This window comes from Pleurodeles waltl, chromosome 11, assembly GCF_031143425.1.
Source record: "Pleurodeles waltl isolate 20211129_DDA chromosome 11, aPleWal1.hap1.20221129, whole genome shotgun sequence".
Classification (NCBI taxonomy): domain Eukaryota; kingdom Metazoa; phylum Chordata; class Amphibia; order Caudata; family Salamandridae; genus Pleurodeles; species Pleurodeles waltl.
The window spans coordinates 52,934,159-53,006,247 of NC_090450.1; the positions used below are offsets into that span (position 1 = coordinate 52,934,159).

Consider the following 72,089-nt stretch of genomic DNA (forward strand, 5'->3'; position numbering starts at 1 on the left):
ACATCTTAGCATGGTCTCACTGTGTAGGGGATGAACCATTAATTCTTTGTCTGCCAGATGTCCCATGTTGCAAATTTCTGAATTTCATATGCCAATGAAGATAAGCGTTATTGGGTACCCTTTTATTTTCTGACTCATCACAGGAACTAATGGGTTAGGGTAACTATACCTCCTTCTTCTAAGAAAGTACTTTTTGAGATCTAAATTTGGTGTGACAGATGTTTGAAACTTTGAATGAGAACTCTTCTCTTTGTGTGAATTATTACCTGCCAATCTCATTGTGTTGTCACGTTTAGTTCCACTGAAGAGAGTTTCACATGTTAGAGCTTTGGATATTTCTGACGAACAATTATCCCCTTCAAGAGTAGTGATCTTACTTTCTAGAAAGATCAAACCTTTTTCCCCTAGTACTGAGTACTCTTATCTTTTGGTATGTTCAAAGCTCTGTGTTGTTCATTTGGAGCTTCTAACAAAGCTATGGCTTCTAAAGCTTTTCTATTTGGAGCAAGAATGAGAATATTTTGAGAGCAGCTGATTGGTCCTCGGTTTCTGTCTTTGAACCTTTTTTCATAAGCCTATTTCTCATGCTTCTATTTTTGTTATTAATTTAGTTTGAAGAAGTCTTGTAATAAAATTATGGCTTCCCAACATTAGAATAAATTGGAAAACAGTGAAAAGGAGCAGCTGCAAAAAAGCAGACCACACCCTCTAGTCCCCACAGCTAAATAAAGGAAGAGATGCTACACATTAGCAATGTGCTGTAGACCAGAGCTGCCCAACCTTTTGACTTCTCTGGACCCCAACTTTATCATTACTGAACCCAGGGACCCCCCAATGAGTCTTAACTGGAAGCCGGGGACCCAGGTCTACACAATGTTGATGATTTGAACCACAAAACAATACACAAAAATACAGAAACAATCATTCCGTCAAACACATACACAAATTAATTTTAATAGGAAGGTTGCAGCTTTTCTAAATTCATTTGAAGCCACACATCCTCCGTACTGTATTCTGTTTGACGCACCTGACCTGCTCCCACAAACCAATCCGAGGGATGCTAATTCAATTGTTAGCCTCCATTTTCAAATTTCCTGACATTTACAGTATGTTTAAAAATTTTGAGTGGTATTTTTAAGCACTTTATTTACATAAACTTTATTAATCTGTTAATATCAGTTAATTTTCTAAGCAGCAAACAGTCACCGACCCATCCCATGAGGAGGCTTCGTAGACCCCCAGGGGTCCCTGGACAGCAGGTTGAGAACCACTGCTGTAGACAAAACTGCATTTCACGTTTCCATACAGCAGGTATGAGGAGTGTACTGTTAAGAAATAATAACGCCCCACTGTTATATATTTTAAATATAATACATTTTTTTCAAATACCACTTAAGACAGCTCAACAGTCTTCCACGACCCATTCGACCTACACATAGCATGCACGAACTACAAAAGTGACACGAACTTGTGCAACGTTGACAAAAACGACATGAACATTCAAGTTCTAAATATTCAATCTGAATACATCTTAAATGTAAACCTTTGCATGGTGCCATTTATTTTCTTTTTCACACGTAAAAGGACAGTAGTTAAATAGGAAAATGTTTACAGTGTTGCTATAAATACATACATGTACATAAATACTTAAATATACTTTGACATTTAAAACATTTTCCCACCATCCTTTTTCCTCAGGTCCACGAGGACATCTTTACATTCGTTGACAGTGTTTCGGCAGAAAGTGGACAACAGGGCCTTTGTTTATTCCCTTATTATGCTGCATTTTTCTATTGTATTCTGGCTTGTAATTGTATAAAATACAATGTGCAGAAAAAAACGAAATTCTAAGCAACATTGTCACCGTTAGAGTGTTCAGTTTGTGAAACATGCACGAAAGAAGTGGTGTTTCCACTCGAGATGCAACAATTGCTACCCATAATTGCAGCGAAAGGATCCTTTGTGTAATGACGTCAGACATAGGTCTGGTAAAGAGTGATAATTCAGATTGGAGCAGAGGGGCACTGAAAGGAGAAATTACAGCAGAGAAATCTACGTGTATTGTATGGAAATATATTACAGGCCTAGACTGAATGTAATTGGTGCACTTTTGAATGACACTCAGGCTGTGCGGGCAAACAAAATGCAATTGGCTGAAAAACTTCCTAGAAGCAGCAGCACGAGCGTTCTGCATATAATGGGTAAGCATCTAAAACAATGGCGCACGTGTCCCTAATCATTATGGTTTCCAGGGATGCTTAAAATGGTATGGCTCATAAACTAAACACATTTAGCTTAAGCACAAAATAACATTTCCAGGGTCGTAAACAAAGCCCCTGCGGTGCAAGGTGGCCCCATCCATTCATGGGGGCCCCAAACCTTCAGCCCCCCCCCCATTCAGCCCACGTTCAATGAATATCTGTGAGATATGGGAGACTGAGGGGCTGCGCATCACATTCTGCAGTGGGGCTGCCCTTCATTTTGCACTACACCCCTGAACATTGCCTATGGCTTATCATTAAGCATCTCTGGGCATCCTTCCATTCCTACAGTGGAACAGATTTATTTATTTTTAGGCAGTATCTTTTTTAAGCTGCATTTGTCTTCTAAGAAGTAGATTGCTATATGTGAGATAAAGTACCCTCTGCTGTGCAAGATACTGCTATCTTCAACGAGTTGCTTTATAAGGTCACGGAACTCTAAGGTGAAAACAACAACTTCCTAACCTATGGCAGAAGGAACTTTATTCCTCGTGATATTTGGTCACATCTTTTTCTCTACTCCAACCAAACCTTACATCATTGTATTTTGCTCTTTTTTTTTAAGGAGTATGGCTGAAGATATATTGATTAAATGTGAAATCGGTAGTGCACATTTAATGTTGTTGCAAAACATATTGTAATTGTTTCATTTAAGTGACTTTAAAAAAGGATGCAATTTTTAAAATGTGAAAACATGCAGAGAGATGTATGTTTTCATGCAATGAATGATACCCTTGAAAACAATGAGCATAATGCCATGACGTGTCCTTTCTGCTAATGACTGTTCAGTTCATGGCAAAAGATCAGAAGAGCTAAAAAACTGGTACTTGGTTTTATTTGTTTTTTATTTTAAATGTTGGTAATAATTCTGGTCAATGGCCTATCTTTAACACTGATTGATGACACTTCTATGTGATGTCATAGCTCAACTGTAATCAATTATTACAGTAGAGTAGCTATGTCAGTTTATTATTGCTGAAGACTTGTGATGTCACCATTGGACTGTATTAAAATTGTTAGACATATTTTTACACCAAGATGCAGGTTTCCAAGTCATATTAAATTACACTTTAGCCTATGTTCACTAATTACATAAACCATTTCCCTCTTTTCCTTGCAGAAGTATGTGACTGTGGGATTACTCATGAAGGTGCAGCTTGATAAGATGTGCAATTAAGGACATCTTTAGTCCAGTTAGCTTTTAAATTAGGGAAATCACTCTTAGACATCAAGCTTTTTTTCAATTGTGTATATTCGTTCCTGTGTAAGGGAGCAGAGTACATGGTTGAATGGTACAAAACAATTCAGTCTATTCACATCCTAGGGAGAAGGTCCTAAATACATTTGATCCCTGACCACATGATGCTCTTTGCCAGTACCTCTGATCTAGCAATGCAAATCCGCTCCTGAAAATAGGAGAGAAAAGAACTTGGCAGAAAAAACAGTAGAATCCAAGGATATAAACTTTGGAGCTCATTGACTGGCATCATTGTCCACTTTACCAACATTCATAAACGATGTGAAAACCAACCTCTTCAAAGAGATGTTTAACTCATAATCAAACATTTATTGGGTCACTAACCCATCTTAAACTGACTACATCTCTTCGGCCAACCAAGACTTTCTGGTGGTTTTACCACCTGCTGTCAATTTACACCTGAGATTCCATAGTTCTGTTTCTTTATTGCATCAACTGTCTCGCTTAACTACTACTCAGTCTGTCTTTTCCCAGGTGTCTCTGTCATGTGTCTTTTGGCAACACCTGCCCACCTGACTTCACACAATAGTGAGTATCAAAGAAAGTTGTATATTTTAATGAATTTGGTACACTTTGCAAACTGCCTCCTCATCCATCAAAAGTCTCTTTGTTGTAACTACTAGTTTGGGGCCATGGGGACTTTCATGGTCCCTTCAGAGCATCCCACCCTGCTTTGAACGCAGTCTCAGAGCCAGCATCCTACCGTGGAAATGCCAGAGTGGAAAGATGGCAAGTCCTGCCCTGGATGTACAATATCCCAATTAATGTTTTTTTATATTTGTGCTGGTAAAAAATGCCAGTGGCAGCAGTGAAAAGAAAAGGTAGCGGTCACACTGTAACAACACATCAGTGCACATCGAAAGTCATTTTAAATGGCTGTGAGGTTATACAAATACTCCCTGCTCAGCACACCTTATCTTCCCCCTGTCAATGGACCTTGAGACCAGAGGTCTGAGAATAACACCATGAGAGTTATAATAAACCTCCATCACATGGAATGCAATATATTTAATGGCAGAAATATTTCAGGCACTACATCAACATAACTACATTACTACATTACAAGTAATGTCTAGGTAAGCAGATGTGGAGTTTAGAGTACTGATTATATGTTTACGTTGATGACATAGAGCAACGCAATGTTTTCTGTAGTTTGACATCAACATTGATCAGAATGGCTCCGGATTTGTAGCTGCTCCCTCTAACTGACTTACTTCATGTGTAATCTCTACCGTCACCTTTCCCATGTGATGAGAGAAGAGTGTTAAAGAGATTGTCCCATGTAGGGAAAATATATCTCTTTACCTAGTCATGCATCACTAACATTCACCAATAATAGGCATCCCATAATGTTCCTTTATTTGATGATGTCTGGCTTTTGAGGCCTATTGTGACATCATTCACCTCAGCAGGTGATAAATAGCAGAGGTGCAGGACAAGCCAGAATGGGTGTTTATTTATCCACATGCATGTGCGCCAAGTTGACTCTTACGAATGCCCTTCTGCAGATCTCATATATCGCTTGCATGTTTGACATAGCATAAGTTGCATGCGTGTGTGGCACAAGTTATGCTAGTGCAAAAACGATGCATGAATACTCCAAATGTTCCCTTTTTTAGGGTCGAGCCTGCGTTGCATACGCTCGCGCATGCGTATCGCAGCAAGACGCTTTAGGGTTTGGAAAAGGGCTCGGATCCCAGTCGACGTCACGTCAGTGTTTTTCATTGGTTCGTGGGCTTGCCTAATAAAATCTGCTTGCTTTCATTAGTCGAAGGCATGCATACGTCATGCCTTTTCCGGTGGCTAGCCCTCCTCGAGCGCATCGACGAAGTACAGAAAACATGCGAGGCTCGCTGTTTTCTGTCCGGCTCGTGGACTACTTTTTCTCTAATTTACTAGCGCAATTTTGTTTGGCAGAAGTCGAGCGCTTTACATAGTTAATTGCACTTTTTCAAGTTACGTACATAAATGCACTTTTGCCGATAGGTGAAAAGTCGGGTTAGGAGTTTACAACGCTATCAGCTCTAACATGAGCAAACGCGAGACCCGTTGCATTGCAAATGCTTGTCTAACTTGCAGGCTCATGTTTTACACAAAAAATCCTAATACCCCTAGTAACTCTGACCCCTGACATTTAAGTGCTTTGTAGGCATTTCTGTGGGTCTCAGGGTTCCTCCTACTGCCCTCCTTCTCCCAAACTCTGCCAATGAGACAGGTGTCCCCTATTGACCACACAAAGACATGCCACACCATGTGCGCCTATTTAAGCATGTTGGTGCCCATTGTTCATTGAACGTCTGCCTAGGAATTGGGGTTCCTCATGAGTAACCTTGCATAATCAAACATTCAAAGGAAATATCATTCTAGACACTACCATTATGAAAGTTGTGACACGTGACAAGTGTGGGAAATCTGTTCACTCCATTCGCTTGGTATTTAAACCCACAAACTACAGCCTGTCTAAATGTTGTAGACCATGGTTCCTCCCCCTTCTTCTTCTTATTAATAATATTATTATTAATGTTAGGTCTTAATTGTATTATTAGTATTACTATTGTGATTGGCAGTGCTAGTTACACTAATAATAGCAATAATAATAATAATAATAATAAACCCTTGGAGACTCATAGTTCCCAATGAAACAAGTGCCATGTTCAAATAGCTCGAAACAATCTCCTTTGAGTCCTGTGAAGTTATTGGCAGCTATCCATTTGTAACAACGATAAGAATGAGTGCAACTTCAAAGATGTATCAGTCTCGAAGTTCATCGAACACAACTACTTGTTCTTCCATCCTCTCTGCAATCACAGTTTGTTTCAGATTCATGTCCCTGCTCTGTCCTATATATTGTCCCTGTAGGCAAAACCCAACGCGCCCCAGCTGACATGCGCACCCACACATTTTAACTTATCAAATTATACCTGCTGCTCCCTCCTTAGCAAGTGTCATGCAGACTCTTGTGGCAAGTTGAAAGTAATGATTGTTCAGATTGCAGTAGCATCAATGTCAGAGTATAAACCCACCAGTTCTGTACTGAATACTTGGGAAAACTCACTTTACAACACAAAATAACAGTGCAGGAGCAAATTGTGTGTTGGCTCCTACAGCACGCGTTGTCTTTAGTTAGCACACTCCTTATTTTGCGAAGCTGATGACATCCCATGGACTGGATTCAGCCGTCCCCTCGTCTGTGTGAAAGTCTGTGTGTGATTCTCACTATGCTGCTGTATGGCTTGATTCAATGCCTTGGCTGCCAATTGTAGGCCTTTGCTTTATCCTTGTAATTCCCTTTGTCATGTACTGACGCTGGACTCTGTCCACACAGGAGAACTTCCATCTTTGGTAGTGTAGGGCGCTTTACGGGCGGCTGCTTTGAGTCCAAACAGCCTGCATGCGGCTATTCTGTACTTTTTGGACATAATATTGTACAGGATGGGGTTGATAGCAGCACTAAGGTAGAAAAGAACGAAAGAAACCAAATTACAGTATTGACTGATGACCGATATCTCCCAGGATCCAGCTTCAAAGGATTTAGAAAATAAGTATCGTCCAACGTGGAATGGTAACCAGCAGAGAATGAAGGCGAACACGACCACAACTGGAAAAGAGAAGGACAGAAGAGTTAGTCATAGACTAGGAAATTATAAACTAGTTGGCTTCTTTTTCCTGGTGGTATCACTTTATATATATTACACAGATTATACATGTGTTTTTGCTGGTTGTCAAAAACAGCTATGTTCAGAGCTTAATTTGTACCAGTGTTTGCAAGTAGTGGGCACCGGCACTCATTTTTGGGGAATGGGGACTCATTTTTTACTTTCCAAACAAGATAGAGGGATAAAGAAAAGGGATAAAGGAGAAAGAGAAAGAGAGTACAATTGTGACAACTGGATGTAATGCCATTATTCAGCCTCTCTGACCCTGGGGGAGCATGGCACAAGGTGTGAATGAACCTTAAAAATCAGAACTCCGCCAAATCCTCATATGATTTCTGTATGCTTTGTATTTAAATCCTGGACTCACTGGAAAATACAAATTTGCTTCAATAGACTAGACATCCCAAAATACACTGCCCACGTATTCATCAACCCCCAGCAACCACTGTGAAATATTTTCTATATTACTAGTCTTTCCGTTCCTCAGCACTGGATTCTCTCTTCCAGGACCCAGAAGAGAAGGCGATTACACACATCTATGGCTTGTCTTGTTCAGACGAATAACATGACACCGCCTTGGGCTTGCTGCTGCCTGGACTGCTATTAGCGGCTGCCATTGTCTAAAGCTCCTGGTTCATGCACTAATGTTTGAAACCTCTCTATGAATGCTTGTAGCGAAGATGATGAACATTTTCTGCCTTGCTTTGGTCAGTTTGTGTCCTCTTCTAGCACAGTTTGCTGCATATTTCCCTCAGCACTGCTTTTCATTTTTCTCATCTCTTTTCTGCTTCCAGCCTCCAGTCATGGGTAGCTCTGGGGCTGCTCCCTCTTTAATTCACTCCTAGTTCATTCCTTATGTTCCTGCTACCATTCCCCTTTGCTTCCAGTCTTGTACAATTGTAGCTGATTCGGTGCCCCTTTGCTTATTCTTTTTGTTTCTGCCTTCAACTCCTATACTTGTTACACAGGCTCATTGTTTTCTCCTTATTTTAGTCTGTCCATTTCCTGTATTTCCCCTTTTGTCGTTTCCAATTTACATTGGAGTCCCAGTCCTTTGATTGTTGCAAAGTCATGTCTGCTTGTGCTTGTTCTGATGTATTTAATATTTTAGTCTTCATGTTTGCTTTGCCTCACTTGTTACAGATCATAATATCTTTGTGCTTGTCCTGCCTTGTCCATTTTCCAGTTCTACATTAATGCCTTGCTTTTCTATGTTTGCTGCAGTTTTTAAGGTGCTAGTTCTTGCGCTGCTCTATTCAGTCTCTGGTTTTTCCCTCATCCTTTCTAGTCTGAAGCTTACATTTCAGTTTCTTCTCCATGCTCGTTTACTTAAGGCTCCAAAAAGACAGGAGGGTCCAAACAAGATAACTTCCTGTATGAAATGCCTTTATTCTGTGCTGTGGGAGCTTAAACCGGAGGACATGGACCCAAATCCTCCCTTGGTAAACAACACTACTGTAAACGGTAAGTTCCCACACTTGAAGTGTAATGTTAACGATAAAAGTCTCTTAAGTCCAATTCAGTGGATTCGTCTAATGTTCGAGGACGCGCCGGTAAGCGCTCCTGTATTTGTAGACGGTAGTCCTTCGTCTGATCAGGAAGTAACAACACAGACGAAGGACTATCGAAAACTGAGATAGGTAAGAGGTGTCGTCAAGAAAATCAGCGCCATCTTAGAAAATAATTTTTTAGACGAAATGCAGGGGTGACATGGGCTAAATAGAAAAGGCAAAGAATAAAGCGGAGGAGAAAGAAAAAATATAAATAAATATCAAACATAAGTCACATAATTGGACATGGGAGAGAGAAATACTGACTACATAGTATACTGAATAAAGAGAAACGAAGAGGAAACAAATACAGCATTAGAAAACAAGTGGCAAATGACTCAAGACATTGCGTTCTAAATAACAGAGCAAATGGGAAGCAGTTGTTATTATATCAACATATTGTGCTGTCACATTAACTGTCATGTCCCATATGTTAGGAAACATGAGTGGCATTTTACATAAAGAGACGAATAACACAATGTCACTTATTTACATTAACCAATAGTGCCACTCATGATCCTTATTTAAACCATTATTAACAGTGTCATAGTGAATAATCATCCGGCTTTCCTCTTGACGTAGGCGTAAAGATAAGTTGCCCCCCCTTGGGGATGTTGTGATGCGTTGAAGGCCACAAAAGGTAAAGTTACGTTCATAGGGATGACATTCATTGTAATGTTCCACAAGCGGTGCCTTGGCTTCCATTTTTTGAACATTACGAAAATGTTCTTGAATTCGAACTTTAAGAGAACGAATAGTACTTCTGATGTAAACTAATTGACAGGGACACCATAGTGCATAAACAATATTAATACTTTCACAGTTGATAAAGTCTTTAATCAGAAAGTCCTTGTCTTTAATGGTTACTTTGGTTGATTTGTTGAGACCAAATTTACAAATAGAACATTTGGTGCAGGTATAAAAGCCCTTAGGTTTGGGAAAGAGAGGATCAGAAGATTTTGCTTTGAAGAACGAGGGACAAAGTTTGTCCCTGAGATTAGGAGCTCGACGAATTCCTTCAGGAAACATCTTCAGAAACATTGGTACCTATTACAAAACAATCCCTCTATTAACAAATTCATCTCTGATCACCCACAAATTGGCTTTCGTCGAGCTCCCAATCTCTGGGACAAACTTTGTCCCTCGTTCTTCAAAGCAAAATCTTCTGATCCTCTCTTTCCCAAACCTAAGGGCTTTTATACCTGCACCAAATGTTCTATTTGTAAATTTGGTCTCAACAAATCAACCAAAGTAACCATTAAAGACAAGGACTTTCTGATTAAAGACTTTATCAACTGTGAAAGTATTAATATTGTTTATGCACTATGGTGTCCCTGTCAATTAGTTTACATCGGAAGTACTATTCGTCCTCTTAAAGTTCGAATTCAAGAACATTTTCGTAATATTCAAAAAATTTAAGCCAAGGCACCACTTGTGGAACATTACAATGAATGTCATCCCTATGAACGTAACTTTACCTTTTGTGGCCTTCGACACATCACAACATCCCCAAGGGGAGGCAACTTATCTTTACGCCTACGTCAAGAGGAAAGCCGGATGATTATTCACTATGACACTGTTCATAATGGTTTAAATAAGGATCATGAGTGGCACTATTGGTTAATGTAAATAAGTGACATTGTGTTATTCGTCTCTTTATGTAAAATGCCACTCATGTTTCCTACCATATGGGACATGACAGTTAATGATATAATAACAACTGCTTCCCATTTGCTCTGTTATTTAGAACGCGATGTCTTGAGTCATTTGCCTCTTGTTTTCTAATGCTGTATTTGTTTCCTCTTCCTTTCTCTTTATTCAGTATACTATGTAGTCAGTATTTCTCTCTCCCATGTCCAATTATGTGACTTATGTTTGATTTTTATTTTTATTTTTTCTTTCTCCTCCGCTTTATTCTTTGCCTTTTCTATTTAGCCCATGTCACCCATGCATTTCGTCTGAAAAAGTATTTTCTAAGATGGCGCCGATTTTCTTGACGACGCCTCTTACCTATCTCAGGTTTCGATAGTCCTTCGTCTGTGTTGTTACTTCCTGATCAGACGAAGGACTACCGCCTACAAATACGGGAGCGCTTACCGGCGCGTCCTCGAACATTAGACGATGGACGCGTCGGACCTCTGAACTTTTGCCCGTTTCTTAGAACCAGGTTAGAATTTGTCCCTTGAACATTTTCCGTATACATCCCAAGGGGGTCCTTCAGAGTTTTCACTTCTTAGTATTACCAGATACCGTCCGTTAGTATTTCTCATTATCTGATACATTTAACTTTTTGTTTCACTTAAATAACCAGGGGCAAACTCGCACATGATTAAGATATTGATTATTTTCATTTATTATATTGCCCATCAGACGGGACTGTTTTCTTGTCGTACATAACTGAATGGGGAATTTATTGATTACTGCAATAGGCATTTATTTATTTATTGTCATTTGGATAGTACTATGTTTTTTGGATTTGTTACTTAGCACACAATATGTATTTTCACGTACAGCACTGTTATACTCACTGTGGCATTTGTGCCTGAAGAAATTCTGCTCTTATTTCATCATGGTATGTAACTGACTTTTGGGCAAGCTACAAATGATGCATTGCTATTCTCTTTTCTCTTTTAACCTATTACCTTTTTGATATAATAATAGATTACTTACTCCTCACTGCTGAGTGCCAGCATATATTTGATACAGTCCTTCTTTTATCTATTTCTTCTTTAACCACCAGTGGGATGGTTGTCTGTCTATATTGTGCGCTTTGAGGATGTTAATTTCTCCTCTCAGTGACCCCAACTGGGGGGATTTTTACTTTTGTTCTTTCTACCTTCTCGTTCTCTTATAGAGGACATAGCTAAGACAATGCATGTTCTCTACATTTACAAACACAAGGGTGTTTATATTTTCTCCTGGTGATTCTCATAGATGGGACACATAAAACTGTAGTTCTCTTTTTTTCTTCCATTTTTTTCTTCCACTTTTTCTTCTTAAATAGGAGCACAACAAATGTAGTGCATGTTTCTTTTTTATGCACTTAGGGTATTCACTTACTGGGTGTCACTCTTACTTGCCTTAGAGTTCTTCTTTGAGTCTCATATCATCAAATCTTTTTTAAAGCCTTGAGAAAGCCCTGGCGTATTCGCAACGTGGGGCAAAACACGTGTTGGCTGATACTCTACTGAACCTTGGCAGCAACTTCCTTTGAACTTGTAACTTTCTCCTTGGATTATATTACTTTTTCCTCAAATTTAAGTGCGCCAATTTGTAAGCTGACTCTATGCTGAGCTCTCACACCTAAATATGGGAACATATCACCATCTTACTGATTAAAGTGCACTGAATTGGACTTAAGAGACTTAGGAGGTTATTCTAACTTTGGAGGAGTGTTAATCCGTCCCAAAAGTGACGGTAAAGTGACGGATATACCACCAGCCGTATTACGAGTTCCATAGGATATAATGGACTCGTAATACGGCTGGTGGTAAATCCGTCACTTTTCTGTCACTTTTGGGACGGATTAACACCTCCTCCAAAGTTAGAATAACCCCCTTAGCTTGTTCCTTCCCTATTCAAAATTTTATCGTTAACATTACACTTCAAGTGTGGGAACTTACCGTTTACAGTAGTGTTGTTTACTTAAGCCAATGTTCTCTCTGCTGCTCACCTAATATTTTAGGTGCATTTCGTTTTTTACAGGCATTGCCTCTTAGCCTTGACTGTCTTGTGTTACATGTAGGATTCAGTGCATTGAGATTGACAGTGTGCTATTGATATTTTCTTAGGAATCTCCACTGTCTTTCAAACAGGACACACAAGGGCTTGTTGTGTGAATTGTAAGGACAATCCTTGTTTCTCACCTAAAGTCCATATACAAAATCACGCCTGCTGCTCCCTTTATGTGGGGTCCTCTTAGAATAATCTGCACTTTGGGTTTCCATTTTGCTGTGAAGGTTTTGAGTCTTACTTTTGTACAACCATTGTGGTAACCCACTATGCTTCTCTGGTTATTTGGTTCTTTTCCCTGTTTGTAAACGCTAAGGCTGACTTGCCTTCTCGGTCATGTTCCTGCCCCTTACTTACTTACTGCACTTCTCTAGAGTATGTTTTCCTGCTGCTCTGTATCGTCACCCACATCTCTGCATTGTAGCATGATATGTAATGTCCTTAAGGTGTGCTCCCCAAGAGCTCCTTAACGGACAGCATGGATGAAAAAGACCCAGCAAGATTGAGATATAAAGACATACGTTACCGTTGTGAAAGAAATAGTCATGAGTTGGAATCTGAACTAGGCAGCCTTGGGGCTTAGCAACCCCAGCACTCAATAGTGCTGATAGCAGACTCCCAATAGCCTCTTTGGTCCAGACACTTATTTATGCATTTTTTATTTTACAAATATGTCATTGGCCTTGTCTGTCCCTCAGTCACTTATAGTGCAACTGAGCAGGATGCTTCATAGGGAGGGAGGAAGGGGCATACCTTGTACATTTCACAGTGTACTCCATGATATTCAGATTTGTTAAAAAACATGAATCCCTCAGCTGTCACTTACAGCAATTATCTGCAAGAAAGAGTGAGTGGATTGCATATTTGTATCAGTTGTCTTCTTGCATAATATTACAGACATGGCCCTTTTTAGCAGGAAAGGAAAACAAATTGTATACAGACTCCACCAGCTCGAATAAGAGGGCTAGCACTCGCCTTGTAAAGAAGAGAGAATGAAGATCTGTATCTGTGTACTGCATACTACTTAAAGAAGAGACCATATGGTCCTCATAGCTAGCTGTCAAACTACATTTCACCCTTCCAAGTCATACATTGCTTTGTGTTGTTTGTTCCCTAATGCATACTTATATTCAATTTCATAAGATAAAGGAATGGGCCCTCTAATACCTGCTCCAAATCATGGCAAGATTAAAACAAACTGCAACACCTTACTCAACTCAAAACTACAAACGCGGTGTAGTTCGGTGACAACAGACAATCCTGCATTTGGAAAGTTTTGCATATCTTCAGCATTCCAGCTGTGACGTTAGTTCACTGTGATTATTGATGGTCCTGCAACAGAAGCCTGTTACACCAGTCTAAAAAACACAGACTTCATTTCTAGAACCTGGACATTGAACACAAGAAGGATACGTGAACCTGCCTCTATCATGACATGTGTGTACCTAAGAATAAGGTCAATCTAACATTAACCTAGGGATTGGAACTGGGGCACCAAGTCAAGTGTAGGGTACAAATATACACAGAAAATCTTACAAGTGAATCACTATGGACAAGAAATATTTGGAACATTTTAAAGGCAAATTAACTCCAAATTCGAAACATATTCTAAAAAAAATGCCTATGTGCAAAGTGCAGAACGGCAATCAACAACATCCTAACGCAATCCACTACATTTAAATCAGGGGTCTTCAACCTTTTCTGCTGTAGGAAGTACTTATGTTCAATGAAATTCACACTGATCTACTAATATTATTACTGTGGTAATAGTGACCACAACAAGCAACAGTACGTAAGAGGCCACGCATGCAAGATTACAAGCAGTGACTACCTCCATGCATCACGCAAAGCTGGCAGAAGTAATGTGAAAATGGATTTATCAATATGGAATCCCTCTACATGGTTAATACATGGAGTGGTGTATAGTGGAGTAGAGTGTAATAACATACAGAGAGAGTAGTGAAGACTAAAGTTGTTTTTTTGGTTAATACAAAACACCCATGGCTGCACTGATCAAATGGTTACAATTTTAGTACTACACCTCCCCAATATCTCATAATTCATTCAGCTAATATCACTTTAAATATATTTTGAAAATCCAGTCAGTAAAAACACCAGCTAAACTTAAGAGTTCTGAACATACCATTTACATCAGTATGATCACTATCTTGTGGTGGCTGCATGCAGTGACCAATACATTACAAGCTACTATGTCATACAACATTCCATTACCAAAAGTAAGTAATACCTCAAAGTATAATGGATCGTCTCTAAAAAAAAATTGCAATTATTATAAAAGTAGGTAAGAAAAAAAGAGAAGAGGGGACTCATTGTCCCCCAAATAAATTCGTTATATATTTAATTTTAATTTTACCTTAATGTAATTTAATGGAATAAAAGTGGTATAAATTGAAAATGTAAAACTTCAAATGAAATAAATAATATTAATCATTATGGTTTTGTTAATAAGTAAACTAAACTGTAATATAAATAACAAGAATAAAAGGTTTGTGTTAAGCATCTACAATAACTTAATGATAAAAATATAAATATTTATACATTAGGATTAGGTTCTTTATTTACATTAATGAAAAATTAACTAAATTAAAATGTTAGGTTATGTTATGAAATATAATTCATTTTAAATTATTTAATTATTTGGGAAAGTTATGTTGAAATTATTATATTGAAATGATTAGACATTATTCACTACATAATTAAATACATTAAAAATAAAGAGGTAGTTTAACAAATTATTTGAATTAATTAAAATGAATTACAGCATGAGTAAATATTGTAAACAGTTAGGCTTAGGTAACTGGGTGCATTTAATTAACACATAGTTACGTATAACAAGGATAAATATTAGGTGTCAAAATAAATTGCCTCTTCCAATATATAGATACAGCTCATTTACCTTCCTAAAACATGTTAGCAGTCCAGCAGCTTGACAAGCAGCATTATCATCAAGAGGGTGTGGCTACATATGGTAGCTAACAACCATTAATTCATGGGGTGCTGCACCCAAAATCCTAGAAGACCAGCACTAGCCATGAGGGTATCAGATTAATTACAGTTGAATCTTTAATTTGCACAGACACTGGTGTTAGAGCTAAAAACCACCTGTTCAACAGAAGTCCATCGAACATTCTGAGGATTTAGGGGGATGCCTAATGCATCTCAGTCATCTACCTTCTCTCCTCTTTTGACTTTAAGCATTATTAAAATATTTGTGCCTGCCAACAAAGAACTATGGGTCAGATGTACAATGCTATTTTGTGGTTACAAACTGTGAAATTTGCCCTGCGACTACAAAATGGCCTTATAGCATGTACCATCCCTATTTCGCAACTCGGTAACCTGTTACCAACTCGCAAAATAGGGATTGCGACTCGCTATTAGGAAGGGAAGTTCCAAGGGCGACCTTCGCTAACAGCAACTCGGAGGTCCATGTATGATTGTTTTGTGACTGTGAATGCGACTGCAAAAAAAAACATTCGCAAACAGGAAGGGACCCCTTCCACTTTGTGAATGGGGGCTCCAACATAATTTCAGAGCAGGAAATGGCCCCATGGACCACTGTCTATTCGGAAAAAATGAAACTGAAACAGTTCATTTTTATTTTTAAAATGCATCCATTGTCCTTTAAGGTAAGCAAAAAAACAATGCTTTGTTTAAAAGAAAGTCACAGACATGGAGATTTGCTAACCCCAGCAGGCCACCATCCCTGTGAGTGTGGCTATTCACAAGTAGGTTGCAAATTGCAATCTGCCTCATGAATATTGATGAGGCAGGTCCTTTGCGACCCATTTGAAATCGCTGACAGTGTCTCAGACACTGTTGTACATTTTGTTTTGCGACTCGCAATTCGCAAAAAAATGCAAATTGCGAGTCACAAAACAAATGGTCATCTATTGGGCCCTTTGCCCGCGCCTCTCACTGCTGACAAAGGGCCTCATTTCAACCTCGGCGGTCTCAACATGGGACCGTCAAAGCCACAGGGGGGTGATGCTGAGTTCAGGCCCGCTCTGGCTGAGTACATCTCTGACTGCCATCATGCCATTGGGAACTATGTTCCCGGAGGGGGCGGTGGTCCCCTGCCAGGTCCACCCACTAGGTCAACATGAGTGTGGCACTCATAATGAGGCCCAAAGATTCTAAAAGAAACACACCATTTGAAATAATTCAGTACAATCAGTGCTTAATTTGAGCTTGTTGTTTCCAGTGCTGAGCACCAGCACTTATTTGTGAGGGCCGGGGCTTATTCCTATGCCTCAAGCATTTCCTGCGAGCAAAAGACACATATGGGAAAGACGGAAGAAGGAAAAACTAAAAAGCGTCATAAAGGGAGAAAGTAGAAAGTTGCAGGATGAGCTGAAGGGGCAGTGGTGGCCATAAATGGATTGAAGAGGCCCGAGATGGCTTCAGGATTACGCTGCCTCAGTATTCAGTGCTGGCAGATTTAATTACAGCAGCGTTGTGTTTAAGAGAAGGGCTTTGAGCACCGGCACCTCTTTATTTACAAATTAAGCACTGAGTACAATCATCAACGGAATATGATACACCTCAGCCATGTTTCTTGGGATATCATTTCACTGCAGGATATGTTTGTGGTTTGAGTTCTTTTCAGAAATCACTCACTGTCTGGATACTATCTTCCACAACTAGTACCCTGTAGGGCTTACACCTGTATTGCCCATATCAGCACCTGGCCCAGACATTTTTCTGAAGGAATAAAAACGTGTGTCGCTTCATACTGAGTTAATTTCAGCTTTGCCTGGTACATCAGCATATACTTCTGGTCAAGCTCTTGGTGTTTCAGTGCATCACAGCGTTTCCACTGCGATTACACCTGTGTGTAGCTGGGAAGATCATTATCAATGGACTTTCATATGTTCCCAGTGTATCGCTGCATTTGTACTAGAGACTGGTGTCTCAATAAGTGGGGTATGCTTGCTCTTAGAGGATCCCCAGGCTTGGCATGACAGCCAGCGTCTTATGTGTCTCTATTACTGAGAATAGCGTCATCATGCCTTTAGGTCACAACATTTGTTATAATGCAAGTTTCTAAGAACAATGCAGCAGAGGGCACACCCCAGCAGACGTTAGTACTTTAGTACTAGATATAAAAAGAAACAATTTGCCAATAATTATCTTTTTTTAAATGCATTTAATATTTTGTCATCATATTCAGCCTAATAATATTGGAAAATGAGACATCTATTCTTAAAATTTACAGAACTAAAAACACTATCTGATACATCCTTTCCATTCACACAAACATGATTTTGCTGGGGAAATCCTGACAAAGTAAGATAGAACATATAGCAATGTGACCATATTATTTCGAATCCATCCTAATTCTGGGCATATCCAGTGGCACCTTCCTCTCCATTCCACTTTTTTATCGACTTTGCACGCAAGGTTTTGGCTTTCCTGCATTCATTGGGTAGATATAGATCTCATCTGTCTTTAAAATATACATTATCATGTTCATAATGTCTTCATATTCGTATGTTGTGCCTGTGCATTTTCGTGTTTTCCAGGCTGCTGCCCTATACATCTTGATTGCATATACCAATGGGCTTTGATGCTTTTAAGCATTGTAGAAGTTATAGAACGGCAAAATCCAGTGTTCTTCCAGAAATGATTGAAACATTCTCCATGTTTCAATAGGCCCACATTTATGACAAGCACCTGAGCTCTGGTTAGCAGTGGTAAACCACACAGAGGCCTAAAACCCAACAAAACTTGCTCAGCAGATAGGATGAGAGAGTGCTAAGTCCAACAGTAGTGAACATTTTTGCTTGCCCATTTAAACTTTATTTTACATGTGCATCATGCCCTCATGCACAAAAATACATTCTAGGGTCACTTTAAATAAAAAACGCAGATCCCTTGCAAAAGTGATTAACCGCTCTTTCCATATAGAGCAGGGGTGTGTACCAATATAAATGGTGGTTTTAAGAATGCAGACGTACTTGAGGTTTGAGGACAAAATAGAGGCCTCAGTGGAGGGAATACAAAGGTGTTGAAAATCTAAGGGTGTGGGAGGGTCTAGCTAATAAAGTGGACTGTATCCCATACTATACTTATTCATAGCCTCATATAATGTACAGTACAGTTTTATTTATGTCACTCAAAGCCCCTGAAACCTAAATTCCATTTCCCTAGGCTCTCCAGCACACGTCACCTCTCTCCTTCTGCGTATTCAAGGCAGCCACTAGCTTCACTGTGTTATTTAATTTTGCAATCCGAAATACACTTCTGTATTGATATGCTAGTGTGTCTTCCTGTATACGTATAAGAGGCACTAGGTATATAAAAAATACATAAATTATGCTTCGACAGGCCATCTACGATTAGTCTTTCTTTTATTACTCCGCACTGCTCTCAAAGACAGCATAAACTATTAAACTGATGGAGAACATTTCTGAAATGATTCATAAAAATGGATAAAGAGCGGCGTGTGTGCCATTCACTGTGTGTCATTCACTGCGACAAAGTCGTTCTAGAAAACGAATCATCATACCTATTTTGCTAAAGGCAAACACAAATCAGTTCTAGGAATGAAAGGCTTTTTCAACAGCTCGTCATAAAGGCCACATAGTTTGTTTTGCTTGGATGTTAGACAGTAGCGCATCCGAATATTTAAGGGTTAATCCCCAGGCAATCAGACAGTGGGAGCCAATTTTTACAGTCATCCTATGCATAGTATGACCTCAAACCTTAACATGCAGCACTGTGGGGACTCAGGCTACCAGGCTATTGGACGAGAGGACAGATTGTATTTTACCTGTGAAGAGCTCTCTCACTGCTCTTAGTTACATGGATGCCCTCAGAGCCAAATACAATTTTAAAAAAAAGCGTAGCCTTAGCTTATCATTTGTAATTTAACCAGGCCAAACACTGAGCCATCTTGGGGGAAATTGTAAATATTTTACATTGTCAATATGATTTATTTTATATTTCTATTAGGAAAAAAGGCAAACAGAATGAAGAGATGTTATAATACTATATTGACATTAAAAAGAAATCAATACATTACAAATAAAATTACATTTTCACCCCCAATTGTTGTCAAAATATTGTGGAGCCACATACATGCACAGGCGAGGGGGGGGGAAAGAAGTAAAAACAAGAAAAAAAGCACAACACCGTACATTTAACAGAACTACCTATACATATTACTTTAACTCATTGAACTCCACCCAATTTACTCCAAAAACAGTTATTTGGTTAGTATTAATGAGGAGTAATCGTATCTAGATATTAACATCACTGCTCAAATTGGGAATGAATTGTGGCTCTGGCTCTTATTAGTAGAGAGCATACTAAACTTATCACAAGAACAAATTCCACTCTGCCATAACACTGACCTAGTAAATTACTACTTTCCAGCATCAACATCCCCAGCAATTATTTGTTAAGAAGTTTCCTTCATATTCTGGTCCACCATTTCCTAAGCAACATTTTTGCTTAGCAAGCAGTAAATTAAGATTGAGTTTCATCCCACCGAGTTGAGAGCAGATAGTAAATTACTTGCTGCTAATAGGTCTGCAGCACTGATTGCCCACCCACATATACAGCTTTTCAAACATGTCCCAGGCTTTCCATTGCAGCCTTTATTTGCAGTTTAAACGGTCATTTCGACCTGGCAAAATAAATCTTTTGCCAGGCCTAAACCTTCCTTTTTTATATATGTAAGAGTAGGCCCTAAACAGCTCTTAGGATAGGGTGACTTGTATTTAAAAAGTCAGACATGTATTTTTAAGTTTTCTTTTAATTATTTTAAAGGTAAATGTTAGAAATGGGGTCTTTGGTTGGCAGTCAGGTTACCCCCTGTCCAAGCAAAGACCCCCACTCTAGTCAGGGTAAGTCACACACAATCCAAATTATCCTGTGCCCACCCTCTGGTAGCTTGGCACTGAGTAGTCAGGCTTAACTTAGAAGGCCATGTGTAAAGTATTTGTGCAATAAATCATACAATAACACAATATAGCACCACAAAAATACACCACACAGTGTTTAGAAAAATATATAATATTTATCTGAATAAATGCATGTCATAACGATTAAAGTTGAAATAAGCAAATGTAGGGATATTACTAAAAGTGATATCAAGTGTCTTTAAAGTTCAAAGATTACTGTAAAAGCAATAAAAAGTGTCTTAAGTTCTCCTAGAAACAACAAGTGTCTCATGCAGGGCAAAGTACCTGGTTTGCATTGAAAAAAATCCTCGCAAGGGACTGCAGAAGAGATGCGTGGAAAACGATGAGTGTGCATCGGTTTCGCCCCTTCGCACACGGACTTGCGTCGTTATTTTCCACGCGGGGGGAAGACGTTGCTTCGATTTCCGGTGCGTGGACTTGGATCCTCTTCAGGTTGCGGGGTTTTCAGACGCCCCGGGGACGATGCGTGGAATCCTGGGTTTGCGGAGCGAAGTCAGAGTGGCTGCGTTGATTCCAGTAGGCGATGCGTGGAATTTTCTTCTGCACAGCAGGCGCTGCATCGATTCCGTTGGGCGGCGTCGTTCTGAGTCGGCTTGCGTCAATCCAGTAGGGCTGTGCGTTGAAGTTCCGGTTGCGTCGCTGGTGCTCCGTCGATCTTCTGTTGCGAAGTCGGGCTGCGTCGTTCCGGACTCGGTGTGCGGTGAAGCCCTTGGAGAGCACTTCTGCAGCAAAGCAAGAGAGCAGCAAGACAGCAGGGCAACAGCAAAGCAGCAGTCCTCTCCAGAAAGCAGTCAGGCGAGTTCTTTAGGCAGCCAGGCAGTTCTTCTTGTCAGGGTGCAGGTTCTGGTTCAGGTTTCTTTTCCAGGACGTGTCTGCAGTGGTAGGGCAGAGGTCCTGCTTTAATACTCAAATGTGCCTTTGAAGTGGGGGAGACTTCAAAGAGTGGCTTAGAAGTGCACCAGGTCCCCTTTCAGTTCAATCCTGTCTGCCAGGGTCCCAGTACAGGGTGTGGCAGTCCTTTGTGTGAGAGCAGGCCCTCCACCCTCCCAGCCCAGGAAGACCCATTCAAAATGCAGATGTATGCAGGTGAGGCTGAGTATCCTGTGTTTGGGGTGTGTCTGAGTGAATGCACAAGGAGCTGTCAACTAAACTCAGCCAGACGTGGATTGTAAGGCACAGAAAGATTTAAGTGCAGAGAAATGCTCACTTTCTAAAAGTGGCACTTCTAAAATAGTAATATTAAATCCAACTTCACCAGTCAGCAGGATTTTCTATTACCATTCTGGCCATACTAAATATGACCTTTCTACCCCTTTCAGATCAGTAGCTACCACTCAAACACTGTATGAGGGCAGCCCCAATGTTAGTCTATGAATGGAGCAGGCCTCACAGCAGTGTTAAAAACGAATTTAGGGGTTTTACACCACCAGGACATGTAAACTACACAGGTACATGTCCTGCCTTTTGCCTATACAGCACCCTGCCCTATGGGTTACCTAGGGAATATCTTAGGGGTGTTTTATATGTAGAAAAAGGGTAGTTTTAGGCTTGGCAAGTACTTTTAGATGCCAAGTCAAATTGGCAGTGAAACTGCACACACAGGCCTTGCAAGGGCAGGCCTGAGACAAGGTTAAGGGGCTACTTCAGTGGGTGGCATAATCTGTGCTGCAGGCCCACTAGTAGCATTTATTCTACAGGCCCTGGGCACATATAGTGCACTCTACTAGGGACTTATAAGTAAATTAAATAGTCCAATTTGGTATGATCCAAGGTTACCATGTTTAAAGGGAGAGAGCATATGCACTTTAGCAATGGTTAGCAGTGGTAAAGTGTACTGAGTCTAAAAACCAGCAAACACAGTATCCAAAAAGTGGAGGGAGGCAGGCAAAAAGTTTGGGGTGACCACCCTAAGGCTGTCAGGTCTAACAGTAAACAATCATACCCTGACATTGCGTAACAAACATAAATACCATAGAATAATCTGAGGCAGACCTGAGGTGACTACATGCTACTCCAGTCATGTCCAAAATTGTTGTAAATAAGCAAGGAAGTTGACCGATTGAAAGGACTGGTCTCTATGTCTGCCCCAATTTGATGTCAGTCTGAATACTTTACTGTAATAATACTTTTATTTCAGTTTATTTTAAAAATGAACAAATTTAGGCAATAAGAATTTGTATGGAATAAGATCAACTTATTTTTGTACAAAATGATATACCTAATCTTTCCAGGATTATATACACACACACAGACACATCTTTCACTTTAATTTATGTAAATAATACCAAAATTGCATCACTATATAAAATATTTTTAATAAGTAAGTAAATAAATATTTATTTTCAAGCAGGCATCTAATAGAATTATACACAATATAATACACTAAACAATTTCATTAACTGAAATCATTCAAATTAATCATTTCATATCAGCTTTAAACTATTCAAAGACTATTTACAAATTCATTTATTAAAATGCTTCGTATTTGCAATACCATCAACACTGCCAAATTAAATAGCAATGTTACATAAAACAAACATAGCAAATAAAACTCCCTCTTTTGAATAAGCAACATATATCTGGCAATGGCAAAAGCACAATCCAGTTGTTTCATTGCCAACAAAGTAGTAAGAGTGTTATACTGTGATTTTAACTCAGGACTCACAAAATAAGGGCACACAATCTTTTTCCCTTCATCCAAAAAGAGGGGACAGTCTAACAACAAATAACTTACAGAGTGCTTCATTTGCAAGTTATAAAAGCAGAGACCTCTAGTATCCAACACCCTCCAGTTGTAGCCATGAATCCTCAAACAAGGGTCAATCTCAATCCAAAACTGGAAAATAACATTCCTCTGTCTCTTTACTGGGAGTTGACACAGATAAGGAAAAGACATACAACATCACCATTCCAAGATATTCTATGAATGGATTTACAGAGCTTTGCTTATTAACAGAGCTTAATTCTCTGACAGAAAACTTTTTAAACAAGTTCACCGTCATCTGATCATCTACATCCATTAGCTCAAATCCCATACACATTTCCCTCAATATCTTTATGACATTTTGTGGAAATGTACTTGCAGACAACATTATGTTATAATGCATCATCATATATGACAATTTATCTTTAGAATCATCATATCTAAGACCATACACAAATGACAAGGCAAGTGACCTAGTGATCAGGGTCCAGGAGTCAAAGTTAGGCTCCAGCCTCACAGTATGTAGCATTGATTTTTTAGAGAGTGTCAAGAGAGCATTTGAAACAATACCTCTCTGAGTACTCCCAATCTACGCTCTGATCTAAAGCCAACAGTTCTGCCCCATACAAGGCATGTGGAATCAGCTTCCTACTACAACCTTTATGAGTGGATCAATGTATAAAGCTCTATACCTCCGTTCAAATCACCTCAGTGCATTTGTTGTACTTAGAAGTCCAGTTCTCCCCTTCATGAGATCATTATCTTACTTTAGATTCCAAGAGAAGATAATTCCTGGAGTTTTAAGTTGTACATGTCCTGGTAGTCTCAAATTTGTTTTTCACTATTGCAAAGCCTACCCCTCCCATAAGATAACACTGGGTTACATTAATTCATAACCTTTGATTGGGAGCAGGTAGGAGAATCTACTTTGATGTCTAAGGAACTGTAATTTAAACCACCTTTAATGGTAAATTCTGATTTTAAGTCACAATTATGGAAACACCACTTTCAGAAAAATTGTATTTTCTTGTCCTAACCACTTGGTACCTGCAGCCTATCGTATGACTAGGTATAGTTGTCAGCTGTCACCTGACTCACTACAGAGGGGTATGCAACCCTTTGTGTGAGAACGGGACACAGCCTAGTCAGCTGTATGTGTGAGGCTGTGCCTAGATCCTCCCTCCCATCCTGTCCTGATAGCCTAACAGGGACCATCAAGTCATACCTAAGCTTCCATTGTGTTGCTGTCTGGATGAAATTTACAAAGCCAATCTGTCACTCACCCCAGAAAAGTTATCATAGACAGGCTGCGAGCACACGGGGCTAACAGCAGGAAAATACCAACTTTCTGAAAGTGGAATTTTCAAAATCATAACAATAATTCTGACTTTACTAATAAAGTGGATTTTTCTTTACAATTCCATAAGTACTAAACAAGACAGATCTATCTCATCTCAATTAGGAAGTACAGCTTATTAAATGGCAGATGGAATTCCCAATGTTATCCTATAAGCAGGATAGGCCTCAGGGTAGTGAAAAATGAATTTGGGAGTTTTTCACTACCAGGACAAGTAAAACTGAATGTCCTATCTTTTAATTAGATAGCACCCTGCCCTATGGGGTACCTAGGGCCTGCCTTAGGGGTGACTTATATGTACCAAAAAAGGAGTTTAAGGTTTGGGAAGGGGTTCTAAATTTCAAGTCGACATGGCAGTTTAAACTGCACACACAGGCTCTGCAATAGCAGGCATCAGACATGTTTAAGGGGCTTCTTAAGTGGATGGCACAATCAATACTGCAGGCCAAACTAGTAGCATTTAATTTACAGGCCCTGGGCACATGTAGTACACCTTACTAGGGACCTATAAGTAAATTAGGTATGCCAATTAAGTATATAGCCATCAAACCATGCTTCAGGGAGAGAGCACAAGCGCTTTAGCATTGGTTACCAATGGTAAAGCACATATAGGCCCTCATTAAGACTTTGGCGGTCTTTTGGAAAGACCGCCGAAGTCACGGGAACCAAAAGACTACTGTATTATGACTCACCCCAGGATTTCCACCATTTAATGGCGGAAATCTGACACCGTCGGCCTGACCGATGGCAGGTGAGGGGTGGTCCCACCACCAGCACCGCCACGACAAAAGGACTCCGCCCACCGTATTAAGATACGTAATATGGCATGGCGGTTCCTGCATGGCGGTGTGGCGCTGGCAGTGGAAATGCCGACACCCATCCCTTCCCGGGCGACCACCTCACCCAGGCAGGTAGGGGGACCGTCCATAAGAGGGAGAAGAGGGGGAGTTGTGTGCATGTGTGTGCGTGTATGTGTATGTGTAGCGGTATGGGGGTGCGGGAGTGCATGTGTGTATGTACGTGTGCGTGGAGGGTGTGTGTGTCTGAATGGAAGAGGAAAGGAGGGGTTGTCAGGGTGCGAGTGAGTAGGTGTGTCTGCAAATGTGTGGATGGGTGGAGGGTGTTTGCAGGTGTGTGGACGTGTGGGGGTGCGTGTGCCAGCGACACAAATGGGGATTCTTGTTCCCGGGTGCGTTACCGCCAGGGTTTTCATAGCGGGATGACCTCCGTGGAAAGCCTGACGGTTTGCCAAGTGGTACTACAGTCGTCGGTCTTACGGCTGCTGCCGGGCCAGAGATGCTCACCTCCGGTCCGGTGGTCTGACTGCCCTGGCGGTACTGGTGGCGTTGTGGCAGTTTGGCTTTGGTCAAACCGCCAGACACGTAATGCAGCGGTCTTTACTGCCGGGTCCGTGGCAATAAGACCGCCACCGCGAGTGTGCCGGTCTTATGACCGCCACACTCGTAATGAGGGCCATAGTCCTAAAGCCACCAAAAACAAATTAAGCAAAAAGTGGAGGGTAAAAAGGCAAAACGTTTGGGGGTGACCCTGAAGAGAAGGCAATTTAGCAAATTAAAGGAAAGGAGATGTGCAGGCATCAGAGTTACAAGTGCAGGAAACTAACAATTATGGACACAATCACATGTGCAGGCAATGAAGGCACAGGCAGAAGATATGTAGTCGAGTAGAGCTCCATCCAGTGAAAGTAGACAGTAGAGAAGAGTTGCAGCCTGTAGAAGTGTGTCTGGCACATGTACAAATAGCAGTAGTGTAAAAATTCTGAGGTAGAGGTGGTAGTGCTACAGTCTGCAGAGGCACAGTCCTGTGGAGGTACATCAAAGCAAGAGTATAGGCAGCGGAATTAAAAGTGATATACGGCAGAGCAGAAGCATGTACTTACAAACAGAAAAGTTAAAGGATGCATGGCTCAGGGAGTATAAGAGAAGGAGCAGAGTTAGAGGAAGCACATGCTGTCAGATGAGGTAGAGGCTTGGTTTGTTAGTAGTACACGCTAAGTCAGTTGTCTTGTTCTATATATTGCATTCTGCAAACATATATTTGAAAGACAGGTATTTAACATTATACCTGTTGAAGCACATGTCCCCAGTACACGTTTGCCATATGTTCCTCAAGCATAAGAAGATACCTCTGCGAAATTCCCCATAGCTCTCAATCTCACCAGCTTGCCTATGGCCCTCAAGCTTTGCAGCTTACTCATGCACTTTCTCACTGTTGTACTGAATACCCACTAATAGCAGCTCACCCTGGACTCTAGCTCATGCACTTACTGACAGCTTATGCATGACCCTCACTGACATCAACAAGCATACTTGCATTCAATGTCTCATCAAACACCAACTCCCTTTGATATGCAATCATGCACTCACCGACTGAAATGCACTACTGCATTCACTCAGTCTCAACATGCACACACAATTTCATGCATGACCTTCACTCGTGCCCTGACTCAGAGACTCTCAGTCATGAACTTATTGAGTCACTGTCTCACCAAGCTGCTGCTCGCACCAGATCACACAAGGCCCTCACTTATGCAATCATGCACATCAACACACATGTGCTATAACTTTCTGTCTCACTAAGCACCAAGAAGGCAACAGGTTATTGACCAGCTGGAGAATCTCAAGCACATCAACATGTGTGTTTTCACTCCCTGCCTCACCAAGCACCAAGAAGGAAGCAGGTTATTGACCGACTGAGGGATATCATATACATCAACACATGCGTGCTTTCAATCCCTGACTCACCAAGCACCAAGAAGGAAACAGGTTATTGACCAACTGGAGAATATCATGCATATTAACACAAGGGTGCTTTCACTCCCTGTCTCAGCAAGCACCAAGAAGGGAAGCGATTATTGACTGGCTGGGGGATATCATGCATATCAACACACATGAACTTTCACTCCCTGCCCCAACAAAGCACCAAGAAGGCAACACTTTATTGACTGAAGGGAGGATATGATGCATATCAACACACATGCTTCACTCTCTGCCTCACCAAGCATGAAGAAGGGAACAGATTATTGACAGACTGGAGGGCATCATCTATATCAATATACATGTACTTTCCCTCCCTGCCTCACCAATCAACGGGATGGCGACAGCTTATTGACTAACTGTAGAATATCATGCACATCAACACACATGTGCTTTCACTCCTTACTAATAAGTTATTGACTAGCTGGGGGATCTCATGCATCTCAACACATGTGCTTTCACTCCCTGTCTCACCAAGGACCAAGAAGGAAACAGGCTATTGACTGACTGGAGGATATCATGCATATCAACACCCGTGTGCTGTGCTTTCACTCCCTGTCTCACCAAGATCCAAGAAGGAAACAGGTTATTGACTGGCTGGAGTTTATCATGCATATTAGTACAGGTGTGCTTTCACTCCCTGTCTCACCAAGCACCAAGAAGGAAACAGGTTACTGACCAGCTGGAGGATCACAAAGATGGCAGCAGATCACAAGAGCCGGGATTAGCATTTGTATAATAGAACAAAAGCTCTTCTCAAAAAGTACGTCATCACGGTCTACCTCAATCTTAGACACACATTTTCAAAACATAAAAGACAAGAAAGAGAAGTCAGAAGAGAGGTGTCTTGTAAACAGAGTGATCTGCTCCTAAAAATGTCCCATCTCACTGAACAAATGGAGAGGCTGTTTTGGATTTCCGACTTTAGATGGAAGTTTCCTTATGGCTGTAAAAGAAAGGCATTGCATCTAGAGAAATTGTTGGTTGAGTTCTACAGAACAAATAGCAGCAGGGATGGGAATTGTGTATTTAATATAACTATCACATTTGAACTCAGTTTCGCATCCTTACCTCAAACTTTTTGAATCTACATGGAGAGTGAGGTCCAATGTTTTTGGAAAGGTTGGAATACTTACAAAGAGGATGGAGGGGATAATCACAGTGGTACATTCCAAATGAGGACACATGCACAATGTTGTAAATTTTAATGAACAAGTACTAATCTTGAAGTTGCAAAAAGTGATAGAGGGCCTGATTCACAAAGGTAATTTACACTTTTGAGTAAGTTTACACTCTGTGTAAGTTTACTACATTTCGATATTCACAGATGTCGCTTTTGTAGTAAATTACTACAATTCTGTACTAGGTACAGCACCACAAGCAGCCAAACGCAGGTACTGCAACACTTTCCCATACAAAATAATGCCAGTAGGAATTTACCACTACCACAAAACTGCATTACTACAAAAGTAAAGTTACTGCAAAAGTGCAGTTTATGAATACCGAAAAATAGAAAACTTACTCCAAAATGTAAATTACTACAAAAGTGAAGTTAAGTGGCTAGCATTTTGCAGTAATTATTTTAGTACTGCAGCACAAAGTGCAGTTTATGAATCAGGTCCATCATGTTCAGGCAGTAAACTTTGTCTGTTGACCTGTGGTGCCTTGTTCTGCTCTGTGCAACTCTGAATCAGATCTACTTGGTTCGTTGCTTTCAGAGAGGGATCCTAGTAGGGAATGCAGCACAAGCTTGGGACTTGCATTATCCATCAGTGCTGGCTTTCAGAGCCTTACTACACTTATGACGCACCTTATACTGAACAAGACTGAGGACTTTGAATCCAACATGAGGTACTTTAGAGAAAAAAAAACAGAGTAGTGTAGTAATAGATCAGAGATACAGCCAGAAAGGTTTTGGCTGATGTTCTTTTACATGGCATTTGGTCAAGAGAACTTTCACGTCCTACATGACAATGACATTTACAATCCCTAGTAATTTATTTGTCTGCCTCTGCTTAAGTGAACAGTTACATTCCAGTAACCCAATTCCAGAACTTCCGTGCAGACGCTCACTCCTATAGTGAGTCCAATGATAAACAAGCATTGGCATAGCCAACATTTCAAGGAGATGGCTACTAACCTTTTCGCATTGTAAATATTTGTTTTGTTTATCAAGGTTTTTGCAAAATGTTATTGGTGCAGAAGAGTCTGGGCCCTCATCAATATAAACGACAAAAAGAAATCTAAAATCTAAACAATTTTTGTTCTCAAAAAGCACACACCGTAGTCCCTTTCACTTGAGAGAATTAGTGTGTGGATGTACTCCTTGTGAAAGGGAGGAATACAGTCACTCACACTGAAATTAGCCAAAGCTGATGTGGACTGACCCATTGTGCCATTAGTATGTTGTAGTGGGGCGGAGAAATGTGAATGACACAATGACAGACCAATGGGTGAAGAGGGCTTGCTGGAAGCCCCTCTAAGAAGGCATATTATACATGTAGTTTAACAGCAAAAGATATTGGCTAGTGCCAGACGTAAAAAACTGCTCTTATTCATCCTTGTGGTGATTATACTGGTTTCTTGTTGCAGCTCTATAACACATTCTCTACACACAGAATATGGAGCACAGATAATACCCACATGTCAGAAGGGGTGTTTGTGTTTTCTGTTCATCCTATCCCAAAAAGACGCTGAGGTATGCTGGGTAGCTAGAGCAGACTGGCCAGGGTCCATGCTTTCCTACCTCCCCTGTAGCATATTCTGCAGACGAAAGGAGCAGCAGTATCTAGGCCATGGGAAGGCCGCTTAAATACATTGCTGAGAACTGAAGCTGTCTTTGGGAACATAAGCAGCAAATAAACTGGTGAAGGAAGAATGAGAGTCCTGTTGGGTCCTGAATGAAGGTAAGATAATCTGACAGGAAAAGAGAGGAACAGGAGGGCCACTTTAAAGGAGCCTGCCAAGGAGACAAGACGAGGTGGAGTCTGGCACGGAGCAGGATGCCTGCCTCTCTCTGAAGTTCTGATCAGTTGAGGAAAAAACATGGGTTAAACATGGGTTAAACAGCCTTACAGTGCCACAACTACTGATCTGGGAAGGTAGGAGAGTGCACTTCCGGAACAACATTAAGAGCTTTCCTCCATCATACATGAAGAAAAACTGTGCTCAATTGTGCAATTGGACCCTGATTACAAAGACCTACCTGTGCGACCATACCAGCAGGAGGCTACCTACTACTCTGCCACTGGTGTATGCTGAATGCCCTACCTGAGGCTGATCAGGAGTGATCACAACACTGCACAGCTCCCTTCAATCCTGCTGCTAGCTTCAATGAAGACTTCCCACTCAAGGCCCGATTGGAGGTGGTGGAGAGCTGGGGATTCCTTCCTGGATACGGTGGTACCTCGACAATGGCAGCCTGAGGGGTTATTGCAAAGCAGACATGGCCCTTAAAGGGCACGAATAAGGTAACAGGCCATTTGTAGGTGGTAGGCCACAGTGGAACCCCTTAGGTTTTCTACAGGACAAGTGACCCTAACCTGATGAGTACAGCCTATGATCGCCACACGCCTCACATGGAAACTTCATTGGTCCACTAGTGGGATATCTGTGGCAGTCTAGTTGGTGATCTGCTGTGGATCGTCATCTGCTACTCTGCTTATCTTCACTACCAAACTCCAATATTTTAAAAGACGTCCGATCTTGGAGCACACCTGCCTTACACCAGGCTGACTAATGTAAATAGATACCCATGCTGTGCATATGATACTCTCTTGGGCATATCCATGAAAATAACGGATCTCACTCAAGAAGTGAAACCACAAAGGGGGCCATGAGGTCATAGCACACAAGAGTGAACAGAACAGACCAGTGACTAAGCTTGACGAAGGAAAGACTGGGGCATATTGAACAAATGCTGGTCAATTTGGAGGATTGATAATAATGTGACAACATTAGGTTCTATGGAATCTCAGAAAAACTGGGAAATAAATTATCTGAAAGACTTTTTGCTCAAACTAATTCCTCACATCACTGGCCTTTCTTTTATCCAGCAACTTGAAATCGAAAGAGTATACAGAACAAGATCACAACTCCCACTTAGTAAAAATACTTCCTGACCTCGACCTATAATAGCCTGCTCGCAACATCAAGCACATACACACCAGATTCTCCTGGGCGCACATCAACATCATCCCTGTGATGTTTATGGAACTGTTCTCCCCCGGGATACCAATGCTAAGAGGAGGGCCTTCTTAGCTCTATGGTTAGAGTTGAAAAAATGGGGCATTAGGTATGGACTCCTGGAACTGGCTAGTATGACGATCACAAAGGATGGAAAGTTGAGAGAAAACTCTGATGCAATGGAACTGACCCACTTTTTATACACTCTGAGCATACTGGATACGAATACAGCGCCCCCACTATCACTGATGGGGAACAAGTAAAAAACCATAGGTTTAAGAATATAAGACCAGGAAGAAGGACCACCCAACTGACCTTTTAGGAGGCAGTCTGAGAGACAGTAAGTGATCAGGTTGGTGAAGGAGATAATGCATAGTGATCTTTGGGAGTAAATCACAATTGTCACTGAAACTTATATCCACCTCAGATGTTGGCACTAATCAGCCCTCTCTCACTTATACATGAATACTGCTGAACTTGGCAACTGGTTCTCTAGAAAGATGAGTAATTGACTGCCAGGTTTTACTCTTTCAACGATCCTCTCTGTTTGTGTAACTAGCATGGCACTTAGACACTTTGGGCCATATGTACGAACACATTTTCCCATAGACACAGAATGGGTAAAACCCTTTGCTACATCTGGCCCTTTATCCTTTATACATTGTTTTTCCTGATGTTGCTCGTACCTCTCATGTCTCTCATGTTTACTATATATTGCTGTTTCGCCTCTCTTTTACCTCCTCTATAGACTGTCTAGGTAGAAGACGTTGCTGCTCATCCCATATTCTTGTCTCCTTATGACCACTAAAATATCCATTAGACCAGGAAATGTAGAGACCACATAAGTGGTGTTTTATCCATTTGGGAATCCACTTAATTATGATCAACCCCCTCAAATTATTTTATTTAGGGGACAATACATCTACCCCTTTGATGGAGATTACTAACATCACCCATGTCATCTTTAGCAGTTGCTACTACCACCTCCAGTAGATTGAATCATTTGATTCTGGAGCCCACCGGATGCTCACCTGCCTCCACATTTCCATAGGCTGTAATTCAACAACAATATTCCAGCTTGTATGGTACTTCATTATGTCATATCCCCTCCCGGCCCTCTCCAGCCGCCTGCTCTCCACTTCCCTATATGCATACATATTCATCCTTTGTAACAGTTGTAAGCATTCTACTGCGCTACCTCCCTATTCTAGGAAATCATTCCATGATCTGCGGTGATCACGGAATACTCTACAATGGGAATTGCCAGTATCCCATTGTGCTCTAAGGTTGCCAGTAGAGTTCTAGTCCCGCCATTGACAGATATGTATCAGCATGTGGGCTAGTACACAACTGCAGTTATACCTTCCGAACCCTAAATTGCATCTCAAACACTGCAATATGTTCTCAGACTTGACATTAGCATATCATTGCGAATACACCAGGGGCGGCTTCTCCACTAGAGCAGAGGAGCGTCACCTCCCTCCACTCCCCCGCCCAGGAGCAGGAGCTGCAAAACCTTTATAGTACAAACATATTAAACACTGTTTATTATGTTTTTTACCATAAAGTGGCAGGGCCACATGTTTGATGGGGATGGACGGGGAGTGCTGCACATTCATGTTTGGCTGGCCATCTCGGGCCAGCCAAACATACATGCGCAGTAAGGTCTCTCCAACCCGGCAGATAGACCTGGGCAGAGGCTCCCAGCCACTCCTGATGCTGCTTTGAGAAGCATCAGGATTGGCCACATGGCAGGCTGGGAGCCTGTGCCTGCAACGATGGAGGAGAGCAGAGCAAATGGAGTGGTGTGGGAAAAAGGTAAGTTTTACTATTATTTTTTTTTGGTTCTCCCACCCTCCCTGCCACACGCTGCTCTGCCCCGCCTCTTTGCCCTCCCGCGAGCCGTGCCTAGAATACACTCCTAATGAGTTTTTAGGGTTACCCCCCCCATAGGCTTCCCCTTCCCCAGGCACACACCGACTTCCCTTTCTTCTCTATTTAGCCCCAGTCCTCTCTGTCTCCACTGCTGAGACCACCCAGGTGTACATCAACCTATGCAACAAAACATCTAGTACCAACTCACTCATTGAGCAAACTTCACAGAGTCCCCAGTGGCAGTTCCCAGACATTGCCTTCAGGACCCTTACTATTGTCACCCTTAATGTAAATGGCCTGACAAATTACGTTAAATGTAATAAAATACTAATGTACCTAGCCTCTACAAAAAGGTGCCATAGTTTTAACACAGCAGACTTATCTAGCAGCAAAAGAAAACAGAGAAACTCAAGTGAGACTTGGTAGGGAAAATCATCTTTAGTTTCCTGGACCCTCGCTCAACAACCATCTGATCAAGCCTCCTAAGATCATCTTCAGGCAAATCTCTGGCACATATAGCAGTAGTTTGTAGTTTCCTGAAAGTGGCTTGTCTATATTTGCATGAGAATCGAAGCTAGCTTGAGAGCAATATTTAGCATATTTTCCTTATAATTCTAATGTTTGTGTGTGAACATGTGGCAAAAGCATATGAGAAATGGCCAGTACATGTTCCCATCTCACGTCTTCATAAAAAAGCATCATTTAAAAAGGCATTATAATTACAAGTCAACATTGATATCACAACTTTTGAGGTATTTCAAGAAGAGTTTGTTTTCTTAGGAGTAAGTTTGGTGAGGGGGAATAGAATGTGTGGTAACTGGTCTCTCCCTTTAAATCTTTTTAATTTTGGTGGCATGGCTTGGTTGCGAGCAAGATGGTGGCTTAACCCGGCAGCTCCACTCCCAGGCCTACATACTCAGCACTCTGGCTCATATTTACACTACCAAACAGGTTGAACCCTAGCGCAAATGACTGTTATATCAAAGGGGGTTACAATAAAGCAACGAGGTGCCACTGCACACCAAGACTGAACCAGATTGCGTCCGGCCCTCGTGTACCTCGTAGGAGACAACTTGGCAGCTCCCGGTGGCATTCGCTGGCTCCACTCATAGCAAGATTCCCTGCTAAAACTCACAACCAGCTTTTGTAAGTAGGACATAGCCCATCCGGCCCATGCCGTGTACACGTGATGCCTTGCTACATGATTTATCCTCTGTAACCAGTATCGGAGAGGCCGCCACCTACAGAGTTAGTGCAGGTACAATTCTGTCCTACGCCACTCCCGCTTCTTTACCAACAGAAAGGGAAGGAACAGCAAGATCTGGTGATGTAATTTGAGCACTCAGTTAATTATAACACACAGAGGAGAACTCAATCCCTTGTGGGCCTTATTAAAACCAGAATACATGCGTATCGCATCGAATTCAGCCTCACCCACATCAATAACAAGAGAGGGCACCGACTATGCTAATGGCACAGGGAAGCATACTGGATATGGCAAGTAAGACTAAGGTGTTCTATGATTGCTATTCAGGGGGAAGCCCAACGCAGCAATGACACGGCCATGGTGTGGAACAAGCGCATGCCACTTAATCGGTCACCACGAGCGCTAGGGACTGTATGCTGTGACCAGTGGCGATCCCACATATAATTTCCACTCTAGCTGCTGGGTCCCCAACTGCCTGGGTGGTTAACTACACACATTGAAGACATTTTGATGGCCCTACATGGGGCCTTACCTATGATATCCCTGATCAGTGTTTGCAAGTCTTGATGTGCGAACGAAATTATAACGGCAAGAGGTGACTATCCAAAGGAGAAAAACAAGATGGCAACCTCGCCAGTAGCGCCCACCTGAATAACACTACCATCATAAATCTAATACCACTGTAAAGAGCAACAAACATACATCAGGACAAAACATTACCAGCTATTTCAGTTCAGACACATGCAACAATTGCCGTACTCTACAAAGATCCACGTAATGGCTGATAACAGGAGTAACAGGAGTAAGGAACGCAATGAAACCCAGAGAAAACAAATCCTCATTAAAGCATACTAAAGTGGATCTGTCGCTCCCAAATTCCCCTGTGAAATCAAAAACAGACTCAAGCGTCTGTTTGGACATTATACTCCAATGCCTCAATTACACGACCTTGCACAAGGCACAAAGGCTAACATGGATGCTATGCACCTTGACATCGAAGCTCTAGGGAACAACTTTCAGAAGATGTCAAGCAAGATCTCAGACGCAGAAACCAGAATTAGTGTAATGGAGAATGCTGCATCAAATGAGAAAAACAAATTAGACTGGTTCCTCATGAGAAGGTCGCAATCACAGAGGCAATCTGCGCATTGTTGGACTCTCAGAAAAGGTAGAAGATGAAGCCAACTCATGTGTCAAGTATTTGGAAGACTGGCTACCCCGTACTCTGGGAATCAAATTCGATAGAGAATTGGAAATTGAATGTGCACATTGTGTACCGTCACTCCAAAATCATTCTTGCTCACATTAGGTAGGCTCAGAATATTGTTTAGAATGGTTTCAAAATCAACATCGTGCAAGACTACTCAAAAGACACTGTTTCAACTAGAAAAGGCTTCTTAGCCCTCCATCCTCACCTAAGGGATCACAATATACTGTACCGATTCACAGGACCATCAACATTTAGGATTGTTTTTCATGGGAACTTCATGGATCCAAATGAGCCACAAAAATGTCTGCACTCTTCCATTCCATCAGACATGAACAGTTAGTAGTCCTCTACAATGTTCTCTTTATAATCCTTTTGTGTGTGAACGATGGGCTCATTACGTTAGACGAGGTTCACCACTGTGCCAGGATATTGCTTCTTCACCTTGCCATCTCTGACCTTGTCGGCCCTCGAACTAACTGACCTGCAGACAAGATGCTACACCTGATTCAACTCAGTTGGTTAAGACCACTATACTCTAAGTTTGTATGACTGTTACTCATTCTTTAGCCACTAATGACAGACCCTTAGAATAATACTAAGGCTCAATACCATATGTTGGCCTCCTGTTTATGCAACCTCATAAGACATTTCACCATTGCTGTTTGCATCAGAGGATTGACCTGTTCTTAAAAACCTTTCTACTCTATGTAATGAGTATTGGCACATCCACAGCTACTCTGAATGCATTGGTTCTCGGTTAGGGATATTTTGGTTTTGACATACCTCTAAAAGTATGCTCATGGTAACCTTACATTTCTCTTGCCTTACAATTTATGATAATCATGATATTTATCCTATTATGTAAGTATGGATATCCTTGCTGTTAATAATCTACACATGGAAAGTACCTGTTATATTGGGCATTAGGTTTGATGCATATAGTTGATTTCTATTTTGAACTTTGGCATCTCTTTGGAGACCTTCCCCAGTGATACAACCTACGATCCTCCTCTGTATTCTCCAAGAGCCATTTACCAAGTTTAGGATGCCTGCTCCATTGGAATCCCACAATGCACCACGCTATCAGTTCACCATCAATCCCACACAGACGCTTGACTTTTTTCACTCAACTTTTGCACTGATTCTCCCTGTGAAGACACCCGCATTTAACACAACTGAACCACATATGTGTAAATTCTACTCCATAGAGCAGTTTGTCCAGGAGAACATTAGTCTACCCTAAATTCTACAAGCGGGCATTCAATGTAATTTCGCCTCTCCCTCATCCCTCCCCTGGTATTCTTTATTCTCATGACTCACTACCTGAGCAACTCGCTTTCACACATCCTTCAACATCAGCACCTGGCGCACTCTAGGTCGCCGAACCTAGCCATATCCAAGGTCCACCATGGAGGTGCATACACAATAAGCAATCTCACAACACCTCTTACCCTCGGTGCAACACAAACTTCAGCCCTCTGTTACCATCCACTTATGACCTGACAGACTTTATAAACCCCATATGACACACACCTTGAACATACTCTCACTAAACACAAAAGGGATGAATACCCAGTTAAATGCAGAGTTATTGCTTATTTTACAGTCCATAGATTGCTGACACGGTATCTTTCCGGCCCCACAGAAGTAAAATGGGGTGATTACACTGGTCTCAAAAAAATCAGGTATATCAGTTATTTCAATATACTCATGATCAAGTAGGGTGGTGGATTATCTCTAAAATGAAAATAAATGAGCTGGAGTTCTTTGTGGTAAACATCTATGCTTCAAATGACAATGCATTTGAATTTTGGAGAGACCTTGACCAGCAACTCTGAGATCTCTCTGATAACTCCCGTATTATACTTGGCGGCGACTTTAATATGCCTATGGACAGCTATCTAGACAGAATCTTTGCCCACTAATTCATTGATAATAAAGCACATAAACAAATGAGAATCTGCTGTACAAACAACAATCTGATTGACGTCTGGCGTATCCACAACCCCACTGGGAGTGATTATACTTTCTATTCCGCACCACATCACTCATTCTCATGAATAGATTATATTTTAGTGAACAAATCGATGCTTCACCTGTCCCAATCACCTAAAATGTAAACCATCGTGATCTCTGACCACACTTGTTTGTCAATCCAGTTAACACTTAACGACCACAAAAATTCTGGCGCAAGAGGCCTGTAATTGTAATTCTGCTTAAAGTACAATCTGGTCCATTGGATACTAAGACTGCCAATTAATCAAATAATTAGGCAACTTTGAGTTTTAGTGTTGAGTATAATGTTCTGAATGCAGTTTTGGGTTACAGCTCCTGATAGTAATGATTATTGCACTTTATCACCCTGATCTTGTAGGGACCATCATTATGGATATTCCTGGTGGTAGCTCCCTACTAATGCTGGAACCTTTAACAAATTGTTTCATTAACTCTTTTTTTTAACCTAACCAAAGTATTTTATGAACTCATATTTTATTTAAATGTCTTTATATAAAATTGTATATATGCTAGAATTACCTTTTGATCTCAAAACTTAGACTGACGGATATGTTATTTTATATGAATGAACGACTATTGTAATATCTTTCTGTTGCGTTTATTGTCTTTAACTGAAATCAAGTTTTTTGAGTTTGAATTTGAGAAGTATAATATACATTATAATTCCCTTATTCAAGACAATAATATGTTTGGGTGAAAGGGGTGATCGCCATGGAGAATGCTTCTTTAAGAATGCATCTTAAAACAGTGGGAAATGCATCAATCCTTTAGAATATGTATGGTGATGTGTTATAGCTGTTTCTTCTCCTACCCATAATAATACACCTCAAGTCCTGTATAAGGTCTCTACCGGAGGTCCCATCCAATAATACACCTCAATACGTCCAATGCAAGGTATCTACCAAAGGTCCCATCTACTAATACCCCACAAGTCCTGTGCAAGGTCTATAACAAAGGTTCTAACCAATAATACACCTCAAATCAGGGTGTGTACTGAAGGTCCCAACCATTAATACCCCTCAAGTCCTTTGCAAGGTCTCTACCAAATGTTCCACCCAATAATGCAACTCAAGAAGTCCTGTGCGAGGTCTCTACCAAAGGTCCCACCCAATAATACACCCCAAGTCCAGTGCAAGGTCTTTATCAAAGGCCCCACCCAATAATACACCTCAAGAAGTCTTGTGCAAGGTCTCTACCAAAGGCCCTACTCAATAACACACCGCAAGCCCTGTGAAAGGTCTTTAACAAAAGTATCATCCAAAAGTACAACCTAAGTCCTGTGCAAGGTATCTACCAAAGGTCTCAAACAATAATATACCTTAAGTTCTGTGCATAGGTATCCACCAAAGTCCTACCTGATTATCCACCACAAGTCCTGTGCAAGGTTTCCTCCACATTTCCTTCCCAGCAATACACCCCAAGGCCTGTGCAATGTTCCTACCAGAGACCCCACAAACAATACCCCTTAAGTCCTGTGCAAGGTCTATACCAGAAGTCCAACCTAATAATGCAACATGAGTCCTGTGCAAGATGGCTGCTGATGGTCACACCAAATAATACATCTTAAGGGGCATATTTATACTCCGTTTGCGCCGAATTAGCGTCGTTTTTTTCGACGCAAATTCGGCGCAAAACTAACGCCATATTTATACTTTGGCGTTAGACGTGTCTAGCGCCAAAGTATGGGCAAATAGCGTCATTTTTTTGCGTGGACGCCTTCCTTGCGTTAATGAGATGCAAGGAAGGCGTTCCCGTCGAAAAAAATGACGGCGACGCAAATGCGTCGTATTTATACTCCCGGGCAAAAATCACGCCCGGGAGTTGGCGGGGCCGAAAACCCCGCATTTGCGCCACTTTTTAACGCCTGGGTCAGGGCAGGCGTTAAGGGACCTGTGGGCTCAAAATGAGCCCACAGCTGCCCTCCCATGCTCCCAGGGACCCCCCCTGCCATCCTTGCCCACCCCAGGAGGACACCCAAGGATGGAGGGACCCACCCCAGGGACATTCAGGTAAGTTCAGGTAAGTATAAAAAAATATATATATATTTTTTTTTGGCATAGGGGGGCCTGATTTGTGCCCCCTACATGCCACAATGCCCAATGACCATGCCCAGGGGACATAAGTCCCCTGGGCGTGGCCATTGGGCAAGGGGGCATGACTCCTGTCTTTACTAAGACAGGAGTCATGTAAATGGCGTCTGGGCGTCGTTTAAAATGGCGCAAATCGGGTTAAGACGATTTTTTAGCGTCAACCTGACTTGCGCCATTTTTAAGACGCCCTAACGCCATTTTTCCCTACGCCGGCGCTGCCTGGTGTACGTAGTTTTTTTCCACGCACACCAGGCAGCGCCGGTCTGCTTGCGCCGGCTAACGCCATTCAATAAATACGGCGCCCGCATGGCGCTTCAGAATGGCGTTAGCCGGCGCAAAATTTTTTGCCGCTAAACTGCGTTAGCGCAGTTTAGCGTCAAAAAGTATAAATACGGGCCTAAGTCTTTTGCAAGGTCTTTCCCAAAGGTCACATCCAATAATACCCCTCAAGTCCTGTGCAAGGTCTCTACCAAAGGTCCCAAACAATAGTACACTTTGGGGGTCATTCTGACTCCCGCCGGGCGCGGTCACCGCGCGCCCGGCGGGAGCCGCCAAAATACCGTACCGCGGTCGGAAGACCGCGGCGGGTATTTTGAGTTTTCCCCTGGGCTCGCGGGCGGCCTCCAAAAGGCCGCCCACCAGCCCAGGGGAAAACGACCTTCCCACCATGAAGCCGGCTCGTAATCGAGCCGGTGGAGTGGGAAGGTGCGACGGTTGCTACTGCACCCGTCGCGTATTTCACTGTCTGCTATGCAGACAGTGAAATACAAGCGGGCCCTCTTACGGGGGCCCCTGCAGTGCCCATGCCATTGGCATGGGCACTGCAGGGGCCCCCAGGGGCCCCGCGACACCCCCTACCGCCATCCTGTTCCTGGTGGGCGAACCGCCAGGAACAGGATGGCGGTAGGGGGTGTCAGAATCCCCAAGGCGGCGCAGCATGCGGGAGACCGCCGGTTTTCCTGCACTGACCGCGGCCAAAGCGCCGCGGTCAGAATGCCCTGCGGGGCACCGCCGGTCTGTCGGCGGTGCTCCCGCCGACCCTGGCCCCGGCGGTCTGAGACCGCCGGGGCCAGAATGACCCCCTTTATGTCCTTTGTAATGTAAGGTATCCATATGTACTAGAGGAATTGATTTCTGACTATGAAATACATATTACGGTATTAGAATACCTCCTGCCGCTATGACTGAAAATGATGGGGGCAGTGGGGACAAATTTACAGACGTTCTGGAGAACTGTGGGAAGGAGGCGCTACTATTTTCCACTTGGTGGATATTTCTTGCCCATTGCCAGGGAGACAAACACCAATGAAGCATAACTCGATTGAACTGAAAATCGGTCCTTCAGTCTGTGCATCAAAATATATTCATGCTTCAACAACTTAGTATCATTCCTAAGAAGCCTACCTCTTCAGCTGCCTTTCCATCCATGAATGTTCACATTAGCATGCATGCACTGCTGTTATTAAGAAGAGAGGTGAACCAGTGGCGCGCACAATTTCAAGAGTGTAAGAATTATTAAAAGGAAGAAAGAACTAGTTGGTTTACTAGCAGAGCCTACGTGGGAAAAGAACAGAGAAATGCAATGCATTTACATTTCATAGAACTTGCAGCGAATCACGTAGTATATGTGGGGTTCACAAACTGACATAAACTCTACAGTGCTTCCACACAAGTACACAAGAATCGACAAAGTCAACAAAGTTGACTTATGTAGAGGGTTTGCACAGACATCATTCATACACCTGTTGACATAGACGCTGTGTATACTGGTAAATATGTAAGTCAGAGCAGCAGATCTCCCTTTTCACACACACGTACACCTACAGGCACGCATACATTCGGACCCCCTAACCCATGTACACACTCCATCAGATATGCATCGTCACCCATGCCCATAGAATAACTGATAGGGAGGTTCCAATGGAAAGAGATCTAAAGACACCCATTTGCAGAGTCCAGCCGACCTACATATCCTATGGACACACAACGACGGATGCTCATTCCCACGGACCTACAGACAGAGGTTCTGACACGGAGAGGGCGCACATACAGCCACAGAAATCACGTGTGCAGTTAGACGTCACACAACGGAGGTTGAATGGACAGACAGACAAGAAATGGACAGACCCATGCACTCTTTTTTAGTGCAAGAGCACAACACAAACAACGTAAAATAAAGAACGCAGTTCTAGCACAAATACCATTGTATTCATGTGCATTATTGCACACTGTTTATGAAAAACTGTAAATTTGACGTTAAAATAATATATAATTTTCACAAGGTAGTTTACGCCTGATGTTTGCCCGGATATGTAAATAAGCACCTTACAGATAAACTATAGCCAGCAATTAATGTAAATGGGAAGCTGATTATCCCAAAACATATGAAATTTGATTACCTTCTCATAGTTATATATAGAACTTCACATTTTCTTCGAAGTTTACGTTGTATTTCTGCACTTTCTGACATATATTTTCATCTAGCGCTTTACGTTTATGCGATCTGGAGCTTCATGGCACGTGTGAAGGCTTACAGTGCCTTAGGATGGGGGCTTGCACAACTGTAAATCTAAGTCATATACAAAAACATTTGGAAATCCCATGCCATTTATTGAACCCGAACCAGGAACAAAGCACACTACAGCTATTTCAACTACTAATCCATTAGAATTTGCAAACAGTTCTGTTTACTCTAAGTGTCCTAGAGAGGGGAACACACAATCCAGGCAAGTGCAGCTGTGTCTTCACAGCTCTGACGTGATCCAGATGTGATGAGTATGAGTCAGTTACAGCAGATATAACAACCACGCGTGCTCTTGGGTGTTGGTAATTTATGTGGAGCAGAAATATAGTTAGTGGAGTGACGCAAACTGGTACGTCCCCCTTTCAGAAAATCAAGAGGGTCCGTAGGTCTCCCATATCCAGTATATTAAGGGACATCTTAAGGATTTCGGGGGGCCCTGGGCTAAAAGTATCTCTTTCAGCACACCTTTGAATTTATGATACAATTTCCGCTTTTTCATGCCCTCGTTGGCCAGGTGACCGATACTGCACGGGCACAGTGGTCCATATTCTAAATGGGTTTCTATCGAACCTTCAGGGGTAGTGATGTGTATTTTCATTATTGTAATACAGCAGCAACGTATTAATATTATTGAAAACAAACTCTGTGGCCCTTGACATTTCTCATATGTGAGATCTAGTTTTGATCTAAAATTAACTTAATTGTGGAAGTTGCAAGGTGTTAAAAAACAAGCTATTCTCTGCAAAACGTCTGTAATAGACTCTCACACATAACTCGCATACAAAATAAATTAAAGGAAAATGGTATTTAAAACATTCTGGACCAGATTTACTAAAAAAGTGTCACAGCGTGCCGCCAAAACCTGCAGCACCGCGCTGCGTCACTTTAGAAACACAGGGGTACGCCGTATTTACTAAAATTCGGTGCCCCGGAGCTAAATGTAGTTGTCAGTGCCAACGCAGGCAACCTTTCACCATAGTGCAAGGGTGTCTGCGTTGAGGGGATTGCCTGTTTATGTTCGGGAAGGTGTCCTTTCCTGCACATAAACAACCTACAATGGCGATTTGGCTCTTCTATGTGTGCTGCATTCTGCAGCACACATAGAAGTGCCAGATCGTAATTTTTTTGAATTATTGTTTATGTGCAGGAAGGCACATAAACAAGAATCATTCATGGCGTTTTGCTCTTTCTATGTGTGCTGCAGAATGCAGCACACATGGAAAAAGCTAAAACGAAGAGGTATAAAAGTATTCCACCTTGTTGTGCCATGCTAACACCACCCCTGGGGTGGTGTTAGTTTTTGGTGCTGCAACAGTTTTATGCCTTCTTATAAATCTGGGGCAGCTTCAAAAGCAATGTGTGTTGCTGTGTAACGCCTACAGCAACAGCCATTTCATGCCCCTCTGATGCAGAAAACTGCATCGGAGAGGTCCATATTTACAAGGTGGCACTAAGCCACAAAAAGTGGCTTAACACTGCCTTGTAAATGTGGCACCCTGTACAGCGCCACCGGAGCATCACAAGAAGTGCTGCTCCGGTGGTACTAGGGCCCTGTAAATCTGGCCCTCTATGTTTAAGAAACATTCAAGGTCATTAGGACAGGACTGGGTGGAGAACCGAGACAGATCTAGCAAAGGGCCCCCTGAAAGGCTGGGGCCCAGGAACAGAGCCCACTTTTCCCATGCCTTAAAACCTCTCTACAGGCATTCATCAGCCTTGAGCTGACTGGGGCCCACCTGAAGTGTTGGGGACCCCTGAAGACTTGTGTCCCCCCAACAACTCAAGGGCTGCAGGGCCTGTGTTCCCTCCCTTAGGATGGTGTTAATTCAATTTATGCTGGCCTCTAAAAAATATAGAACATAAATTCTCATTTTAAATAGTTTGTAATCTTGAACATAAGATTTGCTTTATATAACTATTACATATCTTCAGTGATAAATCTAATAAAATTAAAAGATGAGCATTCATATATATTTTTCATACATTCCATTCAATTTTGTCGCAGGTTTGATATGAAGGACTTGCAATTTAATTTGCGTGGCCACCTTTACATTCACTTCCACAAATGCAAGTTCAGCCCAAATATACTTATAGGTTGTTAGAACATAAATCTCAAACTTACCAAGCATTTTTACAGTCTGTTTGTTGTTCTTATCTCGGATTGATGTATTTGGTCCAATTGATTCCCTCTTGCGTCTCCACAGTCTTCGTCCTATCAGACTGTAGAGCACAGTGAGACAAAAGACCGGCAAGAAAAAGAAGATGCTGGACGTCCAGACCATGATGGTGAGAAGTCCAGACTTTATAGCGTACTCTGTTGCTTTGCATTCATTGGTGTCCAGTGGGTTTGTTCCATTCTCGTGTTCTACCCCGACCAAGACAAAAATTGGTCCCGCACTAACAAAAGACACGGCCCAGAGGACCAGGATAATCAATTTCACTCTTCCTTTGGTGATTACAACTTTTGCTTTGAGGGGGAAACATATAGCAAAATATCTTTCCACACTCAAGGCGGTGATATTGAGGATAGTCGAGTAGGTGCAACTTTCGCTGATGAACTGGAAGAGTTTGCAGAGCAGGTTCCCAAAATTCCACGGCCTGTACTGCCAAAGTCTAAAAAGATCGAGAGGCATGCAGAAAAATATCAGGAGGTCCGAAAAGGCCATGCTGGATAGGTAGAGGTTGGTGGTCGTTCTCATGTCTTTGAACTTCGACACGACCAGCACTGTCATGAAATTGCCAATGATCCCGATGACAAAGAGGAGGGTGCAAGTGACGGTGATTCCAGTTAGAACCGGGGCAGGAAAGATGTGAGCTGGATAGTCCGGCCATGAATAATTATCATAGTCCATGTAATCCGCGGTGAAGTTGAGTAGATAACTAGGACTTGTGGTCTGGTTGGACATAACGTTGGCCAAGCCATTGGCCCCTTGCAGGTGTAGATCAGGTTCCATGTCCGCTCAAATTTGTTCGACATGTAGGCATATCTGATCCACCCTGAGGACACACAGGCAGATAAAAGTGCTATGGTGGCTTCAAGTCAGGGGATTTGATAGTGAAGACCTTCAGTAAACATCAATTTCTGAAACAAGCAATGGACAAAAAAGAACAAACATTAATATTATTGGTCACTTAGGCTCACACAATAGGAACAAGAGGCAAACGCTTTCCAGCCAATAACACACTTACATATGACACGCATTTGCAATAACATAGCTAATATAAAATTCACTTCAGTGCTTAGTGGCTCCTTTCCATTGTTCAAATATTATATTGAACAAACAGAATCTAATGGTATGGACGGAATACCTTTGTCGAATTCTCCGAGATCATTAGTTTTGGTAATTCTGTCGATCGGTCATTGGTTTTGCGGAACTTCTGGGACTCAACCCCTTTCAAGTCCATGCTCTAAGACCGCTGCCGGAGAGCGGCGGATGCCTCCTGTCCTCGCCTCTTCAGGAGCTGTTCTGAGGGGAGAGAGCGCCGCTCCTGTTCGGAGAGAGTGGGGGGAGAGGGCTCTGTGATGAGAGTCGGAGAGAGTCTGGAGTCCGCGCGCTTTCTGATCATCTGGCTCAGGGGCTGTGCAGCCGGAGACTGTGTGGTGCTCCCAGGAACGTAGCACGGGCTGCCCCCACTCACTCTCCCCCGTCTATGCTGGATGCGTGGGGCTGCCTCCTCGCTCATCGACTTCAAGGCGCTGCCAGTCAGTTCCTGCTTTCTAACCTGAACCGTGCAGAAAGAAAAACGTTAACAACCATTTGCAATGTAATGTGTCCCGCGTTGCTCGAGTTGGGACTATTAGCGTTGTAAATTCCTAACTGGACTTTTCTTGCCACAGTTGACATAAGAGAGCCGATTCAAAGCGGCATGCCCACCTTTTAGCTATTCAAAGATATATGCAAAAGTGCAATTATCAACGTAACAGGGTTGATGGCCACGGGGTAACAAAACCACCACAAGGAAGGACAAAAGTAAAGCTTTTACAATGATAACAATGGATTTTTGAAAGGCACGCCTATGAACGAGTGAAAGTGATAGGCTTGAGGTGGGCGTGGTTAAAAGCCCAGATACATACCAGCACATGGGAAAAGCAGCGCTTGCGCCCTGCTATGCTCAACCTAAAGATAGAAAATAAAGCTTCATAGGCCATGCTACCTGTATAGTAGGTATTCTAATTGGAACTCAATAAAATCTAACATAAAAACGGTAATCTATAGTGAGACCGAATTGAAAGCAAAAATTGGAAAAGGCTATTGCTATCATCTGAAAATTGAGTCCTAACTGAAAAAGTAGAAGTGTGTGATGTAGTGGAAAGAAATCACTGATTTCTCTATATTATACCTGTATGGGATACAGAATTCAACATGTGAGGATTCAGTGTATCTATATTTTAAAGATTAGCCTCCAAAAGGAAACAACAGACCTCCCTGTTAAGCAAAATATAAAGAAAAGGAAGAAACAGGGGAAATCTAGGTAAAAGAAAAGCCCAGCAGGTTTGTCAAATAGATAGATCCATGTTATGTCATCAGGGTCAACATAGGCCAGTCCAGCTTTTCAGCCAATAACATGATGGATAACAGGATTTGTAGTGGGGTGAGTAGAGTGCTGGTCTATTAAAACAACAAAAAATACAAGATTTGCAGAAATGTATCTTGATTACAAGTGGGTCAGCTGGGAACACTAGGGAATAATAATTGGTGCTATGACAAAGTTTGTCTGACACTACTGTTAATGCTTATCCTTTGTAGAGTTAATTGGTATGTGTTAGACCTGACATCCTTGGTGTGGTATTTCCCCACACTTTTTGCCTTCACTCCCCTGTTGTACTGAACTTGTTTTTGTAGGCATTACAACTCTCTGCAGTTTACCCCTGCCTCCCAGAGATAATCTTGAGCTCTCTCCCTAAAACGTGGAAAATTTGGCCTACACTTAACTGGCATGTGTAATTTACTCATAAGACTCCAGCAAAGGGCACCGCATGAACCCAGGGCCTGTATATTAAATGCTACTGGTGAGTAGCAGTGCCCCTTTTGCCACCCATTCAAGTAGCACTGCAAAACATATCTCAGGGCTGCCACTGCAGCCTATTGCACAGTTTTTAACTGCCACTTCGAACTGGCAATATAAAATGTTTGCCAGACCTCAACCTTCCTTTTAATTACTGACAAATTTGTATAGGGCACAGTGCATGGTATTTAAAAATGGAACATGTACTTAAGTTTTACTTTTCTAGCAGGGAAAACCCCTAGACTAACACTAGGTTATCTTATGACACTTAAAGAGTAATAACTTTGGTTTGGGAGAAGATAGAGAAATTATTCTTCCACTCAAATGAATTGTAATCTAAAATCCTCCTTAATGGTAAAGATGGATTTTAAGTTACTGTCAGAAACTGGGTCTCTAGTTGGCAGAGGTATGCACCTTGTCCAAGTAAGGACCACAGCCCTAGTCAGGGTAAGTCAAAACACAACCTAAATTATCATGTGCTCACCCCCGGGTAGCTTGGCACAGAGCAGGCAGGCAGGCTTAACTTAGAACGCAACGTGTAAAGTATTTGTGCATTAACTCATACAGTCACACAGTGAAAATACCACAAAAAGAACTCCAATCCAGATTAGAAAAATGAGTAATATTTATCTGAATAAAATAAGACCAAAACAACAAAAATCCAAAATGCACACGTCAAGATATCACTTTTTAAAGGTTTAAATGAGTCTTAGTCCACAAGGTTGTTTCCTTTTAAGACACAGTACATGGGATGCATAAAAAATAACGACGCAGAGGGCCGCAGAGGAAGAGATGTGTCAGAAAGTAAAGTGATACATTGGTTTTTCTGGCACGGAAAAGGCGATGCAACAGTTATTTTCATGCAGCAAGGTGATGCATCACTTTCCGGGAGCACAGCCTTGGTTTCTCACTGCGGTCTGTACAATGCATCCGAATGCAATGTGTAGGAAGCTGGCTTGATGTGTGGTAGACACCTACGGTATTTTCATCTTACACCACATCCAGGCTACCCCTATTACTTTGTGAGATAATGTCTAGGAAGCCAGGGCTCTCTAGTGGTAGCTGTGTTGAACAGCCAAGTCTTATCTAGGAGGAGTGTAAAGCACTTTTTTTTAGAAATGGGGTCTCTGGTTGGCAGTCAGTTTGCACTCTGTCCAAGCAGGGCCCATCACTCTAGTCAGGGTAAGGCACTTACACTCACTCCTAAGACAACCCCTGCTCACCCCCTTGGTAGCTTGGCACAAACAGTCAGGCTTATCTCAAAGGAAATGTGTAAAGTATCTGTAACAAAACATACAAAATGGACACCACACCGGTTTAGAAATTTTTTAAATATTTATCTAAATCAAACAAGATCAAAATGGCAAAATCCAACATACACACGTCAAGTTATTCATTTTTAAAATAAAAAGAGTCTTACTCCGTAGAAAACAATGGAAACGTTATTGTTACACAAAAAATCTGGTTTGCGTAAAAAATAAAGCTACACGGGCGAGCTTGTGTTGCAAAAGTCAGCGATGCGTCGGGTCCTTGCTCGCAAGTGAGGCCGGGCGTAATTCCTTCTCCGGTCACATAGGCGATGTGTTGTTTTTCTCTCCTGCAAGAGAGTGATGCATCAATTTCTAGACGGGGGCACCTTGGATCCACGCAGGTTCACCATGATTTTGACGCCTAGGGATATGCGTGTGGAATATGGCCGCACTATGGAAAAACTGCTCTGCGAGGGGTTGCGTGGTTTTTACTCTCGCGCTGCAGGTGGTGCTTCAAAATTTTCCTCGCATGGCATCCTGTGCGTGGATTTCAGCCTTTTTCTACCAGCTTCAACTTTCAAGGACCCAGGGACTAGATAAGGCACCACTTGGCAGGGCCACAGGTCACAGATGACCAGTGGTCAGGAGAACCACCAACAACCCTCCTTTGCAAATGCAAATCTGGGCAGAAGAGGGTTTGCAGAGAAGAAAAGGACCAGCAAGGTCTAGGGTACTCAACCCCTGGAGGGGAGCCTTGGCTGAGCCTCAGCACTTGGTAGAGCCAGCAGAAGCAGTTACAGACCCCATAGGCAACCCACTGGCAGCAGGCACAGTAAGCTGCAGTGAGGCCCAATCAGCACAACTAGAGAGGAGTCCCACATCGCTGGAGCAACAGAGGAGAGACTGTCAATGAACTGCTGGAGGCCGGGGTTACTTGGAGCCTGAAGACCCCTTCGAGCAGGAGTCAACAAGCCTTGGTTGCTTCAAGCTTCCCGGTGCACAGGGGTACTGTCCTGCAAGGAGAGGCAAGGGATCACCATCTCCCAAGTTGGACAGCAGGTAGAGAGGACCAAAAGGGCCACTCAGAATCGCCACCTATGCTGGAGATTCTTCCTGGAGCCGGATGGCAGAAGATTCCAGCAGCCAGTCGTTGTTGCCTTAGTTGCCTGCAGATACAAGGAAGTGACTCCTTTACTCCAAGGGAAATTCCTTATGTCTGTTTCGTGCAGCTGAAGTCTTGCTGAACCCAGAAGATAAACAGCCATGGAATGTTGCAAATGCTGGAAGGAGCCAGAGAAACAATGTTGCAAGGTGAGGTCTTCTCGGGAGTTGCAGGCTTGTTTTGTTCCTTTGAAGTCCAGCAGCGGTTCCAGTGGCCAGGGGCAGAAGAGGTCGATGCAGAGGAGTCCTGGTGGAGTCCGGCACACCGAATCTGGGGACTCACCCGTGAGGGAGTCCCTAAATAGCCCTAACAGGGCATTGGTCACCCTGCAGGGTGACCACCTATCAGAGGGAGTCACTGATGTCAGTCACCTCTCCTGACCAACCAGAAGCTCCCAGGGGCCTCTGCACATCTTGTTTCTAAGATGGCAGAATCAAGTGGCCACTTGGAGAAGCTCTGTGCACCACCCCTGGGGTGGTGATGGACAGGGGGTGGTCACTCTCCTTTCCTTTGTGTGCTTTCGAGCCAGATCAGGGACCGGGGATCCTTGGACTGGTGCAAACTGGATTATGCAAGGAGGGAACCAATTGTGCCCTTCAAAGCAAGCTGGCGGCGTGGGAAGGCTACCCCTCCCCAGCCTTGTACCACCTATTCCCAAGGAAGAGGGTGTTGCCTCCCTCTCCGACAGGAAATCCTTTGTGTTTCCTTCCCCTGCTTGAGCTGGTCAAGCAGTAGGAGGGAAGAAACCTGTTTGAGGGGCTGTGGCAGCATGAGCTGCCCTCAAACCTTGAAAGACTGGTAGGAGCAATACTGGGGATCCTCTGGGGAGGCCCCAGAGTGCATGGAATCATGCTACCAATAGTGCCATTAGTACTGGAGTATGATTCTGAAATGTTTGATACCAAACATGCCTATGTTCGGAGTTACCAATATGTAGCTCGACCACAGGTAGTGTGACCTGTAGCCAGTACATGGGTAAAATAGCTTCTCCGCACTTACGAAGTCCAGTGCATTGGAACCGGAGTTTGTAGGTGCACCTCTGCTCATGCAGGGGTGCCCTCACACACAGGAACCTGCACCTTCCCCTCTGGGCTAGGAAGGTCTACAATAAGTGTGACTTGCAGTAACCTGGTGCAGTGACCAGCAGTGAAAGGTTGCATACACCTTTTCAGAAAGGCTGCAATTGCAGGCTACAGATACAGTATGCATGGGCTTCCAAGGGTGGCATAATACATGCTGCAGCCCATGAGGGACCCATGGTGGACCAATGCCCTGGGTACTTAAGTACCATATACTAGGGACTTACAGGGGTACACCAGTATGCCAATTGTGCGGTATAAAGGGTGCAAAAGCAACCAAATTTAGAGGATAGAGGACAATCACTGGGATCATGGTTAGCAGGATCCCAGTAAAAACAGTCTAAACACACTGCTAAAGGGCAAAAAGTGGAGGGACCAAGCCAAAAAGAGTGACTTTCCTACACATGGTAGGATGGAGCAGGTGTTGTATCAATCCGGTAGGCGATGCTGAGAATGTTCAGCTGCGAGGCAGGCGCTGCATCAACATTTGCAGGCGCTGCGTTGATTTTCCGATGCACTGTATTTTCTCTCTTTTGTGAAGTCTTTTATGGCCCTGAGACTTCAGAACAGGAGGCAAGCTCAGTCCAAGCCCTTGGAGAGCACTTGTGGGGGAAGGCAGAGTCCTTCCAGTAGAGTCAGAGGCCAGCAGCCAGCAGGACACCAAACAGGAGAGCAGTCCTTCCAGCAAAGCAGTCCAGATGAGTCCTTAGGGTAGCACAGCAGTCCCTCTGACAGAGTCCAGTTGTAGGTCCTGAAGTGTCCGATTTGTTAGGATCACAGACCCTCTATATATACACCTAAATGTGCCTTTCAAGTGGGGGAAACTTCAAAGAGTGGTTTTGAAGTGCACAACTGCTCCTTTCAACCCAGCCCTGTCTGCCAGGAGATCTGTGGGGGTTATTCGTCCTTTGTGTAAGTTCATGCCACTAGCCATTGAAGTGTAAGTGAGAGCCCCTGCAGATCTGCAGATGAATGCAGCTGAGAGTCCTGTGTTTATGACTTTCTGGGTAGAATGCACAAGGGGGGCTGTCAACCAGCACAGACCAGACGTGACTTGGAGACAGGGAGTAAGGCACAGAGATCAGTAAGAGCAGAGAAATGCCTACTTTCTAAAAGTGGCATTTCTAAAATAGTAATGTTAAACCCAACTTCACCAATAAGCAGGATTTCTCACTACTATTCCAACCATACCAAACATGACAAGGTTACTCTTCTCAGATCAGAAGTTACCACTTAAAAGTATATAAGGGAATTTCCAATGCTGGCCTATCAGAGGAGTAGGCTTCACAGTAATGAAAAATGACTTTGGGAGTTTTTTACTACCAGGGCTGTAAAACTTATAAGTACATGTCCTGCCCTTTACTTACATAGCATCCTGCCCTGAGGGTTATCTAAGGCCTACCTTTGGGGTGGCATATGTAATAAAAGGGGAATTTAAGACTTGACAAGTAATTGCAAATGCCAACTTGAAGTGGCAGTGAAAATGTACACACAGGCATTGCAATAGTAGACCACAGACATGGTTAAGGGGCTACTTATGTGGGTGGCACAATCAGTGTTGCAGGCCCACTAGTAGCATTTACTTTACATGCACTGGACACATCTAGTGCACTTTACTAGGGACTTACGGGTAACTAAATATGCCAATTAGGTATGACCCAATGGTACCATGTTTAGGGGAGAGAAAGCACAGGCTTTAGCACTAGTTAGCAGTGGTAAAGTGTGCAGAGTCCTAAAACCAGCAAAAACGAGATCAGGAAAATGGAGGGAGTCAGGCAAAATGTTGAGGGATGACCACCCTAAGGCTGTCAGGTCCAACAGTTACTAATCCAAAAATTCTAGTTTTAGAAAGTTGCCATTTTTCTGCTAAAACCAAATGTTCCTTTATGCCAATGTCACATGATTGTGAATATCTCTCCTGTAGTGTTTTGTGTATTCCTTCTGGACATACAGACAAATTGTCCTTGAGTGAGGGGCAGGGAGTTGCTCTTCTGAGCTGCATGTCTTGAGGGGTTGTTCACAGCCCTTCTTGAGCTTTAAAGCCTCAGGGCAAAAAGGTAGAAATACAACAAAAGTTATGTTCTTTCTTTCAGTGACCTGACCTTGGCAGCATTCAGAAGCTAGAAAGATGTGGAGGCCCCATTTGCCTCTGTCATGGGGGATGGGCGACATTTTGTGAAGAAAGAGGGGATAGGAGAACCCAATCATCTCTGCAATGTGTAAGAGCTAACAGCAAGCAGATTGGTTAAGTTGGTCCATGTTAAGTGTGTGATATTCGGCTACAAAAGCCTTTGCTTCCATACTGATTGTGCTCTGCATTTGGCCATCCTTCCTTCTGTTCAGATTCTCACAATGGCTAGTCCCCATACTGTCAAGCCTACAATAAACAGAGAGAGAAAGGCAGAACATTTTATTAACATGACTGTACTCTATGGGCCATATTTATACTTTTTGACGCAAAACTGCGCTAACACAGTTTTGCGTCCAAAAACTTAACGCGGGCTAACGCCATTTCTTAGCACCACCCATGTGTCAAATTGATACTTTGTCGCACGCTGGCACTAAGCACGGGTTAGAGTAATTTTTTTTTACGCTAACCATTGGGCGCCGCGTCGTAAAGCAAAATGACATTAATGCAGGGAAAATGACTCTAATTCAGTTTGCGACGTCGCAAACCAAATATGCGCCATTTTTCACTGCAATAGCGTCAAAAAGAGGCGCAAACGCAGCAAACAGTGCTAAGGAGCCCCAAAATGGATCCCAGAAGCCAGGAGAGACCCCAGGGAGACCTCAATCTACCAGCAACCAGCCAGGAGGACACAGACAAGACCCAGGGGAGAGACAAGAAGAAAAGGAAGTGTTGTTTCAGCGCAGAGGAGCATGAAATACTGGTCAGAGAGGTGACGGAGCACCAGCATCAACTTTTCATTACCTCTAAAATGCCAATTGGGAGGAGAGATGCAATTTGGCAAGAAATTGTTGACAAGATAAACAGTGTGGCAGAGGTCCGGAGAACTGTCACGGAGTGCAAGAAACAATGGCATGACTGCAAGTGCAGGACAAAGGAAAAAATGGCAAGGAACAGGAAGGCAGCACTGCAGACTTGAGGAGGGAGTCCAGCACTGCAGGAGGCCCTGGACGAGATAGAGAAGATGGTTGCAGCCGTCATCCCAGAGGAGATTGTCACAGGAATCTCATGACAGGACAGCACAGACTACCAGGAAACAACACATATGCAGGGTTAGTTGCATGGGGGACAAAAATGCCTAAAAGTTAATTGCAAGCAGGGGGAGGTACATACCTACTACACAATTCTTGTCAGCCATGGAAATCAGGCAGTGGAAAGGGTAAAGGGGCACAGCATGGGTGCATGGGTTGTGCAGGACCATCTAGGGGCACAGCACAACACAACACCAACAGCCTTTGCATGGGGGTACACCGCCATTCCAAGGCTGCTGGAAATGCTGTAGCAGACCAGGAGGGTAGGGTAGAACGTAAAACTGGGCTGCTGTCACAGGACAGCTGGTATTGTCAGAATGTGAACAAGGGGACAATACCCAGTCCCAGGCCATTGCTTCAAGCAGCATTTACCATTGACAACATTTGCCACTACTACCTGTGCTGTGTGTGCTGGTCAATTAGGAAATGGCAGTTAGGTGCCCATGGAACAAACACACTCAAAATGAGGGTTCAGGATGACTACGTGATCAATCCCCTTCAATTCCGAACCAAGTGTAACTCCTGTCAAATGCTCATGTCTAAGCACACAGCAGTAATGTCATACCCATGCTGCCCATTCCATGGTCTACCCCGTGCCTGTGTTACAATAGCTGCAATGCCAGCTTGCAACATCTCAACTGTCATACCGCTAAGACAACAGCATTGAGGGGGAGGACATATGTGTGTAGCTAGTGAAACACACGCGCACAGTCATAAGAGGAAATGGAACTCTGCCAGGCCCATCGGTGCAATGCAATGTAGCACGCATTCGCAAACATCAACATGACACACTACCAATGCTGACACCTGGATCATGTCATGCCAATGCAATACATGGTATGTGCTAGGTCTCAGCAACGTATAGGTGTATGTGAAATATCATAGACTGGGTCAGTCCCATATTGTCATGTATGGTGCAAGTGGCATCAGAACACCAACAGGCATTACAAGGCTTCACCATGCTAATGGTAGTAGAGGGAGGATTGAGTAGGACAAGAAGGTGGCAAGACACAATTTGGACAGAACCTACACCTAGAGGATGTGACACAGACAATTCCCCAAACTGCCCACAGTACATGTGACATGCAGGTAGGGCATAGGCCTGTGAGAATGCTAATATTAATGACAGCAACAATGAACAGGAAGTCAGTGACGTCACATTACAACTGCCACAACACAGACACACTAATTGTATAATATCTCATTGCAGAGGACGATAGCTCTCCTGTGGATATGCCTGTCCTGGACTACTCTAATGACATGGATGACGAACTGACAACCATTAGCCAGGAAACCCTCCAAGGTGTCCTGGGAACCCTCCAGACCCCACCTTCAGTCACAAGGAGGAGCACAGATGTAGCATCCATCACAGAGAACCCACCCCAATAGTACGACCTGCCAGCTCAAACACAGCTGAGGACTCTGATGACATTGGGACCACCTATGGGGGGGGGGGGGTGTAAAATATGGCAGCAAGCCTTGAGGGGATGGGCATGATGACATCCGCAGAACAGTCAGCAGCGATGCAAGTCCAACAATCACTACTGCAAGGACTACAACAGTGCATGAGGGACTACACCACTGCAGTGAGGGAGTTGCCACAACACCTGGCCACCCAAACATTTCACTGCATGCATGACTACAATCACGACCCCCCTCAGGGCCGACCTGGCTGCCTACCACAGCGATGTAGCTCCTCCTTGCTGCAGTTATGCCCTTAACAGTCCACTTCTCTAAACACTGAAGTGTGTGTTGCCCCCTCAAACCCACCACCACCAAGGGCATAGGAGACTACACAAACATCAGAAGATGAAGACGAGAAACACATCACCTTCACCCGTAGGAGTACCCGGTAGCACCAGTCCATGCCACATGGGCAGTAATTTTCCTGTGTCCTGTGCTTGACAACATGCCAGTCTTGCTACATTTGGTAACATGCACTGTTCTCCTACACACTGTTTACCTTACCACTATGGACTGCAATTGTCTCTCACAACCTAATTGGCAGTTCATGTTCCTCTACGCTGGATGACACTCCATCGCAGCATGTCCAATGACATGTCCCTCAACATTGCACCTGTGTTGTGTCACAATAGAATGCGTCACACTAATGGACTTACAATCCTGGACAATGTAAGTATTGCACTACAGCACTTTAAAAATAAACAGCACCTACACAACCACTTTGTCTCTGTGTAATGTGTCACATCTACTGTGCAGGAGTCTTGTGATGCATGTAACATGTCAATGGCCACAGCATGTCAATACAATAGCATAGAAAGAATGTGGTCTGATATCTATGCACACGGGTCTGGATTTTACAATCATCTGTGCTGCTGGTGGCTAATTTCTGAACTTAAAGAATCACAAACAGTATAATGCTGTGTAAAAATTATATATGTCAGGGCCAAGGTATCTACAAGATTAAACTCAATGCTGCCCACATCTCCTACAAGACCATCATTGTGTATGTGACATATGACTCTAAACTTAAATCCCACAACCACACCACACAGCAGGAATGGATGTGTAAGAGTGATTGGACAATAACGTCACCTGGGATTACAATGAAAAAATCAAAGGTGTGATTTATGTATACTGAACTTCATAAGATTATGACACCACTCAGCTTATCAGGGTTCACATGAACATCAGGCTGCAGGCAGATGTCCCACAGTGCCCAAGATTCCAACACAGGACCCAAATGATGACAGCTTTAAAATCACACCTACCTCTACAATACATGGGAACCATAGTCACCTTGAGTGATGGGATCAATGGATGGCAGATGCATAGACATGTAGCTTTGTTGTAGCTGCCAGTGTGACAGCTCATTTGGAAGTGGGAATAAACATGTCAAGAATGGGATGATGATGCAGGATGGAACACACAGGCAAACACAAATTTGCCACTGGACACTCATGCAAAGGCACAGATCCCCATGTTACGACTCTGTCGTCCCATTTCTAGGGGGTGCTGTAAGGGGACTGTCGGAAGCCTGGGACTCACCTTAAACACTTATCCAGAGTCCCTTGCTGACTCCTGTTTGTTTCTCTTTTCTCCATGGTACACTTGTGTAGTACTGCATTTGCTTCCTGGGACTGCAAATCCCATAATGCACAGCCTGGTAGTCAGGAAAGCCCGGATTCTGTTTCCCATTGTTTTCTATGGGAGAAGTCCAATTGCTCCTTTTCACCAGATCCTCTCTTCCAGGACTTGCAAGTGTCTGAAACTACACACACCTGAGACCTCTCCTGTGCAGCCCAGCTTGGAACTGCTTATAAGCAGCCATTTCCTCAAGATCCCCGTCGTGCATTGGAGTTCGATTCCTTTGTGTTACAGACCCTTTGTCGGATGGTGTTCCAGTTTTGTTCCTGTTCTGTTCCAGCTTGATCCTGTTTCCTGTTTCTCTGCCCTGCTCCTGATTGTTCCAGCCAGAGTCTGCTCCCTATCTCTTAGCCTTGTACCTGTTTGTTTCTTTCAGAGCCTGCTCCCTGTTTCTCTGCCCTGCTCCTGCATTGTTTCAGCCTGAACTTTCTCTCTGTTTCCCAGTCCTGTTTACGGCTCATTTCCTACTCCCTGTATTCTAGCCCTGTCCTTGCCTGTTCCAGCCAGAGCCTGCTCTCAGTTTCCCAGTCCTGTCTCTGTTTGTCCCAGCCAGAAGTTTGCGCCCTTTTTCAAGTCCTAGTCCCACCTTTGCTTCAGCCTGAGCCTGTCCCTAGTTCTTGCCTCTGCCTCTTAGTTTGTTCCCTTCTGTTTCTGTTTCTTCTTGGTTATTTGTGTCTGGTAAGTGTTCTATCAGTCTTCACCAGTGAATAAGTGTCCTCCTGTGTTCTGGGGTTGGCTCCTGGTTTCCAGGAGGCAATTCCAGCCCCCATCCTTGTCCAGTGTTATACGTTGTCTTTCGTGCCTACAGTGACAGTGTGCTATTGCTGTTTTCTCAGGAATCGCCACTGTGTTTCCAGCTGGACCCACAAGAGCGTGTCTTGTGTATGTAAGTACTTTCCTTGTCTGTGCTATAGGGTCCAGAGACAGAATCACTTCTGCTGCCTCCTTTCTATGGGGCTGGCAGGGTGACTATCTGTAAGAGCAAACTGCACAGAGGCATTGACATTCCCTGTCACTGTGGGAAGTTCTGCGCCTTACTCTGTGTACAACCCCAGCGTGTTTGTGTATTAGTAATCTGTTTCCTGTTTGTTCACACAAGGGTTGCTCTGCTTTTACTTTCCTGTGCCTGTCCATAGCTGTCCTTTCCGTGTATGCCTTTAGCTGCTCTTCTTCCCCAGTATACTACCTCTTTAGGATATTCGGTGACCTCAAGGGGTGTCCCAACCAGAGTCCTGATCAGACCCGCCGAAACCGTGACACCTCAAGCATATGACACATACGTAAAGGAATACCTAAAACTTTATTACAAATGTATGAAAGAAAACTTAAACTATGTCAAACACCTATACTAACCTATCCTAACTATACATTCCCCACAACTGGCCCTAACTACCCTATGCTAAACTTACTTACCACATGTAACTAAACACTCTAAAAATCAACCCCTCACCCCCCTTATATGACGGGACACGTGTAGGACAACATATACTAACCTAAACACATACTAACTAATCCTAAACAAATATATATATTTTTTTGTATTGTTTCTTTTTAAAAAAAATTAATTGTTGTTTTCTTTAAAAACATAAACCCCAACATCAACCCCAACCCACCCACAAACCAACATGTAAGAATGTAACTCTCCCTACCCCCAGCCCAATTATCCTATCTAAACGAATAGCCTACTCTAACCTATCACCTAATGCCCTAAACCCAACAAAAACAGTATGAGGAAAGAGGAGGGAGGGGACGGAATTAGGGGTGAGAAAAACTGTACACAGAGGTTTGCCCTCCTCAGAGTTTTTTTGATGGATCTCAGGCTCCTGCTGTTGTGGGCCACCTCTTGCTGGAGACTGTCCAAGCGCCTAATCATCCTTTGCATGTGCCGTTGTAGGTGGTGCAATGTCGCCATGTCCATACCACCTGCTGTGGTGGTTTGTGTTGCTCTAGATGTAGCAGGTGCTGTGGTTGGGGGTGGTGGTATAGATGGTGCTGCAGCAGTGCCTGTTCTGCTGATGTTGAGGGTCCAGCTGGAGTGGCTGAGATTCCAGGGTCCACTGTGCCTGCATTCGGTATGGGGGCAGCACCTGTTGTGGCCAATGCTGGCCCCCCTTGGCAAAAAGCCATCCATGCTCTGTGGCTCTCTCTTGACGATACCGCCTTCCCATCATGAGATACCCAGCCTACACATTGAATATGTGTCTGTACCGCACTGCACGCCTCTGAAACTCACAAATGTCTTGGGCATTCATGTGGGCAACTGTAAAAAAAGAGACAGGCAAACATTAGTGTCATCATTGTGTGAAACATGCACAGATGATAATCTAACACTTCCTAACAAATAGCACATGCAATCCAAATCACAGTACAGATGAGAGAATGTCCCTGAGGAATGACTTGCCAATGCAGCCTACCCATCAACTATCTAACAGCACAGCAATGCACAACAAGGTGTGTACCAAATTAACTAATCTGTGCATATATGTACTGTTATTGGTCACATTACAAATGCTGCAAGTACTCAACATGTGCCAGGCCAACTAATCCCTATCATCTGGACCAACTTCAAGGCACACAAGACCTGTGATTTGTATGTGGAACTGGCTGGATGGCATGCAGTTACCAATCATAAGGGGTCAGTGTAGTTTGACACATATGAATGCTTGAATTACATGTCTGTCATCTGCACTGTGACCATCACACCTATTGACATATATTTTCTCCCCCCTCACCCTGAGCCTCAGGGGGGATGGACATGCAAAACATTTTTTCAAACATCAAGGACAACCACAAAGCTTTGTCCAGCTGTACATCGATTTAGGCAGTGTAACACAGGTAAGGAGGCCTGCCAACTAGGAGTGAGTCAACCATTGGTCAATCACATCTACATTCATGTTTCCATTTGGGGACAACCATCAACATCAGATCTCACTGACACATTTCCTAAATCAACCACATTGATGCAAGCACACATCTGGCCTTGACCTGCATGCACGCCTATAACATACCACTTAAGTGCCATGTAAATGGAGTACAAAATGTGTGGCTAGATGCTGGGGACAGTCACCCATACAGTCCTACATGTTCATTACATTACAGGGATGCGCAAGTTTGTATGTAAAACTGATGTATCACTGTTTGTGTGAATTAGGGTGTGACTTGCTGACTAAATTATAAAACTGGCCACCTCCAAATCAATTGTGGGCATACATGTGGCTACAAATCACCTTGTTCACCTGCACATGCCTATTGCGCAGCACTAGACTCCCAATATAAGACTCTCTGCTAGTGAATGTCTAACTCTTCCATGGAACACTATGTCAACCTCCAGTCAAGTCTCATATCACATCACATGCCAGCTCATCATATCTTGCAATGAGTCCAACACAAAGGAGTCAATCACACAACAGCTGCAAACACAACACAGGACAAACATTTTCACACTTACTGGATACGTCTAGGTCCTCGAATCGAACCACTTCACCAATAGTGTAGGGGGCTGGTCCACCTGTAAAACATGGAAGGGTGATATATGCTCAATGTCTGATCACTGTACAAACGTGGGAACAACAAATCACAGTGTATGACATTTTATATGATAGAGATGCACATCAGGCATGTAGACACTCCAACAGACATACCACTGCAAACTTGCATTGACACTGTCACTCCAGTGAGTGATAGACACACATATGCATGCATGCACTGGCCCTAACAATCATGTGGTGCCAAACCTGACTACACACTTTTGTGGCTAATACATTCCAGATGGTACTCCATTTATCATTTGTTATTGGGTGACAAATGCAATGCCACATTCCTAGTGCACTTCAATACCAGTGACTCCGGTATTGTGGCTTCTGCATCAAGGGACAATGAGTAACTGTGTGATGGACATGTGGGTTGATTTTCTTTCAGGAATTATTTTGCTTTCAGTGGTCCAGAATAGATGTGCCAGCGTTGTATGTAGGTTACATATGCCCCCAAGTGTCCCCTAAGCTGTATATGTCCCCTATGACAACATGCTGGCAGGGATCCTGTGTGTGAAATGATGACAATGTAACGCTAAACGTGGATTGGCCACTGTTCTGTTCCAAAACTGCAAAATAATGTGTGCTGACAGTGTCTTAGTTGATCACCGTTGACTGAATGCATGGGCACAGGTATAGTCATTGCACCTAAAATGTGTCACTCAGGGCCATGTGTACCTATATCAGGTGTTGTGAATCACACAGTGCAAGATTCAGCAACTAGCAATTAGCAAGTTGGGTGATCAGAGGTAGTACACACAAAATGTCACTGTTTGCAAATGAAAAATGGGGTAGCAAGTGTCCTTCTTCAATCATGATGAGGTAGGTCTATATTTGAAAACCACATGGGAATGGTGGCACTCACAGGAATGCTGGCCTGCTGAGCTTAGCAGACCACCATGTCTGTGACTGCCTTCATATTGAGATGTTTACATTTGTAGAAATGCTGCAATATTTCAGCAGGGGTGTACAGAAAGTAATATAACAACCTATTTCTTCACTAAAATAGTATTATGGAAGCAGTCAGTGGTCCCTTGCACAACTTCATGCTCATAAATATTTTGTGACCATGCATTCACATGGAGGAGGGATCCCATGCTGACCCTTTCACTTTTAAAAATGGGTTGGCACCAATGTGACACAGATGGTAAATGCAATAGCTCAGTCCCGGCAATTGTGCCCAAGCAAAACATGTTGCAGGGACCTGCTACTCAATGATAGGATTTCAACACCTAATCCTAAATGCCACTAGAATCCCTGTTTTGTGAAAGTGCAATCTGGTAGCATAATGGCCCATTTGGGTTTGGCCATGTGAATGATTATCTGTCCTGACGTAAACACACAGATAAAGTGAACTTAGGCCCAGATGTATATTTTCCTTAGGGCTGCATTTGCTTAATTGTTTTATGCAACAGCTGCACAAATTTTAAACAAATATTTGTATGTTGCAAGATTGCTCTACTTTTGCGTCCAGTAATAACAAGTAGAAATATGGGCCTAGATAATAGTGAAGGTTATGAAGAGCTTGGTACTTATGGCCCTGAATACTGTTCGGACATGGTTCAACAAAACTGTGGAATGCATTGTTACCACGTATTACCATGTGTAATACGTCACATTCCTGGTACACTTTCAGTTTGTTCAATTTGCATTCCACATGCCCACAAACATTGCATGCAGCATGTCACAACATCTGCTACTGTCACTCCAGAGCATTGTACTGTACACATTTGTCAGTTTGGTACTCACCAATAGGGCCACCAATCACCACACCCAGGTGGTCCAGCAGGTCCTGCTCTCGGGCCACCAGGTCAGCCCAGCGATGGTTTAGCTGGTGCTCATTATGTTCAGTGTTGAAAATCTTCCTCAGGTGGAACAGCACCTTTGCACACTGCAGACGTATTGCCTCCGTGTGATACCCCTGTATCACACGGCCCCCAGTCTCCTCCTCACCCAGGCACCCCAGCCATGCCCTTCCCGACATCATACAAAACACTATTTATTAAAGTAAATAGGGAAAAACAGGGAAAGGAGGTAGAAAAAGGAAACTTATCTAACCAGATTAAAGCCCCAAACTACCCCAACTAATCATACCCACAAACAGACTCCCAACAGTACAAATACAAATCTAACTGAAATTAAAGACACAAAAACACTTACACAGGTACAAAATACACTAACTAAACACCAAAAGACAAAATATAGACCATACAGGAGACAAAATCACAAAATCCACAGAGAAACAATCCAACACACAGCCACACAGTCTAGAAAAATCACAGACTGCAAAATGAAAGTGAAAGTACACCCATTGTACCATTTCTGTAAACAGGATATCCTATTACATCACTTCTTGTCTCATTTGCGGGCTGTTTTTTGTCTTGTGTGTTAACTTTTGACGCTTACGTAGTTTGCGTAAAAATACCACACATTCATGGATCAATAAATTTTCAGTGGATATCCGCATGCCTGGGGTGCGCTGGTGGAATTAAAGCTAGGGATCATTGATGTATATTGTGTGTTTGCGTAATTGTTTGACTCGTTTGCGTCAATATTTCTGACTCAAACTGTGTTTGAGTCATTTTTCAAATTTTAACATGCATGCAGCCTATAACTAGACAAAGATAGGATGGTATGACCTGCAGTGTGTGTTCTAGTGTTTGGCCACATGTGGCAGACCATGCTACTGCGGCCCACAATACTCATATCGTTGTGCAGGATTAGCTCTCTTAGCTGACGCAACAGCAGCGCAAACTTTGGAAGTTAAAATGGAAATTTTACGTTTGCGCAGGTGTTGCATCAATAGAGGACAGCAAGGCTATGCTACAAAAATATGAATCATGGCCTGTGTGTTTTGTGTGTGAATTGACTGTTAAAACTAGTTGTGTGCCTCTGTTGGAACGGCATGCAATACATGTGGCATAATGTTCATGTATGAATGTGTTACAAATGAGTATCACCATCAGATTCCAATCAATGAGGTACAACAGTCATGACATGTGTTTGTAATATCTGTTGCCTCTTTTGCTGTGTGTAGTTGCTTGACTTTGGGGACAATACATTTCCCATGACAAACAATACACAGAAAAGATCAAGGATGGCTGATGAGGGCTATGTCAGATATGATACCCCTCACATGTCATGAAATGTTGGCTACCACTTCATGGTCACTTGTGTGTATACTACCCATGAGTCAGGCATTTGAACATGTTAGGTAGGTACTTTGTTTGTGACACAGAGCCTCAAATCCAAACATAACATTGTTATGTACACCACAGTTTGACTCATCTAAATGACCTATGTTCCTCCTGTAGCTATGGTGGACCAGCAGCCCAGGCTGCACGTGTTCACATATTTCCAGTGATTCATTGCACAAAAGTGTCCAGTTCAAGTGTGTGGCCATGTGTACTCTGTGTCAGTATTGGCCTCCATGGTGTAACGGTTACGTGCAGGTCTAGTCAGGAGTCTGTGGAGCCAACCCTTGAATTAACAGAGTATCCTTCAAAGCAGATTCGACCTAAAGCCAAAGATCAGCTAATGGCATACACGGGGATAGGGCAGCTATGGTACAGCAGAAATTACAGAAGAGTGACAACAAATATGTTATGGGTCAGTAACAGACAAACAGGCAGGTTTCATCACTACATTTGTACACAGGGTAGGGCTCTGAACTTCCCACAGCAACAGGGAACATCAGTGTTACCGCGCAAGCCCCATCGAAAGGTAGTGGCAGAAGTGAATCTGTATATGGACCGTCAGGGCACAAACATTTATTGTCCTCACATACACATTAGCATCCTTGGTTTGTTGGGCTGGAGGCACAGTACCAAATCCAGGAATACAGCCACAGCACACTATCACTTTTTGGCAACAATGAATACATGCAAAACCAGACTAAGGATTGGGGCTGAATTCGCCCCCTGGAAAACATGTCCTGGTACAAAAAACCTAAAAAAACTAATTAAACTATTCTATACAGATGAGGATTGATCGTAGACTTACCAGACACAATACCCGAACAGGAAATGGAGGGCATGGAAACCAACTATGAGGCAAATGTAGGCACAGGGAACGTCTCTGGTTAACGCAAAGACTGGAACCAGTCTGGCTAACAGGAAGCAGCTCTGTCAGGAACAAACACGAACAAGGCAGAAAACAAGGAGCAGAGTCTGACTGAAACAAGCAGGAACAACACTGTGGAAACAAAGAGTAATTTCAGGTGTACTAAGCACTGTAAAACAATCCAACAAGGGCTCTGAAACACAAATGAATTGTACTCCAATGCACAACAAGGAGCTTCAGGGAATGGCAGCTTCTAAGCAGTTCCAGGAAGCAGCAAGGGCAGGGCAGAGTCAAATTGCTGGGCTGCATGAGAGAGCTCACAGGTGTGTGAAACTTCAGTCTCTCACAAGTCCTGGAGTAGAGAATCCAGTATAAGGGGACAACCAGACTTTTCCCATGGGAAGCAATGGACAGCAGATTACAGGTCTTACTGACTACCAGGCTGTGCATTATGGGACCTGAAGTCCATGCAGGCTGACGAAGTAAAACTATGGCATGCCATACTGAAAAGGGAAGCACACAGGAGTCTGAATGGGAGTCTGGGTGAGTGTAGATGATGATTCCCAGGGTACAGATAGTCCATTTTCAGTGCCCCTTAGAGAAGGGTGGGCAGAGACTTAAAACATGGCAGTGGCAGGACTTATTACCTCGGATGGACTGCGCAGGGCATGTCTTGTGAGCATTGCTTGTCATACCTGGAGCACTCGTGCTATCCATTTTCAGGTTTGATGCACTTCTTGTCACACATGCTCCTTGCAGAAGATAGCTGATGTCACACTTACTGATGTCAAGAGTCTGGTCATACATTCCTGTTACCAATGCTATTTCACATCCACTGCCTCATGTATGATGCACTTCTTTACCTTATGATTGATGGTGTCATAGTTGGGTGGCATATGCTGCAATGGACCATGTTGGCAACATGGATGTGTCACATAGATGTGGTCCTATGAATGTGCCCTTCAAATGTGAAATAGACGAGATGTTTTTCATACAAACTGTGTGTGATGTTTGCTGTACATTCATACCCATCAAATGTGATGTGGCATCAGAAGTAGGCAATTTGTCTTTCTGCAATGCTTCCTGAGGTAATGCTCTGATTCCTAGAGATCATGTAATGCATAAATAATTACCCAGAGCATGATTGAGTAATAAAGTGAGCTGTTTAACTCCATATCTTAACAAAGTGGTGATAGTGACTATTGCTGGAAAACATTTTGCACTATATGTTGTCTGCCACGCATTCCTGCAGCTGTGTTAGGATGTTCTCCCTCATTTTCCCGGCAGCATCCACCTCCTCCTCCTCTTCAGGCAGTTGTTGTTCAGGTTCATATAGGGGAATGTTCCTCCTAACACAAATTTTGTGCAGGATGGCACAGGTCAAAATGATCTTGCAGACCATTTCTGGGGAATATAGGAGGCTGCCTCCGGTGATGTCCAGGCACCTGAATCTGGACTTCAGGATACCAAAAGTCTGTTCAACTATGGTGCGTGTCCTCCGATGTGCCTCATTATAGGCACGCTCTGCTGCTGTGCTTGAGTTGGCAAATGGGATCATGATCCACGGCTGGATCCCGTAACCCTGATCAGCTGAAAGAGAAAATAGGGGTAAGTATTTTGTTGTTTGCACCAGGAATGTCATTTTGCATCGCAGTTGTTATCTTGTGTCGTCTGTGACTAATATCTGTTTGTGGTATTGTGTGGGATCCTGGGCTTCTCTGAGGTTCTTTCTGCATTGGGTTGTTTGACTTGAAAAACTTGTGTTTGGCTAATTGACCTGATATCTCTGATATATTTTCAAACTTGCAGTTCAGTGTGTATCTCCCATGCGGTATGTAGTGAGAAAGATGTTTTAGTGTGCATTCACTGGAGGTGACATGATACTTCCACACATACAATAGATTCCACTACATGGCCTGGATATCCCATCCAATTAGACATATGTAATTGCAGAATAAATGATTTGGCTGGGTGACAATGCACAACACATCTCCATAAGTTGGCAGCACTGAGGTGTTCGGTATTGACAATGCACAATTGTCTAATGTGTGATTAGTTCTATGCAAACCTGTTTTTGTTCCCTCTGCCAGTTAGCTCATGTGCAACCGTGCACATACACTACTGAACTTGCTCTAGGTGAACTGGCTAACTTGGTTGTGGAGGTGGATGTATTTGTGTAGGAAGGTCCATCTCCCTGTACATCTGTTATGTAGACGGGGAATTGTCTCTTTCAGTATGTGTAGCAGTGTGCACTTTGCATTAGTGTCACATCAACATGTTTTCATAGCACAGTCCACTTCCTTATTGCTAGCTGGCAATGTCACCCCAGGATTGATGTGAGATGTTGGTACTGCCTCAATAATTCCACGTCACCTTCATTTGAGTCAGCGTCATCATGCTATATGTCTCGGTGTTTGACCTGCAGCAACACACATTGCACACCCCTTACACAGTACATATTGCTTGGGAGGGTGTGGGATAGACTATGTGGCCTTATGGAATATTGAATGGATAATCTTCCAAGTTGTGCAGCCAGTTAAGGCCATGTGATTATCACTGTGTGGTTTTAAATTGGTCCCTTGTGGCTCTAGAGTGGCATCTATTGTTATTGGCATCCGTCATTTGTCCATAGGTGTGAATCCCATTGGGTCAGGATATGAAACATAACTACCAGTGTCACATCTCATTGTCTTCCTGCCCACGTGTCAATGTAGTGGTGTATGTCTTGTGTGTCCTACAGGGTTGCTGAGCTGTGTAGATATTACTAGGTTTCGGGACTTACCGAGAAGAACACCATTGCCATATCGTCCATCCTGGAAGTGCCGATTGATGGTGCTGTGGCAGAAGATGAAGGAATCATGTACACTCCCAGGATACTTTGCCATGATGTTGGTGAACAATCCCTGGTGATCTACAATGGCCTGCACATTGATTGAGTGGGTGTGCTTTCTGTTGCAGTAGAGGTGCTCAGTTGCAGCAGGTGTTACAATCCGGACATGTGTGCAGTCAATGGCACCAAGCACATGCAGTTAGCCATTTATTTGGTAAAACCCCTGTTTGGTCTTGTGCTGCTTCTGCTGTGTGTTGGGGAAGCTGATGAGACAGGGTGTGAGGAAGATGATGGCATCAAGAACCTTGGGAAGGAAGGGGGAAAATGAGGGCTGTGAGACCCCGGCAACCAGGGCACCGGTAGTTTGAAATGAGCCACTTGCCAACATGTGCAGGACAGCTAGCAGCTTGGTCTCCAGTGAAACAATGTGGGATGTCTGCATGCTGGCTGTTAACTGTGGCTCAATTTGGTGCAGCACCTGCTGTATGGCTTGCCAGTTGAGTCTGTACCGCTAGATGATATCATGTTCCCTGAGGCCCAGGAGGTTTGTCCTAGTCCTGAATAGCCTCTCCTGCCTTCTCTGTTGCCTTTGGGGTCCACGTTGGTGTGGTGGTAGCTTCCGCTGTTGGTCCTGTGTCCTGCGTCGCCTGGCATGCTGCATGAGTAGCACCTCAATGTTGTCCTTCTTGAGCAATGATGTTGCTTGTGTGAATTTTCCTTAAGTAGTGGTGTCTGCCCCATTTTATCACCTGCCCTGATCCAGGCGTTAAAAATTTGACACAAATCGAGCTTTGCGTCATTTTCCAGGTCCGCTTCCCAGCCGTGCGTCATTTTTGCCGGGTTGAATAAGTATGGCACACAGGTGTTTGAGTAATTTTTTGGACGGGAATGCCTACCTTGCATCTCATTGATGCAAGGCGGTTTGACGCATCCAGGAAATGACGCAGTATTTTATTCCGTATAATACATTGGTGGTCATTACAACCCTGGCGGACGGTGTTAAAGCGGCGGTAAGACCGCCAACAGGCTGGCGGTAAAAAATTGCAATTACGACCGCGGCGGAAACCGCCAACAAAGACAACCACTTTAACACTCCGACCGCTACGGCGGTACAGACAAACAGCTTGGCGGTCACCGCCAACAGACAGGCAGAAGACAAAGTATCGCCCACAGTATCACAACCTACCAATCCGCCACCTTTTCCGGTGCGGATTCACCGCGGACAAAAACACGGCGGAAACAGGATCTCAAAGGGAAAACGCTCACCTCTACACACCCCACGAGGAATCTGGACACCATGGAACCAGAGCTGCACATCCTGCCAGCCCTTATCTTCTTGCTCCTCTACCAGGAGCACGAACGCCGGCGGCGAAGACAACAGTGAGTACTGCACCTACGACACAGGGGAGGGGGGAGGGAAAAAACAGGGACACACACATGTAACATGCAACACCCACACCCCCATCCTCACCCACGACAACACACACACCAATACAGCATGATACATTACAGTTACACCCCAACCCCCCCGGAAGAATGCAAAGACAAAAGGAAATGAGTGTAACCATTGTAATATATTAAAATCAAGTACGCAAAAATATATATATTCACCATAAACAAAATATACACCAAGCTTAGTAGTCCAGGTAGTGCTCCAATGAAGTCCGTGGAAACTGGGCCCACACGGTATGGGCGAGGCCCACACAAGATCCCTGACCATGATGGAGAGAACACTGCAGGGGCATCAGAGAGCAAGAAAACAGGCACCTCAGGGGGAGAAAAAGGGGGGGCACCTCAGCCAGTTGAGTGCACAACGCCAAATCCACGAGAGGGCCACATGCCCACTGTTCAATCCTGGGGAGTGCAAAGCCACAGTCTCTCTAGTCTATACAGTGGGTGGGTTGCCCACTGTTCAATCCTGGGGAGTGCAAGCCACAGTCTCTCAAGTCTATACAGTGGGTGGGTTGCCCACTGTTCAATCCTGGGGAGTTGAAAGCCACAGTTTCTCAAGTCTATACAGTGGGTGGGTTGCCCACTGTTCAATCCTGGGGAGTGCAAAGCAACAGTCTCTCAAGTCTATACAGTAGGTGGGTTGCCCACTGTTCAATCCTGGGGAGTGCAAAGCCACAGTCTCTCAAGTGGATAACAGTCTCCACTGGTTCTGGAGGGGGCATGGTGCCTAGAGTGCTTCATCCTGCTAAGGACAGAGGTAGTGGATGACAGTCTCCACTGGTTCTGGAGGGGGCATGGTGCCCAGAGTGCTTCATCCTGCTAAGGACAGAGGTAGTGGATGACAGTCTCCACTGGTTCTGAAGGGGGCATGGTGCCCAGAGTGCTTCATCCTGCTAAGGACAGAGGTAGTGGATGACAGTCTCCACTGGTTCAGGAGGGGGCATGGTTCCCACAGTGCTTCATCCTGCTAAGGACAGAGGTAGTGGATGACAGTCTCCACTGGTTCTGGAGGGGGCATGGTGCCCACAGTGCTTCATCCTGCTCGTGACGGACTCAGTAGCGTCAGTGGCCTTGCCGCTCATGGGCCAGCGGTGCTTGTGGCAGCGGTGCCCTGTTCGCGGTGCTCGAGGCGGAGGTGCCCTGTTCAGCAGTGCTTGAGGCGGTGGTACCCTGTTCAGCGGTGCTTGAGGCTGCGGGCTCCTTTAAAGTGACTCAGCTGCTGGCGGTCCTCTCTAGCCCATCGGGGCTTGTGCTGGCAATCCTCTCTAGCCCAGCGGGGCTTGTGCTGGCAGTCCTCTCTAGCCCAGCGGGGATTGTGCTGGCGGTCCTCTCTAGCCCAGCGGGGCTTGTGCTGGTGGTCCACTTTAGCCCAGCGGGGCTTGTGCTGGCGGTCCTCTCTAGCCCAGCGGGGCTTGTGCTGGCGGTCCTCTCTAGCCCAGCGGGTCTTGTGCTAGCGGTCCTCTCTAGCCCAGCGGGGCTTGTGCTGGCGGTCCTCTCTAGCCCAGCGGGGCTTGTGCGGGCGGTCCTCTCTAGCCCAGCGGGGCTTGTGCTGGGGTCCTCTCTAGCCCAGCAGGGCTTGTGCTGGCAATCCTCTCTAGTCCAGCGGGGCTTGTGCTGGCGGTCCTCTCTAGCCCAGCGGGGCTTGTGCTGGCGGTCCTCTCTAGCCCAGCAGGGCTTGTGCTTGCGGTCCTCTCTAGCCCAGCGGGGCTTGTGCTGGCAGTCCTCTCTAGCCCAGCGGGGCTTGTGCTGGCGGTCCTCTCTAGCTCAGCGGGGCTTGTGCTGGCGGTCCTCTCTAGCGGGGCTTGTGCTGGCGGTCCTCTCTAGCTCAGCGGGGCTTGTGCTGGTGGTCCTCTCTAGCTCAGTGGGGCTTGTGCTGGCGGTCCTCTCTAGCTCAGCGGGGATGATGGCGGTGGCCTCCTGGGCAGCGGGGATGATAGCAGTGGCCTCCTGGGCAGCGTGGATGATGGCGGTGGCCTCCTGGGCAGCGGGGATGATGGCGGTGGCCTCCTGGGCAGCAGGGCAGGTGCTGGCGGTTGCCTCCTGGGCAGCGGGGATGATGGCGGTCTTCTCCGCCGTGCTGCTCTTTCCAGACTTGCCAGGTTTCTTGTGGCCCTTTCCCACCTTGGAAGGTGTCGCAGCTGACTCCACACTCCCACCGGGACCCCTGGGAGCGGCCTTGGTGGCTGGAGTCTTCCCCCTCTCCCGCCGGGCACTGGCCAACTTTTGATGCCTGCCAGGTGGGGGACTGTCCGTGCTGTGGCTCCGTGCCACACTGGCTGCCTGGTGGCCGGTGCACTCCTGATTCCGGTGACTACAGGCACCACTGGTCCCGGAGATGTAGTGGCTGAGGTGCTGGGTTGGGACCTGGAGAGTTGGGCCCTAGTAGACGGATGGGGTGGGGGAGGTGTGGGAAAGAGGTCAAAGTTGGACAGGAAAAGTTTTTGGGAGACACTGGGACGGGTAGCTGGAGGGGGTTTGAGAGTGGAGGAAGAGGTTGTGGGGATATCCCTACAGGTTAGTGTGTGTCTAACAGTTGTCCCTCGCCATTTGCGGGTGACTCTGGTTACCCTAACCTGTCATGGCTACTGACCCCAGTGAGGAATCCCAGGACAAGGGCAGAGGAACGCTACAATGATGTCAATGGGTGAACTCGGAGGATTATCGAACGGACCTTCGGCCTCGTGAAGGTCAGGTTCAGGTGCCTCCATATGACAGGTGGATCCCTATTCTACTCACCAAAGAAGGTGTGCCAGATCATCATGACCTGCTGTATGCTTCACAGCCTAGCTTTGCAAAGACAGGTGCCTTTGCAGCAGGGGGATGGTACACATGGCGGTGTTGTTGCAGCTGTGGAGCCTGTGGACAGTGAAGACAAGGAAGCAGAAGAAGAGGACATGGACAACAGGAACTCAGTGATCCTGCAATATTTCCAGTGAGACACAGGTAAGGGTACAGACCTGCCTACTACATGTACTTTAACACTACTACCTCTCTACTGTCTGTCGTTTTCACCCAGTGTATGGTCACTGAGTTGTC

At 43.8% G+C, this 72,089-nt stretch overlaps 1 protein-coding gene across 2 annotated transcripts; it reads right to left on the minus strand.

The window, feature by feature from the left end:
* Nucleotides 1-1,532: 1,532 nt before the first annotated feature.
* GHSR (growth hormone secretagogue receptor) lies at nt 1,533-46,007 on the minus strand. Of its 2 annotated transcripts, XR_011199544.1 has the most exons (4): nt 45,664-46,007; nt 44,477-45,436; nt 6,475-7,117; nt 1,534-5,882 (listed from the first exon to the last, which is right to left on the minus strand). XR_011199544.1 is itself a non-coding variant. In XM_069215406.1 (3 exons), the coding sequence occupies exons 2-3, from the start codon at nt 45,306-45,308 to the stop codon at nt 6,813-6,815; spliced, it is 1,137 nt and encodes a 378-aa protein (XP_069071507.1). In that variant the 5' UTR covers nt 45,309-45,436; nt 45,664-45,952; the 3' UTR covers nt 1,533-6,812. The 2 variants fall into 2 exon arrangements, 1 of the variants encoding a protein (XP_069071507.1); XM_069215406.1 differs by having other exon boundaries at nt 1,533-7,117; nt 45,664-45,952.
* Nucleotides 46,008-72,089: the final 26,082 nt, after the last annotated feature.

Excerpts from the sequence above, each read along its gene's own strand:
- GHSR (XM_069215406.1), bottom strand. The coding sequence starts at position 45,308 with ATGGAACCTGATCTACACCTGCAAGGGGCCAATGGCTTGGCCAACGTT. Across the intron at positions 7,118-44,476 it reads ACAGACTGTAAAAATGCTTG|TTGTGGTCGTGTTCGCCTTC; the intron begins GTAAGTTTGAGA and ends TCTCTTTTCCAG.